Source organism: Macaca fascicularis, chromosome 13, assembly GCF_037993035.2.
Source record: "Macaca fascicularis isolate 582-1 chromosome 13, T2T-MFA8v1.1".
NCBI classification, from domain to species: domain Eukaryota; kingdom Metazoa; phylum Chordata; class Mammalia; order Primates; family Cercopithecidae; genus Macaca; species Macaca fascicularis.
The window spans coordinates 6809255-6863680 of NC_088387.1; the positions used below are offsets into that span (position 1 = coordinate 6809255).

The window sequence follows — 54426 nt, forward strand, 5'->3', positions numbered from 1 at the left end:
CTAATTTTATCTTTATTTCTCCACTTGTTGCAAAGCAGTTGTCCCAGGTGGGAGCCAAAATCATTATCTCATCACTAATCTTAGGAAAACGCAAAATGTTTCACTATTATGTGAAGTTACTTGTAGGTGTCTTATAGATGTTCTTTATCAGATTAAGAAAGGTCATTTCTACTCTCGGTTTTCTAATCGTTATTAATTCAAAAAGGGTGTTGAATTTTGTCAGATGCTTTTATTTGCATTTATTGAGATAACTACATATTTTTGTTTATTCTTTGGTGAATTATCTTGATTGGGTAAAAAGAATTAAAATCATTGTCTCATTAAACCTTTTGCCTGTCGGCTATGGGTTTTCCTTTTCCTTTTGTTTAATAACAGCTCTGCCACAAAGTAAAATTGTAGAAACACACATTCCCCTTTGGCCTCCCTCCTCGGATCCTCTGCTGTGAACGCCGGCCTGCAGGGTGCGTGCGAGCGGCCCGGGCGCGCCACCTTCCGGCCCTGCAGGTCACCCGGCTGCCGCCCTGATTTTCCCGGGACCCGCGCCGCGCGGCTGGGGAGGAAGAGCCAGACGTCTGGGGCCCACGCCGTCCGAGGGGAAAGGGCGAGGCGCTGGGTTTTCCAGCTGCGCCCTTTGGACCCCGCGATCCAGTAGCTCCGGTAACTCCACGCGGGGCGCCTGGGTGGAGGAGGCGGTCCTGGAGCATCGCTGCGAGGAGCACCCCGACAGGAGGGCCCCCAGACTGGGACCCCCAAGTCAGGGAGGACTCTACGCCCGGGAGCGCCCCAGACTGAGAGCGCCCCAGACCGCGACACGCCGGGACCCGGAGCTTTGCCCGACCGCGGGCATCGCCCACCTGCAGCCTCCACTGGCCGGGTTTAGCAACCAGGAGCTGCCAAACCCCTGACATTCTTCTTTCTGTTCCTACTTCTTTCCTTCTTCTTCTTTTTTGGTTTTTGTTTTTGTAACCCTCTCTGGGTGCCTTATCTTTTTAATCACACCTCTCTTTCACTTTCCACGGTAGTCAGGAGGCGGGGATCGCTGCTTCTCACCTACTTTCCGAACTTGGCCTCCGCAGTCACGACCTGGTGTGAAGGAGGAGCTGCCGCCCCCGCCCCAGCCTCAGGGACGCCCCTCTGAAGGTAAGGGTGGACCCTGTTGCCACCTACACCCCCTCCCCACTCCCCCAGGGGAAGGGAAGACCACCATCCGGGGAGGGATTCTCAAAACAAGGTCAATTAAGAGAGAGAGAGAGAGATTGTGTGTGTGTGAATATGTGTGAATAATTGATGAGACAGCATGCCGTCTTTCTCTGAAAGTACAGTTTTAGAAATTAAGACGTTCCCAATTGTTTTCTGGAGAGGTGAGAACAACTGAAATAAATGATAACAATAGTTGTCAATTTTTAAGTGCTTACCATGTGCCTGACACTGTAGAAAATTTTTAGATATCTTATTTTCACTTAATCCTCCTAAGGGCCACATGAAATAGGAACTATTATTATGCTTTTATTAATAAAAGGGAGGAGGAATTCCGTCATTTATCCAAGAGTACCCAGCTACTAAGTAGTAGATCCCAGACTCACACCTACTGCTTTTCTGATTCCAGAGGCTTTGTCTTTTTTCTGCCCAGCCCTGGGAAGTTAAAAAGCCCAGCAGGTTGCACTGCAGTAATCAGACAAATTAATGAGGTGTCAAGTGCAGCCAGATATAGAGATTCAAGATTATTGTGTTTATTTCACTGACTTCTCTTGCTTCATTCTCAAGACCCTTTGCAAGTACCGATTTTGTGTCATACACAGTGCTGCTATTGGGAGCACACCTCTCAACCTCAGGACCTTGGATGGGCTAGGAGGGGTAAATTTGGGGAATTGGGTTTGGGGACAGTGTGTTCCCTCTCCCTGCACAAATACACATCCAAAGGCTAAGAACTAAAGCTAAAGTCTAGGAATGTGGATTGAAAAGTCAGGGCCTATAATCCCAGCACTTTGGGAGGCTGAGGTGGGCGGATCATGAGGTCAGGAGATCGAGACCATCCTAGCTAACAAGGTGAAAGCCCATCTCTACTAAAAATACAGAAAATTAGCCAGGCATGGTGGCATGCATCTGTAATCCCAGCTACTCGGGAGGCTGAGGCAGGAGAATAGCTTGAACCTGGGAGGCAGAGGTTGCAGTGAGCAGAGATTGCGCCCCTGCACTCCAGCCTGGGCAACAGAGCGAGACCCTATCTCAAAAAAAAAAAAAAAAAAAAAAAGAAAAGAAAACGCAGGGTCTATGCCCTCATGGACCTCACCAGAGAGTGGGAGCTATTCCCCGAGTGATGGAGACACCTGCGGAATGATGGAGACGGGCTTGGACAAAGGCATGCACCATTTGGGGCTGTTGCAGTTGGAGAGCTTCCTTGAGAAGGCAAATATTGAGCCAAGTTGCAAGGACTCTAGGGACCTGGCAGCTGGGAGAAGTGGGGAGGGTAGCCCAGGTGGCACAGGCGTAGGCAGATTTGCCCACGATTTGCCGACACTAGGTTGGGGGAAGGATAAGGCTAACAACAGACACTTGTGTGACAAGGACTATGAGGTGGCATTGATTTTCTTGGCCTTACAGATGAGAAGCCAAATTCCACACAAATTCTTTTGTTTGTTAGAGTTTAAGCGTGTGTATGTTATGCCCCAAGGTCGTTTTCTCCTCTTTGCGTTTGGTTGTTTTATCATCTTGCAGGCTGAGTAAAACGACTATGCATGGAACACTGTAGAAGAAAAATTACATTTTTAGAAAACTGGTGTTAAGATTTTCATCCAGGCACTTTGTGTCAGGAGGTGCTCGATTGTATGTGTTGCTAATGAGTGATTTATATTACAGCATCTACATTGATTCATGTGTGTCCTTGTGAAAAGCTGTAATCTGAGGCTCACCAATTCACTTCCTCAAATCTCAGGTTCCTCATTAGAAAGAGTTTGAAGTGGCTCTTTCCCTGTGCATTATGTGTTTCTGTGAATTACATTTAGAGAAAGGTCAGTTTCTCAGGGTGGGGCCCATAAACAAGGGCAACTGGGCAGAGCCAGGGGTTCAGGTGACTGTTTGGACCCTCTGGAAGGGCTTTTTACTGTGCTGCCTTGGGAGACAGAGTGGTCAGCTTGGATCTGACCTTAAGCCTAGGTCACCCCATTTTTGGAAGGAAACTGTTTTTTTTCTTCGTTTAGAGAAAACTTCACGCCTTTGGGTGATTTAGGTAAGTTTGTGACGATTCGTTATGTGTGTGTACACACATGTACGTACATATGTACGTGTACAAATATTTAATATGTCTTAGACACATCAAATATATGCATTTAAGGTGTATTAAATTTACTTTCCTAAGAATACAAATAAATGCCCTAGGTCGGCAGCTCTCCACCTGACTGTACATTAGAGTCACCTGCGGAGTTCTGAGGAATCAGGATGCCCAGTCTGTCCTCCAGACCGCTGGGTGGAGCCCAGCCATCATGATTTTTTTCCAAACTTGAGTGAGAGCTGGTGGCCTAGACTTCACATTAGTTGCTAAAACATACTTTCCAAGATATCATGCTTTAAAAAGCATTTTAAAAGTAGATGATGCAGATGTGCCAGTGGATCAGATGATCACCTAGATTCAAAATTATATATAGTTTATGGATTTAAGTCATTCAATAATTCAGCAAATAACAAACAAGCAGACATAAAGTGAAAATACGACAGTGATAAGTGCTATGAATAGAAAAACGAAAGGTGGGAGGGTAGAGGCACATTGGTGTGTGTGAGCGTGTGTGTGTGTGTGTGTGCATGTGTGTGTTTGCACTTGGGCAAGCATGCTGTGTTAGACTTTCAGTAGAGTGCTCAGGGAGGACTTATACATGACAACGTAGTGTTGGCAAACCGTAGGGGAAATACGGAATTATTTAATTAACAGTAGAGAAGTAATTAGTAGCTATTTGAGGCAAGTAGGTTTAGTTACTCCCTATCTTCATGTCAAACAAGAAAGTTAATTGTTGGTGGATGAAAAAAGCTAAACATAAAAACAAAACAACACAATACCGAGTCATAAAAATGAAGACACTACATAAGCATCTATGTGACCCCTGACAGGAAAGGATATCCTACACTCAAAAGTAATGAAAACATCACAAAGCAAAAGAGTGATCGGTGTGACTACATCAATCTAAAATTTGTCATATATTAGCATAACAAAAGACAGAAAGTAAACAACAAGTTAGACAAACATCTGAGAACTGGACAAAAGACGTAAAGAGATGGTTCATAAACATGAAAATAAAATGGCTGATAATATGTGATTAATATTTGCCTCATTTATACCCAAAGAAATGCAAATTCAGAAAACAATGAGCTATCATTTTTCCATTTTGGCTGTCTAATTACATTTTAAAAGTAAAGCTGCTCAGTGCTCTCCTGGGTGTGGTCCATAGGTACTGTCTTGTGCTATTGAGTGAGAGAATATGAATTATTGCAACATTTCTGGAATGCAGTTTGGCAGCATGCATCTGTCAGGTTTAAATGTAGTCTTCAACTCAATCACTGTACTGCCATGGAGTAACATCTAGGAAATAACAAGAAATGTAGACAAATAATAATAACTAACATTTAAGTGGTATTACCATTCACCAGACACTTGGAATAGTAACTCATTTAACCTTCACATTAGCTCTGGGAGATGGTATGATTATCCCCTTCTATGGATAAGAAAATTGAGGCACAGAACAGGTAAGTCAGTTGCCCACAGTCGGTTAGCTGGTAGAGGGTAGAATGGAGATTCACATCTACCCAGGCTGGCACCTGAGCCCATGCTGCAAAAAAACTGAGCCGTCCTGCCTTACCCATGAAGATGGTCATGTGATTATCGCATAATACATCTGGTAAATGATAATATAGCCACATGAAGTAATATTAGGTAGCAGTTAGAATGGTTTTAACAAAGAGTTTTGTGACACAGGAAAAATGCTCATTATGTAATATTAAGTGGAAATGCAGGATATGCAATCATTTAAACATCTTTTTTTTTTTTTTTTTTTTTGAGACGGAGTCTCCCTCTGTCACCCAGGCTGGAGTGCAGTGGCACGATCTCGGCTCACTACAAGCTCCGCCTCCCAGGTTCACGCCATTCTCCTGCCTCAGCCTCCCGAGCAGCTGGGACTACAGGTGCTCACCAACACACCTGGCTAATTTTTTGTATTTTTAGTAGAGACGAGGTTTCACCATGTTAGCCAGGATGGTCTCGATCTCCTGGCCTCATGATCCTCCTGTCTTGGCCTCCCAAAGGGCTGGGATTACAGGCATGAGCCACCATGCCTGGCCAAACATCTTAATTATGTGACAACATTTATAAAAAGTACAGGAAAACATGCTAAAAATTATACTTGTTGAGATTATTTTCTTCTTTCAGTCTTCCTTTTGTAAATGTCCTACATTGAGTGTAAATTGCTTTAGAAATCAGAAAAACTTTTTAAAAAGAAAGAGACTTAAGAGTGATAGAAAAGCAAAAATATTGGTATTAAACATTACAATTAAAAAATCTTAAAATTCTTACATGTAAGACTTAATATTTATATTCTTCACCTATTTTATTAACACTTGCTAGAGTATCTGTTACATTTATCAGAATAGCTCTTTTTCTGGAAATGAATTCATTATTTAATATAACCTTAATCTCTTAAATTCACACATAAAGCTAAAGTACGTTAAAAATTTTACGTGCACACATCCAGATTTGCAGAATGCTGTGCAAATACCAACTAATTTTTGTATACTAAGATCTTAATATGTTTCATATTGAAACTCAGAGTTAACTTGTCAGTTTGCTGAATCATCTCCTAATAACTTTGTCTCTTGGTAGATATTGAATATTTTTTACAAAAGTGATGCTTTTTATAAGGTTATGTCAGCCTTAATCAGAGTAGTGACATAAAGGAAATAACATTTTTTATTCTTTCTAAGATGAAAGAATAGGCAGAGTTAATGACGAAATGTGTGTGGAGGTATCGGGGGAGGTTTCTAACCATAGAACTGGTCTAATTTGATTATGCATAGTTGGTACTTTCCATTCATACTTGTTTCTTTGGCCTTTACGTTATTGATTATTATCTCTTGGAAATTCCACCAAATATTTGGTGATTTTTCCATAAGGATGGATGTGAATGGTTTGGCAGCTTAGCCATTAAGCTTTATCTTGGATTCAGGCATTGACAACCCTATTTTTAGGATGGAGGATGAGTAGTTGTTGGTGAGAGGGGAATTATTCTGGGCTGAGAAGCTGCTACTAAGCCTTAGAAGGTTTAATCACTCAATAATTCCAGAGGCAGGCCTTCTTACCATTTCCATTTGGTAATGAGAAAACAGGCTCTAAGACTTGCTCAAGTTTTGCACAGCTTGTCAGTATTCAAACTGGGGTGGCAACCCAGGTTGGTGTGTTTCTGAAACCAGACTCTGCCATCAGCCTGTCCTTCCTGCACTCAGGATGGTAAACAAGGGACATGGTGTTATTTATGCAGTATTTAGACTCTGAATGGTCTCCACTGTGGGGGGATTCTTCCTCCACTGGGCACTTAAAGTTGTAATCAGAAGTGTGAATGCTAGGTTGTAGTAGGATCAAAGTTCAACGCAGATCTTAGTTCCACTGGGTCACAGTCAATGTAAAGGAGGGGTCTGGAGTTAGGAGACTGTCACTTCATCTCTCCATTTCCCTAAAGTAAACTCATATGGGCAGCCACAGACACACGCAAACACATACACACACCTATGCCTCAGTGACACGTGTTAGTGAGTGCTGGCCATGTGCTAGGCTTCGTGCTGGGTTTTAGTGATACAGTGAAGAGCAAAAGAGCAAAACAGACTTAGTGCCTAGAACTATGAAACCTACGTTCTGAAGGAGGAAGATGGATTTTTAAAAGTTCAACCCCTAAATGAAGATCTCATTACAATTCAGGAGCATTCTGATGTGAAAACACACACTGTCATGTGTGTCCGTGTGAAGAGACCACCAAACAGGCTTTGTGTGAGCAATAAAGCTTTTTAATCACCTGGGTGCAGGCGGGCTGAGTCCGAAAAGAGAGTCAACGAAGGGAGATAAGGGTGGGGCCGTTTTATAGGATTCGGGTAGATAAAGGAAAATTCCAGTCAAAGGGGGGTTGTTCTCTGGAGGGCAGGAGTGGGAGTCACAAGGTGCTCAGTGGGGGAGCTTTTTGAGCCAGGATGAGCCCGGAAAAGGACTTTCACAAAGTAATGTCATCACTTAAGGCAAGGACCGGCCATTTTCACTTCTTTTGTGGTGCAATGTCATCGGTTAGGCAGGGCAGGGCATTTTCACTTCTTTTGTGATTCTTCAGTTACTTCAGGCCATCTGGGCATATACCTGCAAGTCACACGGGATGCGATGGCTTGGCTTGGGCTCAGAGGCCTGACACACACACACTCTCTTACATGGGCAGAACTGTCATACATAGCTCAGCATGTCACAGATTGTTTATTCACAGAATGGTAATATTTGTAGCAGTACTATTGTTTTCAACTTTGACCTTGGAAGCAGGATTTAGTAGACCAGGCCTTTTTCCAGAAGCAAAACTTCATTGCCTTGAAATTTTATTATTATTATTTTCGAGATGGAGTCTTGCTCTGTCTCTCAGGTTGGAGTGCAGTGGTGCCATCTCGGCTCACTGCAAGCTCCGCCTCCCAGGTTCACGCCATTCTCCTGCCTCAGCCTCCTGAGTAGTTGAGACTACAGGCACCCGCCACCACGCCCGGCTAATTTTTTGTATTTTTCACTGGAGACAGGGTTTCACCATGTTAACCAGGATGGTCTCGATCTCCTGACCTCGTGATCCGCCTGCCTTAGCCTCCCAAAGTGCTGGGATTACAGGCGTGGGCCCCCATGCCTAGCCTAATTTTATTAATTTTATATGGCTGAAAGTTCTGAGAATTGGTTACTAGATTAAGGAATATAAAAATCTTCTAGGTTGGTTTTTAGAAAATCTGTGTGCCAGAAGATTTTTAAACCTTCATAAGATAGGTATGCTTTTGTTTGAAAGCTTTGACTGGATCTGTTTTATTCTGTTTTCCAGAGAAGCCGTTTGAAGCAGAATCCAAACCATGAATTGTAGAGAATTACCCCTGACTCTTTGGGTGCTTATATTTGTAAGCACTGCAGGTAAGTGATTATACATATTCACAAACGTATTTCATTAGTAATCGAGGAAGAATGTAAAAGTTTTTTTTTTATATGGTGGCTACTGAAGATGCTGAATTTATTCAGAAAAGAAAATATTCTGCAGTCTGAGTTTATGTAGTGAGAGCAGAGTGAACAACTTACATCTTGAAATAAATTACGTTTGTCTGAGGTGGAAATTTATTTCATGTTGTTTGAAACTGAGGAGGTGGCAGCCATCTTTATTATTGGGTTTTAGGAAGTTTGAAACACACTGTCTCCTTCGTGAGAGGGAGGCAAAGATTCATCTCATTATTTAGGTAATAATGAGAAAAGTAAATGACAAATACATTAGACAGGTTTCAAAAATTAGAGTGAGACGAAATATACAAAAAGAGACTGGCTAGACCAGGGAGCTCGAGTAGGCTTCATAGTAGATGTCAAATACCAATTTTAATTTATTAGCAGTGATTGCCTAGAGTTTTTTTTTTTTTTTTTAATTGAGAAGGGTTCTGAGACTCCAATTTATTAGCAGTGATTGCCTAGAGTTTTTTTGTTTTGTTTTGTTTTAATTGAGAAGGGTTCTGAGACTCAATCCATGATTGATTAGCAAGGCATTCCTTAGACTTTGGGGAAGAAAGTGGGAGCACAAATATTAATTTGCCTTGATCTATTACCTAGGAGAGGGAAACACATGGGCCCATATTCTCTGCTTTGATAATTTCTGCTGAAGAGAGAGCAGAATTAAGCTTTTGGTACTTTCAAATAACACAGGTCCAATCTCAGGGTATATTTACTTATGTGGATCCATTTATTATTGAGATCCCTGCAATACAACCCTACCCAGATGGTAAAAGAATGAGGTAGATCTTTGTGTTTTTTTTTTTTTTATGTAATGATGTGTCAGAAACAAGTCAGAGGAAAAACAAGGTGCAGGAAAATGTGTCATGAGGCCCATGTCCTGTGGACACACACTAATAGCCTTGCTCCTCATTATAACGAGAGCATGTTTCAGGCACAGAAATGGTCATGCAGCCAGTTGTGCAAAGTTGCCAAGCTCCCAGCTGCCTGCCCTGGAGAGCACTTCTCATGAATGTTTTACTCTAGGGAGACATGACAATGTTCTACATAGAGGATTCACTGAACCTAGTTGAGTTTAAGTGACAAAATCCTACAATTGTCCAAAACCAAGACAGTTTCAAACACAGACTTTATTCCAAATGGCATTGGTTGTTGGCCCTGCTGGGTTCTTATACTGTGTTTATGGAACAATAGGAGTGCCTGTTTTGGCACTTGGAACTCTACACACCTTGAACTCCACTTATTTATCCCATCAAGGACCATTTCCAACAAGTATTATGGTAATCAACAAAGCCTCTAATGGTAAACCATGATTAGATATCCAAAGCTTCTAGCTGCCTGAGGAGGGGGATGGTATGGACTTTCAACTGTCAACTTCCCACCTCTGGAGAGTGTGTAGTTCACATTAAGTTTCTTCAAATGATAATACTTCCAGAGAGCACATGTCCATCCAAACACAGTCATATGATGTGTTTATAGAAGCTTTTTAAGACAAGCGAAAACCTGGAAACCTGGAAATAACCCAATATCCAACAGACATTTGTTTAATAAACCAAATCCCCAACATGTATCCCTTTATAAAATGGATAAATTGCCAAATGGTAACACAATTAGGTACTATATTACAATGAGAAAAGAACACATCACTGTTATAGCATGAATGCATTTGTAACATAATCATGTCAAAATAACCCAGGCATAAAGGAGCACATATTGTATGGTCTATGCACTTTATTATATTAACTCTAAAACAGGAAAATAAATGAACTGTTAATGACTCACCAGGGTTTTGCATGTAAATTGAAGCTGACACCCATATGTACACATGTATCACACCTTCTATGTTGAAGTATTAGTATAAAATAGAGATTGTATTACAACCGGAAAACATGAAGTTGGGGCTCCTTAACTCTTGTGTTTTGAGGTAGATTTTACATCCATGTTTTCAAAGAATGTGTATTAGTCCATTCTCATGCTGCTGATAAAGGCATACCTGAGACTGGGTAATTTATAAAGGAAAGAGGTTTTATTGATTCACCGTTCTGTATGGCTGGGGAGGCCTCAGGAAACTTACAATCATAGTGGAAGGGAAAGAAAGCATGTCCTTCTTCACTTAGTGGCATCAAGGAGAAGGCTGAGCAAAAAGGGGAAAAGCCCCTTATAATAACATCAGATCTTATGAGAACTCACTCCCAGGAGAACAACATGAGGGTAATCACCCCCATGATTAAATTACCTTCCACCAGGTCCCTCCTATGACACATGGAGCTTATGGGAACTACAACTCAGGATGATCTGGATGGGAATACAGCCAAATCACATCATTCTACTCCTGGCCTCTCCCAAATCTTATGTCCTCACATTTCAAAACAAAATAATGCCCTTCCAGCAGTCCCCCAAAGTCTTCACTCATTCCAGCATTAACTCAAAAATCCAAGTCCAAAGTCTCATCTGAGTCAAGGCAAGTCCCTTCCTCCTATGAGTCAGTAAAATCAAGAGCAATTTAGTTGCTTCCTAGATACAATGGGAGTACAGGCATTGAGTAAATACACCCCTTCCAAATGGGAGAAATTGACTAAAACAAAGGGGCTACTAGCCCCATGCAAGTTCTAAATTTAATAGGGCAGTCATTAAATCTTAAAGTTCCAAAATAATCTCCTTCAACTCCATGTCTCACATCCAGGTCATTCTGCTGCAAGAGGTAGGATCCCATGGCTTTTGGCAGCTTTGCTCCTGTGTCTTTGCAGGGTACATCTCCCCTCCTGGCTTCTTTCATGGGCTGGTGTTGAGTTTCTGGGCTTTTTCAAGTGCATGGTGCAAGCTGTCAGTGAATCTATCATCCTGGGACCTGGAGGATGGTGGCCCTCTTCTCTTAACTCTACTAGCTGTAGAGCACCCCAATGGGGACTCTGTATGGGAGCCCCAACACCACATTTCCCTTCCACACTACCATGGCAAAGGTTCTCCATCAAGGTTCCACCCCTGCAGCAAACTTTTGCCTGGACATCCAGCGCTTCCATACGTCCTCTGATATCTAGGTGTAGGTTCTCAAACCTCAATTCTTGACTTTTGTGCACCTGCAGGCTCAACACCATGTGGAAGCTGCCAAGGTTTGGGGTTTGCATCCACTGGAGCCACAGCCTGACCTGGTATCTTGGCCTGTTTTAGCAATGGCTGGAAGGCTAGGATGCAGGGCACGAAGTACATAGTCTGCACACAGAAGAGGGCCCTGGGCCCATCCCAGGAAACCATTTTTTCCTATTAGGCCTCTGGGCCTGTGATGGGAGGGTCTGCCTTGAAGATCTCTGACATGCCCTAGAGGCATTTTCCCCATTGTCTTGGCAATTAACATTTGAGTCCTAACTTCTTATGCAAATTTCTGCAACCGGCTTTAATTGCTCCCCAGAACATGGGTTTTTCTCTCCTACTACATCCTCAGGCTGTGAATTTTCCAAACTCTTATGCTCTGTCACGTCGTGAATGCTATGCTCTTTAGAAATTTCTTCTCCCAGGTCATCATCTCTCAAGTTCAAGGTTCCACATATCTCCAGGACAAGGGCAAAATGCAACTAATCTCTTTGCTAAAACATAACAAGAGTCACCTTTGCTCCAGCTCCCAAAAAGTTCCTCATCTCCATCTGAGACCACCTCAGCCTGGATTTTATTGTCCATAACATTATCAACATTTTGGTCAAAGCCATTTAACAAGTCTCTAGGAAGTTCCAAACTTTTCCATATTTTCATCTTCTTCTGAACCCTTGAAACTGTTCCAACCTCTGTCTGTATGCAGTTCTAAAGTCACTTCCACATTTTGGGTATCTTTACAGCAGCACCCCACTCCTGGTACCAATTTACTGTATGAGTCCATTCTCACACTGCTAATAAAGGCATACCTGAGACCGGGTGATTTATAAAGGAGAGAGCTTTAATGGACTCAGTTTTGCAGGTCTGGGGAGGCCTCAGAAGACTTACAAAAGGGGGAAAAGCCCCTTGTAAAGCCATCAGATCTCATGAGAACTCCCTCACTATCATGAGCACGGCATGCAGGAGACTGCCCCCATGATTAAATTCAAGATGAGGTTTGGGTGGGGACACAGCCAAACCATATCAGAACACTTCTATCACATCACTTCCTCTTTATGTTGTAGTTAACAATTTTGAGTTAAAACCAGACTGCTGCTTTGAGAAACAAACCCTATAGTCAGGGCATATAGAGAGGGCATTCTGTCCATGTCCTAAAGGAAATGTTTCATTCAATTTAAATATTCTCATCCTCAAAATGTGGTAAAAGTGCATCCAAGAGTCACGGGAGGATAGATTATGAGAAAGACCGATTAATGCTGACCTTGAAGTACGAGAAGTGCAGAAAGAGGGAAAGGAACACCTATCCTGTGTAGATGAGGGTCAGATATATTTCCAAAGCCAGAGAATCTGGGTCAATTGAGAAGGAGGGAATGTGACAGATATGCAAATTTGGATTGATATTATATTAATGAATTCTTGATTATCCACATGGTGACCTACAGCAATAATAAATGTACACACACTGTAAGTTACATAGGCACATCTTTAACCATCTCCACACTTGCCAGGGAATGTTAGATAGGCAGGGTGAATGCACAGTGAGTGAGATTTCTGATGGTGCAGAGGAAGAACGCCAAGGTTGCTAAGTTTTTGTTTCTTTTCCACTGAGACTCCTCAGCTGGATATGTTTTGGGGTAGGTATGGCAGCACTGTGACTTCTGTGGCTTTCCTTTGAAGAAGTTGTAATGTGTAATATTTTCTTCTAAGAGATGACACAATTATCGGTCTTCTAGCTACGGTTGGCTAAGTTCTGATACCTTCCTGTTGGGGAGAAACTGTCAGAAGTTGTGTTTTCATCTATATTCTGAAAGTGCCTCATCCTTTCTAGTGTTGAAAAGATTGATGCAAAAATAAAGGAACCCACAGGAAAGTGACACTGAGATTTCTCAGGACTTTCTTACTAATCTTGCTTTTTCACCTAATGCATGAGAAGACAAAAAAGTTACCTTTGTCATTTTGGTTTTTGTTTTTATTTCTTTTACTTTACTAATCTTTTGAAGAATCTTGTACTTCACGTCCCCACATTACTGTGGTTGAAGGGGAACCTTTCTATCTGAAATATTGTTCGTGTTCACCTGCACATGAGATTGAAACAATCACCAAAAGCTGGTACAAAAGCAGTGGATCACAGGAACGTGTGGAGCTGAATCCAAGGAGTTCATCGAGAATTGCTTTGCATGGTTGTGTTTTGGAGTTTTGGCCAGTTGAGTTGAATGACACAGGATCTTACTCTTTCCAAATGGAGTGAGTAACCCTTTCTTTTTAAAATGTATTTTATAGCCCTCTTGTCCTTTGTTCAGCAACTCAAATATGCACTAATCTTAAAGGTCAGATAATCAGCACATCTTTTTCTTTTCTACTCTTCCTACAACATGAAATACGTTGTTCATTACAGAACAAAATACATTTATTTCTCTCTGCTTATTTTCTTAGTGACCTTAAAGAAAGGAGATTACCTTAATAGGGTTTCCTTTTAGGGGATTCTTACCAATGGTAAGTAATGATTGCATGAAAGTCAGTTTTAAAATTCAGCCGCTCCTGTTGTCTACATGCCCCCAATCAAATGAAATCAGCGGTTCGGACTTCACGATAATATTAATGTGTTGTGAAGGGGGCAGTGTCAGCTTCCTGGGTGGCATCCTTGGTGGGGAGCAGGGATGAGGTTGATGCAGACACACACTAGTCCAGTCTGCAGGGGCTCATGGGGAACCAAGTGGCAGTGCTAGTGGAGGATGTGTGTTTCTAGCAGCCAATTGCAACCCACAGCTGGGGGCAGTGAGAAAGGGCAACACAGAAGGGCTTTGCATTTTACTCATGCGGTGGCCCTAGATTGTGCCAGGATACTCATAATTATGTTGGATAACTTCCATTAAATGAGCATAGCCAACTGGAAGCATCACCCACACTTACTGAACATGTCTCTTTTTAGATGTACTTACTTACCTACCTACATGTGTAGGTATTTTTATAGAGACTTGAGACTGACCTGTAGGAAATAGCTCAGGGCCAGCTGAAGGTGATGGTGTGCAGATTTCATATGTAGCAGATTTCTTTTGGAGGCACTTCTAGAGTGAGTCCTGATCATTATCAACTGTGCTGTTGAGAGCAGAGTGAGCTATCACTGTGAAACTGTGGTAGTGCTCCTGTGGTTTTGCACCAAATTAGGTCACTTTTGTTTGTTTTTATACATAGGAACTCCCAGGCATCAGAAAAAAATTAAGTAACTCTTTTGATAAAAACCAATACATCTTTAGGTGACCTTTAAAGAGGGATAATTACAGAAATGGGTCACAACTGAGATTTTTCATAACAAGCTAAGGAAGAATGAATACTCACAAATGGGGTAAAGGAAACAGATGAACAAACACTGCCCCCCACAAACTTCTGACTCCTGATTGAATGAAGGCACGATTTAAAGGAATAAAGTATTCTGGACAGGGCTGAGAGAACATGTTGAGAGGAACAGCCAGGCATCCATGATCATCAGTTGGAGATAACAGAAGCAAATGGCATTGGCCATCTTTCTGATATGGGGAGTAGAGAATACAGCCTGGCTTAGGAAGCAACAATGGAAGCAAAAGATCAAGGCAGGACATCAGAGACGTGTGGAGAGCAGGGTAGCAGACAGGAGATGCTAAGAAAAAAGAAGTGTCCCAGAGTGGATATTGGAGACTGATCACTATGAGAGTAAAGTGATGAGGAGAGAAGCAGCTTTGACAATGGCCTTGAAAATAAATGGGATTCTACATGGAAGCAAGTTGTTTTAGACACCCAGGAGCATGAAAGATATAGAAATCTTCAAATATAGCATAATTAGTAAGCAGTATTTACTGCAGATTGTGTGTGTGTGCACACACATATGTGTTGTAACTTAGGTGTGTAAGCCTTTGTAGTTTGATGTGGGATCTATCAGTGAACAGACTTTACACCTGAAATTTTACCATTAGAACAGTAATTCTTTAGTTTTTAGGAGTCCATTGCTAATAATCAAATGCCACTGAGGACTGATCATTTAATCCTGCACTGAAAATCACTTTATCCCACCAAATTTTAAGAAAGAAATCAACTAAGAAGGAAGGGGATACAAAAGGGAGCGTTTTTCAGTGATAGAGATGAAGAAATGAAGGTAGAGAGAAATGTACACATGGAAATCTAATAAACCAATCCTAGACTGACAGACAGTGAGTTCAGCTTGGTGAGCAGCCTCAGAAGTGGGGACTGGTGCTTATCCCCTGGTGTGTGTGGACAAAAATGAGTGGTTTTCATAACCAGGATGGGCTGGGCCTGTAGCAGGAAAGTGTGGTCACAGCTTTGGGTCAGTGGGCCTCCGTGTTAACACCAGCCTTGGAGCTCCTGGATGGCAGGTGCAGTGTGTTGGTGATTGTGTTCGCAGCGCAGCGTCCTGCACATGGAGTGTCATCAGTCCTCTCACATTTGTTGAGTGTTAGGAATTGAGGATTACAGAGGTAGAGAACAATGTATTCTGAACAAATGGGGATATTCCTTTTAAGCAACAAGTCAGAGAGATCTAGAAATCTCTATCTCTCCAGTTCATTGAGGCCGAAGCTGGGGAGACGTTACAAAAACACACTTGAGAAAAGGTGCTGCCAATGGGATTCTGAATCCATTTCAAGGGCCAGGTAGCTCTATCATGTCCCATGGCCACAGACGCACTGCCTGTAACCATGACAACAGCCTACCACATTCTCTAGTCATGGCCAATCTTTTATAAATTCATGCCCAAAGTGAAGGGGCCAGATTCATTGGATTGTGAAAGCGTAGAATTGTGCAAAGCACTTCTGGCCTTTGGGGTCAAATAGATATGCATTTGCATCCTGGCCCCGTCTTGTAGCAAGTGTGTGACCTGAGTGAGTTGTTTAACCTGTCTGAGATTTAGCATTCTCATCTGAGCCTAAGGAAAACAGTCATTCTCCCTTGCACATACATAGTCTGATACCTGGAACTCAGTAAGTGCTAGTCTTTTCTTCCTTCTATCCTGTTGTAGACCTAAAGGGGAACTGGAAGAGCCTAAGGTGGGCACAAATGTGTCAGGCATAGAAGATAACTTAACAACACGTGTCTGCTGTATTTAGCAAATGAATCTATACATCACAGGTGCAGTGGAAGAAACATCAAATTTGAAACATTTTCTCTTTAAAAACTTCATTTAAAAAATACTGTATTTTTTTCCAATTCTAAATCACCAATTTTTTTTTTTTTTTTTTTGAGATGGAATTTCACTCTTGTTACTCCGGCTGGAGTGCAATGGCGTGATCTCCACTCACTGCAACCTCCACCTCCTGCCTCAGCCTCCCAAGTAGCTGGGATTACAGGCACCCGCCACCACACCCAGCTAATTTTTGTATTTTTAGTAGAGATGGGGTTGCACCACGTTGGCCAGGCTGGTCTCAAACTCCTGACTCAGGTGATCCACCTGCCTTGGCCTCCCAAAGTGCTGGGATTGCAGGTGTGAGCCACTGCACCTGGTCTAGTGATACTCCTGATCATTAATTTCTGATGAGGAGTAACAACTTCTATAAAATCTATTCATACTCACCTTTGGTCAGTAAGGCATTTAAAGAGCTAATTCAATTACACTGAGGGCAACAACTCCAGACTTTGCTTTATTCAACAGTAAGAGAATGGGATGGGAACAAATTGCCTTGAGAAACATAAAACCTAATGCATATACACACACATTTAGAAAACAACATCAGGAATTTATAGACCTTTTGAAACCAAAGCCACCCTCCCATCCTGGGCCAAGACTCTCTGAACTTATCCATCAGCGAAGATCACTGACGTTGTAAAGATCTGCTTTTCTGACATCCATAATATATTGTCTGCAGTAGGATATGTGCATGTGTGTGTGCATGTGTGTGTCTCTGTGTGTGTAGACTGCTCAGATTTTTATTTTTTACCCCCTGCTCCCATGACAGTTGATAAAGTTCTTGCTCCTCTGAATCAAGAGGAGGCAGAGCAGGATTTGCACATCAATGAATCAATCTCTTTAATAAAAATAAAGGAAAAATATCATAACATTGGTTACTAAAGGGAAGATGGGTGATATTTGCAAAGTTTCTGTAGCATTATAAAATACCTTTACACTTTTGTTCCATAGAAATTATACTCAGAAATGGAAATTAAATGTCATCAGAAGAAATAAACACAGATGTTTCACTGAAAGACAAGTAACTAGTAAAACTGTGGAAGTTAAAAAATTTTTGCAGATAACCTGTGAAAACAGTTACTATCAAACACTGGTCAACAGCACATCATTGTATAAGGTAATGCTTTTATGTTATTTTAACTTTAAGACTTAATGGAAAAGATAAAATTCCCAAAAGAGGGATTGAGGGCTACTATTTGGTCTCATAGCAAGCTGCCTGATCCCACATGACTCACTTGCCCTGTTTGAGCCGAGTATCCTCACTGGCTTGTTGTCAACAGCTGATACATAGTATTAAAATATGTTCCACAGTAGTTTACCTGGATTTGGTGTTCAATAAATGATCACAGCTGCCTCTCTCACACTCTTCCTTCATTTTCCTTCTCTTTCAATAAGTTAATTTTTAGGAATGCTAGTTCAAGGATTTCCCTTTTCTCCCGTCACATGTACTTAACGTGTAAAACTCAATTGTATATGTTTTTCTGAATACATTAGTTCATTTTATAATATTGAAAATGGTAATGCTTTGATAATATTTTAACTTTAAAACTGAAAAATGAAGAAAGCAAAAAGCACTCATAAATCCATCAATTAGAGACTTCGTGCCTTTTTTTTTTCTGTGAAGCATTTGCTTTTTAAAAGTGGTATATTTTATTTTATTGTGCTTTTTCCTCTAAGAATTATGTTGTGACTATCCCTTCACATCTTTAAATGATCTAAACATGGGCTTTCCATTTTTATGTGCCTGATTTCATCTAACTAATCCCATTGTTATTGGACATTTGTGAATTGCCTATTTTTCACTATTATTTAAAGGTTGAAATGAATACCACTTCCACAGATCCTTGGGTGTTTATATAATTTGTCCTTCAACCAAATCCCTAAATGTAGAATTACTGAATCAAAGGCTGTGAGCATGTTTATGTCTTTTTCTTCACACTATCAAACTCGTCTCCAGGGAGCTCTGCCAATTTTACCCCACACTTGAAAAAAGAATCCCAATTTTCTGTCACCTCCACAACACTGGGAAATAATGCTCCTAGAATGGTTCAAATTGGATGTGAATAATTTCTAAAACTCCTAGTGGTTTTTTCACTTTTCTTAGTAATAAATTAAACTTTTGTATCTATTTATTGCATCTTACTGCAATCAGGCAATTTTGTGGGTTGCCTGTTTATTTTCTCTGTCTTCTTCAGTTGGCATACCTTTTACTTGTTGAATTTTAAAAGCTCTTATACACCATGGAATACTATGCTGCCATAAAAAAGGATGAGTTCATGTCCTTTGTAGGGGCATGGATGAAGCAGGAAACCATAATTCTCAGAAAACTAACACAGGAATAGAAAACCAAACACTGCATGTTCTCACTCATAAGTGGGAGGTGAACATCACACACCAGGTCCTGTTGCGGGGTGGCAGGTAGGGGATGGATAGCATTAGGAGAAATACCTAAGGTAGATGACAGATTGATGGGTTCAGCAAACCACCATGGCACGTGTATACCTACGTAACAAACCTGCACATTCTGCACATGTAACCCAGAACTTAAAGTATAATTAAAAAAAAAAAAAAAAAAAAACTCTTTTAGACCACGCTATAGGAATTAAGTATACACATACATAGTGTGTGTGAGTATAGAGTATGTGTGTGCATAAAAAACATACACACTCCCATCCACACACACACACACAACACAAATTGTGTAGTTCAGGGGTCCCCAGTCCCCGGGCCACTCCCCGTCACTCACATTACCACCTCCTGTGAGATCAGCAGCAGCATTAGACTCTCACAGGAGCAAGAACCCTATTGTGAACTGTGCATGCGATGAATCTCGGTTGCCTGCTCCTTATGAGAATCTAATGCCTGATGATCTGTCACTATCTCCCATCACCCCCAGATAGGACCACCTAGTTGTAGGAAAACAAGCTCAGGGCTCCACTGATTCTACATTATGGTGAGTTGTATAATTATTTCATTATATATTACAGTGTAATAATAATAGAAATAAAGTGCACAATAAATATAATGCACTTGAATCATCCCCAAACGAACCATTCCCCACTCAACCCCTACCCACCGTGGTCCATGGAAAAATTGTCATTCATGAAATCAGTCTCTGTGTCAAAACGGTTGGGGACAGCTGATGCAGTTTATATGGAATAACAAATCTGAATAATGTGACTCTGTCATGGAAACTTTAAAGACCTATAAGAGAGAGTGGTCTGAACAGAACTTGGGAAAGCTAAAGCGAGTGATGATGACATCCTTGAAACTTTTGTTTGTGCCTTATGCTTGAACACTGTTTACTTGTGATTTCCAAAGACAGCTCTTATCTGAAATGTTTTCTAAACATTTGAGTCAGTCCTGAGTTGACTTCACTCTATTTCCCATCAATGTACAAATGTGTTACAGTACATGTAAAGTAGTGAGGCATGGTGTGCTGAGTTTTAAGATATTCTGACCGGGCGCGGTGGCTCACACCTGTAATCCTAGCACTTTGGGAGGCTGAGGCAGGCAGATCATGAGGTCAGGAGATCGAGACCATCCTGGCTAATATGGTGAAACCCTGTCTCTACTAAAAATAGAAAAAAATAGCCGGGCGTGGTGGTGGGTGCCTGTAGTCCCAGCTACTCAGGAGGCTGAGGAAGGAGAATCATTTTAACCCAGAAGGCAGAGGTTGCAGTGAACCGAGATCAAGCCACTGCACTCCAGCCTTGGGGACAGAGTGAGACTCCGTCTCAAAAAAAAAAAAAAAGAAATTCCAAAATGCAGATATTTAAATTAAGAGCATTGATGCACCAAGGATGTTTAGCTAAACAATTGACTGCAGGGCTAAGTATTCTAAGCTTGTTGACTGATCATGACTTCACCCAAGAGCAAGGAGTCTAAATCAGTAGACAATTGAGTAGACAATTTAGTAGACAATTGATTGGAAAGGAAAAATGAAGAGTCTCTGATCTTTTCTATAGCTTGAAAAAATTAGTTTGGCTTTATAAAATTTTGACTTATACATAAATAATTTACTGATGTGAGGTACACATGTGGGTGCTTCACGGGCACGTTCTGTGCAAAATGGGTCTAACCCCAGTGGCTGCCAGCTCTGAGGGAGAAGTCTGCGGGCAGTAGGTTCTTCTTGCTTGGTGTTTGCAGAAACAGTGTCCAATCATCAAGGATGGCCATTCAGCCCCCAGCCTTCCCATGTGGTCCCTGAATGGCTCTGGGACCTATCGCTAGGTGTCAGATGTGCTGGATTGAAGAAAGTGGCTTTATTACAGTTAGTATTAATTCCTGTGACATGTATGGAAATGTGTGTGTGAGAGAGAGATGTTTGAGTATACCTATGGATTTGAATATTGTTGATGCATTTCTAATCAGCTCGCTGGCTTCTGGTGGAGGGTGTCAAAGGTGTGGGTGGTCTGCTAGCTACTCAGTTCTCTGAGTAATTCTCCACCCACCCCACTACCCATCGCTGGGATGCATAGTCCAGAATACACAAAACTGGACTGAACATGTATGAAAGAGTTGTGACTCAAGCAAGGATTTGTGTTGTAGTGTTCTCTCTCTCTCTGTCTCTCTCTCCCTGTTTCTCTCTCTCTGCAGGTGTGTGAAAGAGAGATGAAAGAATATTGATGAAAGCAGCTACAGTGCTCATACTGCCCCATGCGCTGCTTCCCAGCATGTATTAATAATGATAATCATACCAATAGCAATGGGACTGCATTTAATTGTTTCAGTAAAAGCAGTACCAAGTCATTGGGACATGTATCCAGGAACTGCTACTTTCCATTCTGTTTTCCTTTTGCTCTAAAGTTATTTAACTAAAAAATTTGGATCATTGTAATTCAATTCGGTTTTTACTTAAAGTATTTTAACTTGCTTTCTTAAAAACAGAACTGTAAAAAGCTACTGGAGAACAATAAAAACCCAACGATAAAGAAGAATGCCGAGTTGGAAGACCAGGGGTATTACTCCTGCGTGCATTTCCTTCATCATAATGGAAAACTATTTAACATCACCAAAACCTTCAATATAACAATAGTGGAAGGTAAGGGAAATCTTAGAATTGGGAAGAAACAGATGTATTTTAGTAAAATGGAATTTTTCCATTCTTCAAAACTGTGTAGGAATTGAGAGTCCACGTAGTTGGGGTTGTGACCACACCACTAGTTCAAATATAAGGGTCAAAATCTTCCTTTTGATGCTCCTCTACTTGGCTAAATAAACCTTTCTTTTTGGCAGGAAATGAAAATCTATATGAATAAACCTCACATGAGTCAGCTGTCTCTTATATATGGAATTTGAGTAAATTGTGGAATCTTTTGTTGTTGAATTTACATTTTCACTCCACAAGTATTTATTGACGATATCTATACTCAATAAACTGTACTTAGCACAGGGAGGCTGGGAAGCAAGGAAATATGAGATGAAGTGAGCACTGTGCTATTCTCAAGGGATTTGATTATAATCAGGAGAAGTAATAACCTAATGCCACCGTATGAAACAGCATTATCTGTGAGGCTGCAAGAGTGCAGGGGGAAGTTGGAGGAAGGACAGATGCAGGAGGCTCCCTTTGACCTGCGTCTTGGAGGGGGAGCCTCATGAAGCAGTGACCTCTGGGGAAAGGGATCTTGACTGGGAAAGTTAAGGAACATTGATGTGTTGGTGGGAGGGGAGGGATGCTGGACCCAGGCTGTGTGTGATGGAAGAACAGTATCATGGGACATTAAAGGTATTTAATTAAACCTCACCCAGTGAAGATATCTGTCATAAGGCACAGCTGTTAATTGATCATCCAGTCCCTTCTTGGGAACTACCAAGGAAATGACCAAATCACACAGCAGTATAGTCCAGATTTTAATATCTGATTGTTGAAGTCTCTTTTTTCCATTGAGTCCAAATATCCCTTCTCGTAGCTTCCAACCACTGCTTTTGATTTGCCTTCAAGAATTTCACAGATTAAATCTGGCGCCTTCTTAAAATGACAGCTCCTTTCCTGATTTGAAGACAGGTGACTTATCCAGTCTAGACTTTTTTCCCCCCATCATCCTGAGAAACTGGAAACTGTAACACTTGTGTGGGTGGCTCAACAAAATCTGTGGGCTCACATTTGCTGCAGCCTTCGCTTTAGCAACGTCTTTCCTTTTCACTACAAGCATATAGCTATACACACCCATGTATTGCCACAGTAACAAATTACCCCAAGTTTAGGGTCTTCAGTAAAATCAAGATTTTGGCAGAATGAATCACTTTACTTCCAGAGGCTGTAGGGGAAAACGTGTTTCTTTTTCTTCTTCTTTTTTTTTTTTTTTTTTTGAGGCGGAGTCTAGCTCTGTCGCCCAGGCTGGAGTGCAGTGGTGCAATTTCTGCTCACTGCAAGCTCCGCCTCCTGGGTTCACGCCATTCTCCTGCCTCAGCCTCCTGAGTAGCTGGGACTACAGGCACCTGCCACCATGCCCAGCTAATTTTTGTGTTTTTTTAGTAGAGGCGAGGTTTCACCGTGTTAGCCAGGATGGTCTCAATCTCCTGACCTCATGATCTGCCTGCCTCAGCCTCCCAAAGTGCTGAGATTATAGGGGTGAGCCACCACGCCCAGCTGGAAAATGCATTTCTTTGCCTTTCCTTTCTCCAACTTCTAGAAGCCACCTGCATTTCTTGGCTTGTGCCACTTCATTTCAAAGCCAAACACATTCGCTTCCCTCACCCCATCTCCTTTTTGACTCTGACCTTTCTGTCTCCCTCTGACGAGGACCTTGAGACGACATTGTGCCCACCTAGATAATCCAGGGTGATCCCCCTATCTCAAGATCCTTAATTTAATCACATCTAGAGGTTCCTTTTGCCATGTAACATATCATATTCACAGGAACTCGGGAGTAGGATGTGGGAAACTTTGGGGTCTATTATTCTGCCTGCCACAGTCCAGAACCGGGGAAACCCATAACTGAATTTTTAAACTCAAAAACTTAAATTCTATGTATAATCATCTACCCTAAACTCTCCAAATTTTCTTTCCTGTATTTTTAATATCGTATAAATCTCTTTTCCTTTGATACTTTCAGAACCTGCACCCTCTCTCCCACCATCTTTGCTTTCCGCCCATCAGCAGCTCTTTCCTTCCTTCTTTGATGAAGCTGTAGGAATATCCATTATTAAAAGGGTACTTGCTATGGGCCAGGGATTGTGCCAAGTACTGGAGTTGAATCATGTCATATAATCCTCACAACAGCTCTGTGAGGCTGTGGCCTTGGGTGAGTTCATTTCTTAGTTCCTCTCTGCCTCAGACTCCTCACTGTGAAATGGGACAGTAATGGTTCATCCCTCATAGGGTTGGCTGAAGATGACTGAGTGAGTGTGTGTTCAGCTCTAGGATGGCTCCAGGGACAGCAAGAGTTCCGCTGTAATGACCATCTCCCATTGCTGGGTTCCCAAACCTCACCTGCAGCACAAGCTGTTCTTCTCCCATAATTGTCCATCTTATTTTCCTTGTCTTCTTGGAGAATGTCAACTGAGTCTCTCAGGACTCCACTCAAATGTCCCTCCTCCTCCATGCCACTATGGTCTCTTGTTTGCTTTTCTGATTGCTGTCAGAATTGTATTACATATGTGTCTCTGTCAATAGCTTGAAAAGTTTCTGGAAAGGTTTGCCCTGAGTTCTGTTCCTCATCTTTGCATCTTGAATACCTACGATTGACACTTGGCACATAAAGGTGCTCATTACATGCCTGTTGTGTGCATCATTGAGACGGCAACAACTCCTTTGATGCCACATGCAGCAAGAAGTCTAGACACTTCACCATCCTGGCTATTTTTATTTGGATTTGGCAAAGTTTGCCACGAGTCTACAGAAATTAGAGCTTGGAGTTGGAGAGGACAGCCAGGAGGTGTTCTGACCTGTGTTGAGGACGGGGGGGCTCTGAGCTCCCACCTTCTCCATGTTGTGTCTTTATTACAGTCCCCTTGCCTTCGCAGATGGAGACCTCTCAGCTGCTACGTAGTGACTGCCGTAGTGATGGAAAGGTGTGACACCTCTCCTCCCCATCTTAAGTCCCATGACAATGCTCCCATAACAAAAAACAGATTAACAAGGGGCAAGCAAAACAGATTTATTTAATCAAAGTTTTATGTGACATGGGAGTCTTCAGAAAGGAAGACCCCAGGACTGGGCGTGGTGGCTCACGCCTGTAATCCTAGAACTTTTGGAGGCTGAGGGGGGCGGATCACCTGAGGCCAGGAGTTCAAGACAGGCCTGGCCAACATGGCGAAACCCCATCTCTACTAAAAATACAAAAATTAGCTGGGTTTGGTGGCGGGCACCTGTAATCCCAGCTACTTGGGAGGCTGAGGCAGGGAGAATTGCTTGAACCTAGGAGGTGGAGGTTGCAGTGAGCCGACATTGTGCCAGATGCACTCCAGCCCGGGTGACAGAGCGAGACTCGGTTGCAAAAGAAAAAAAAAAAGGAAAGAAATGAATACCCCAAGACTCAGGAAAACCATTTTTTTCTTTTTAAATGCTTAGGTTCTAGAAACATGGACAGTCATGTAGAAATGTGATTGGACGAGAGGGTATGACCTAATGCTAATAGACTGCGTGGGGAAACTCGGCAAGACCTGTCCAGATTCTTCTTGACCTCTCTGTGGTATTTCTTTTTCCTGGGTAGAGAGCAGAGGGTCTTAATACTTACTGTCAGACCAAAGAAGGCCAAAGAATTTATAGCCAGCTCCTAGACAGAAAGGCAGGAGAAGGTTAGAGTCATGCTCCTAGGTTCTACGGCTTACTTTGGGGAAAAGGATTCTAGTTTTTATGATCTGCCTTTGGGAAGAGGGAGTCTGGTTTCTAGGACTCGCTTTGGGGAGAATGGGGGCATGAAGCAGGAGGGCAGGAGAAGGTCAGAGAGATCTTGGTTTTGAGGCTGCTTTGAGGTCTTCAAATGTCCTTTAGTTTAAAGTACTCAGCCTGCCAAAACGCCGTACTTTGGGCACTGTTTTTGGAGCCCAGGAGTACCACTGCCTTCAGCTCGTGCTTGTGAATCACAGCCACCTGAATTCCCACCGGGCATCTGCCACTTTCCTGGTCTCATGCGCTGGCTGATCAGGTGGTGTCTCCTCCTACTGCTGATGACCTCTATGCCATGTTGACTCTGATAGCCTCGTAGGTAGACTGGTCATGTCAAGGGCATGAACTACGATGTTGTTTCCTTCTGTGACCTACATGGGACTGCACCCTTCACTTTACACCAGTTGTGCAAACTCAGGGCTGATCTAGGTTTCCAGTGATATAATTTGAGTGTTAGTAGATAGCATCCTGTGCTAAAGATGTCCTTCACGCTGCCCCTTCTCAAGTCTCCCATGTAAGTTTCTGGGGGAAAAAATGGATCCAGAGAAAGGTAGTCAGTAGCAGTTTTCCCCCTCACACAGAAGTTGCCTCCTGCGGCCGGGCGCGGTGGCTCAAGCCTGTAATCCCAGCACTTTGGGAGGCCGAGACGGGCGGATCACGAGGTCAGGAGATCGAGACCATCCTGGCTGACACGGTGAAACCCCGTTTCTACTAAAAAAAAAAATACAAAAAACTAGCCGGGCGAGGTGGCGGCGCCTGTGGTCCCAGCTACTCGGGAGGCTGAGGCAGGAGAATGGCGAGAACCCGGGAGGCGGAGCTTGCAGTGAGCTGAGATCTGGCCACTGCACTCCAGCCTGGGCGGCAGAGCGAGACTCCGTCTCAAAAAAAAAAAAAAGAAGTTGCCTCCTGCCCCTTTGTCTTTGAATTCAAGCCCATGTTGCTTCTTATTGTCAGACCCGAGAGTTGGTTCTTTCCCTGGATACATCTCAGCTCCTCCTGCCTGTCTACCAGCATTCCAGGCTTGCCCAGAGACTCCGAATCCCAGGAGAACCCAGTCCTGACTCTCAACCCCGGGGTCCACTGTGCTGGTTTCATTCTCCTATTCTTGCTCACGTATCTGCCCACTGCATTCTCCACTGCTCACTCTGGCACTGCACTTTCTGAGAGGGCTCAGGGAGGTGTGGGAGCTGCAGGAGGGCTCCTGAGTCTCACTGTACCCCACTCAACCAGGCATTCTGCTTGCTGAGCACCTGCAAGTCCCAGAGGGATGTTCTGGACCTTGCTTGGGAATGCCCCAAAGCAGCGGGGCTACTAGCAGAGAACAGTCCTGGTCATGAGGAAGGTTACCAATGCGGATATCAGGGCTAACGATAACTTAACTATGCACCAGTTTAAATCTGTGACCACAGCTGCTCTTAGGATTTGCAGTTGCCAGCTGCCTTAGGCAAGAGCCTGCTGGGTGATGACTTACTTCCCAAGCATCACCAGATGGGGACTGAGGGAGCAGAATTTATGTGTGGTACTTCCAGTCAGGGTCAGAAGCCACTCAGGAGCAGAAGCAGACCTTGGCCTATAGGCGTGAACTTACCAGCAGGGCCAGGGCCCAGGTGAGGCTCCCAGGCACAATATTGAAGGGACACTGCTCTTAGCATCTTGCCAGGGAACGGTGGGCACCTAGAATGAGGAATTTGCTTTTCTCAACCTGTCTTGTCTCTGCACCCTGTAAATCCATCACTGGCCAGCTGAGGAAGACAGATGGAGGGAATCGAGACAGGGCAGAAAGGCTCTTCCCGGTGATATTGCATGGTCCAACTCTTGCATGTTTGATTGTCTGGGAGTCAGGCAGCAGTGGATGAGCATCTTCCTCTGCCTTTTAGTTAAAGTGAGCAGAAGCTGCAGATTTGAGTGAGAGAAAACCAGATGCAAGGTGCTTTCAACATCTCCGTCACCATGGAGTTGATGGAGAATGAAACAATAAACAATATGATCTGTGACCTTTAGTTAATGCAAATAGGAGTCAAGTGAATGTAAACCAGTAACTATTGGAACCTTTGTTACATGAAATGAGCATATTATCATAGATGCTTCTCTTAGAGAAGCTCAAGGCAACACTAATACATTTGTCTTTTCTTTTGTCACTTCTAGATCACAGTAATATAGTGCCAGTTCTTCTTGGACCAAAGCTTAACCATGTTGCAGTGGAATTAGGTATATTTCAATATATGTATATTCTGCATTTATAAGTAGGGGACATAATAGAGCCTTCCAAGGGTAAATACAATACATTATTGAATGACACCAGATACACATTTCATATTTGCTGACTAACATTACAAAACTAAAAAAAGGGTGCCATTTTTTGAATCTTGCCACTTTTAATCTGACACAGTGTCATTTCAACCTTTTGGAATTTGTAGTGACTTACTTAAGGCCCACAGTATGGTATATCTTGCTGAATGTTCCAAATGCATTTGAAACAAAGGTATATTCTATAGGTTTTGGTTTTACTATTCTTTAAGTGTCAATTTGGTTGAGTTCGTTAATGGTGCTGTTCAAAACATTTATATCCTTACTAGTCTTTTATCTGCTTGTTCTATGTGTTGCTGCAAGAGACGTGAATATCTCCAACTATTATGGTCAATATGTCTCTATCTCCTTTAGTTCTGTCAATTTTTGTTTTATATAGTTTGGAGCTATCTTATATGCATACACAGATTTATGCCTGTTGAATTAACACATTTACCATTATGAAATATCTCTCTTTATCTATCATAACACTTCCTCTCTCAATGTGTAGCTCTGCCATATGAAATAGTCACACAAGTTTTCTTTTGCTTGGAATTGGCATATTTGTCTTTTTTTTACATCCTTTTACTACTAACATTTTTTTTTTTTTTTGCTGTATACATAAGTGTCTCTCATAAACTGCACGTATTTGGATCTTTTTTGAAATCTGGTCAATATGGTGTTTAGTCCATTTGTATATTTAAAATTACTGTTACAGTTGGTATATCATATATGCATGATATAAAAATATTCAATTTATTCTTTTTAAAATAAATTACACTTTGTTGAAAATGACCACATTTCCATCTACTTGCTTATCTTTTCCTCTGTTTTCTTTCAAACAGTTATTTAGAGTTTTTATCTGCTAAATTCAGCATCGGTAGGTCTGCTTCTATTATCTGTCTTTTCTATTGATTATCGTGCACATTTTCTGTGTCTTTGTATGTCTCTTAACTTTTTATTGTTGTTGATCTTTGTGTATCAATTAAAGTGAACACAATTTGTGTAATTTTTTTCTTACAAGTAGGTAGCCTGAGAGATGAGTATCTCAGTTGACTCAGAATTGAGCTGGGGTAACTGAGATGTAGGTATGTTAGATCCTATCTGTCTTCATCTCTGATAGCTGGTTAGGGAGGGGGTGCTGCAGTCATGTGTTTGTTGCAGGCCTTTTCTCTAATGAGACTTGCTGTCCTGATTACCATGAGACTGCAAGTGATATCATGCAGCCTTTACATCCTCTTATGCTGTCCGAGCACTTAGCAGTAATTCTGCAAGCCTGTGCAGCTGCTGAGAGCTTCACTGGATTTTCTTGTCTCTATGAAACACTTTCTGTTTATTCCAAACCAAAGCAAAAAGGATCCTTCCTAAGTACACTTTTAGTTCAAAAATCTCTCTTTATTTTCTCTGCACTTTGATGTCTTTAATGTTTGCTTAATTTAATTTTTTGTGGTTTATCCATTTGGTTTATCTAGAAGTCTCAGTGAGAGTATCATCCTGATGCTACCTACTAAATTGTGTACTGAAAAGAAAGTACACTGATCACCCTAAGTTTTAATAGTTGATTAAAAAATAAATGTTTAAAAAGAAGCCAAATCATGTTTTGGTGATGACTTGTAATTGCTACCTATTTCTTCAGCTTTATATTTTTTAAATTTAAAACAAGGCATATTTATTCTGTTTCTGGGATGGAGCACCATGTTTTGCTTTAGGTTAACATACGTTCATTATATTGTTTTGAAACTTTTGAGAAACTGAGTTTCAAAAATCAGAACTTTAGTTGCCAACTTTTACCAGGAAAAGATGTAAGGCTCAACTGCTCTGCTTTGCTGAATGAAGAGGATGTAGTTTATTGGATGTTTGGGGAAGAAAATGGATCGGATCCTAATATACATGAAGAGAAAGAAATAAGAATTATGTATGTATGTATATATACCATATAACAATCATATATATTATATATAACTGTATATTAAAAACACTGGGTGGCTGATGTGTATTTTGGGCTAGTTTAAATTATAATTATAAATTATAAATTATAAATATAATTATAAAAATAATTATAATTATAATTATAATGGGCATATTTTATAATTATAATGGCCATACCCTAGGTGGATGGATTATGCAGAAATGTATTGCCAAGATCTAAGCTGGAAAACAAGGTCCATGAGAAGGACATTGAGGGTATTTAGCATTACCTTATAAAGCAGCACTTGGTTGGTCAGGATCTGATGCGGATGGGGATTTTACCTAGCTTCTTAGAAAAGGGCAGTTGCCTAGGCCAAGCTTTTTTTTATTTTGAAAAATATGTTAAGTTGTTTATTTTTCTAATGTGCCAAAAAGGTTCCAAATGGCATGCGTATTGATGCTTAAATAAGCCTATATTCTTCCATTAAGGAATGGTCAGACTTATAAAAAGAAAAAGACTGAACATATAGTCAGTTAAGCTTTTCTGAATGACTTTGAGTCATACTATAATTATTCACTATTACACTGATACACTACTCAGGGTCTAGTGAGTGCTGAGCCTGAGTTGTCTAGCACCTTAGCAGCACTTGTTGAGTTTTTTCTTCTGCTTTTTACGCATTTTTTTGGTATATTCTTTGTTACCATGTTGGCAGCTCTACATTCTTGCTGACACTTGTCTACAAGCTCTTTATACCATAAAGCCTGAATTCTTGCCCAGGAGCAGGCATGTGATTCATGCCCGCTACATGTTGAATTCAGTTGAACTTTGTGGATCTCCTGCCATCATATCTCATCCTCAGCCACTGACCTCCATTTGAGTTTTGTATTTCTCCCTTTGGATGCTCTCTTCCTAATTTTTAGAGGGATAGAAAACCACAATGAATTTCTTAGAAATGCAGCTTAAGCTACAAAAGCAGGGAGGTCTTCCTTTGTAGTTGGCTGCACACACCTTTGATGTCATCTGTTTTGTCCTCTCAGTGGCCTCCTGTGTTTTACTTCTGGATGTCATTGGTTTTAGATGGTTGTTATTTCTGGATGGGTGACTTAGGAACAGAATTACCTTCCAAAATGTACTTGAGGCAGTTGGAGGGTACAGTGGGGCTCTGTGTCTCAGGTCCTAGAGATACCTGTTGCTAGGAATGTGGGTACGTGGGGCCCATGTCTGGCTGTGTTGACTGGTGTGGCTATCACAGCCTGTCATTGGTGAGGGAAGTGGATGTCATGAGTGTTTACCTGGCATCGACCACAGGACAACTTGAATCCTTTAAGGAAGAGAAAGAGAGCGTGCTGCCAGTGGCTGTCTCAAGTCATTTTCTGACACTCATGGAACAGCTTAACTGGCACTTCTCATGTGCCTGGGGGTGCCTGAGAACAGTGTTATGTTTTTTAATGCTGAACAAATTAAATCAGTTTATTAGATTCCACGGACAAATGTAATACAAATCTGTATCTATGCTAAACAACTTACAGCCTTGTCATAATTAGTGGGAACCACTCTGTGCAAAGAACTCAAGTTGTTAGGAAGAGAGAAGCAGAGAAAAATAATTGAGAGACAGAATATTTTCTCATATTTTCAACTTAGCATCATGATCTTGCAGCCATTTAAACTCTAGGTAGTTGACAGCACCATTCCCAAATAGCCTTAGGAGGGCTGTTTCTGTCCATTCTGATGCCCCACAGAGGAGGGGAAGTTTACTGTAGTCCATGCTTTAAAAGTACTGACCAGAAAGGGAAGAAATAATGCAGGCAACATCACAGCTGCCTTCAAGCATTTTAAACACATACATTCTCCTCTTATGGGTAATGAACGAAGCCTACTGCTAAGCTATTTTCCCCTCTTACAGGACTTCAGAGGGCAAATGGCATGCTTCAAAAGTATTGAGAATTGAAAATATTGGTGAAAACAATCTAAACGTTTTATATAATTGCACTGTGGCCAGCACGGGAGGCACAGACACCAAAAGCTTCATCTTGGTGAGAAAAGGTGAGAAAGATTTCTTTTTGGAAGTTTTGAAACTTAGCCCACTGCTACTGAGAGACATCTGAAAGATGGCCACTTTCTCATTTTCCACACCAGAACCCGGCTCATGTCACAGGCATTCAGTGGCGGAGCTGGTGTTCAGCTGTGCCGGGCCCCTCTGTCTCATGGTGCCAAGCAGAGAATGAAAACAGAACTCTTTCACTTGCTCTCACAGTCATATTCCACCCCAGTGGAAATCGGGGGGCCTGAGGCTTGGAGATACAGATGCTGAGAGCGAGGCTCATGGGGAGGCCATCAGGACAAGCCCTGCACCCAGCATGCACCCAGAGCAGCCAGAGAGGAGTTTGCAGATCCGTGTGGGGTGAGGCCGGTGCATACTTGGTGTGACTGCTGCTCCAGCCTGCCTCAGTAGGGCACCAGGCTCAGGGGCCTTGTGTGTGCTCATTCATTCGTTGCCCCGTGGACTTGGCAAGCAGGCCATTGACAGCCCTGATCCGCCGGCTCTTAGAGTTATTCAGTGCTCACCTGATGGAGGGCCCCAGGGTCGCCATCCCTCTCCTCCACCAAAGTAGCACAGCCCAGGGCCTTCAGCCCAGTAGCTGCTCAGAAATGGCTGTGACTGAAGCCAGAAAGCTGTGATTTCCAGTTGTCACTACTCATTCACTGTTCATTCCCAGGCTCCACCATCAACTCCCTGGATATGTAGGGAAAGGTCAAGATCTGCAAGAGAGAGAGAAAGGGAGAGAGACAGAGACTAACACACCCAGAGACAGACAGAGAGAGGGAGAGACGGACACCAAGAGAAGAGAAAGAGAGATACATGAGATGGAGGGACAGAGACAGACAACTCTAGAGAGATGAAGACAGAAATAGAGAGAGAAAGAGAGACAGAGACTCAGAGAGACAGAGAAATGAGAGAGACAGGGAGAGACACAGAGACAGAGGAACAGAGAAAAGGGAGATAGAGAGGCAGAGACACGAAGGGATGCGAAGACAGAGAAATGAGAGCAAAACAGAAAGAGAGAGAGTAAGGGAGAGATACCCACAGACACACACAAACATGCAGAGAGAGCCACACACACAGACTGGGCCTTGGCTTTGTGAGAAACGGAAGGAGTGGGACAGGAAGAGCACAAAGGCCGGAAACCCCCTCCAGCTGGGCTATCCTGGTGCCCAGGGGCAGCTCCCCCAGCACACATGTTTTAGAGCTGCCTCTACCATGTGCACTCATAACAACAGCTCACATTCCATACATGTTAATTACATGACAGGATCTGGGTGAAGCTCCTCCCATGATCTCATCCAGTCTTAACGACAAGCTTTATAGAGGTGAAGAAACGTGCCCAGGGTCACACGGCAGGTGAAGGTATTGAAACTCAGACCTGATTAAATCTGAAATCTGTGTTCTTACCTTCTGTAGGGCTTGTCGCCTGTGGTTTTCCGCCCCTGTGTGATTGCCTGCGCTGTGGTCCACGCACTTGCGTGGGAGCGGGGCTCAAATCTTGTTTTTGTTGGACCGTTGCCTGGCCAGGCTTTCCTGAGGCCTGCTCACCACCAGTCGCCTCTCCCTTCTTAGAACAGGGCAGGACTGTCCTATCCCTGCCCTAGACGCTTCTGCCCAGCCAATTCTCCTGCTGCTGCTCTCACAAATGTAGGCTTAGGAAGTGGGGCTCACAACCCCCCATTATCCCAAGAGGAATTGTGTGCCAGTGTGTGCGTGTCTGTGAAAATGTGTGGAACTGTTATAACTATGCAGTTCTTTCAAAGGTACAGGAGCCCTAGATCATTCAGAGTTCACTATTAAGCAACATTAGCTGCTTACCTGAATCCTAAAGATAGTGGAAAGATACGGAAAGATAATTTCTAAAAATTGCATCAAGATGGCAAAAGTTTTAAGTCTGTTTATACTTGTTGACCTAGAGATGCCCCCACCATTACAATGTATTTTAAGAAAAGAATTAGAAATATGGATAAATGTATATGCATTTGTGTATATGTATATACATATATGCATGTATATATACACATACATGTAAATGTATATGCACACATGTACATGCATATACATTTATATAAATATACATGTATACATTTATATTCTACATACAAAATGTACTGCAACTTTATGTCTACTTACTAAAAATTGCAATCGATCTAAACATTAGGTTATTATGAATTATAATTTTAATGACCTACTGAAATGCTCATAATATAATATTTGGAAATAACGAGTGATTACCATATGATCTCAGTTAAGTAAAAACTTTAAGAGACAAAAAAGAAAACCCAGAAGGAAATATTCTACCATGTCAACACAGCCTTCACCACATTGTGGTTGGTTGTTAAAAATTACTTTCTTCTTTTATTCCTCTGTTATCTTAGATTGTCCATAATAAGCATAAACGGAATCAATCTAGAAAATATATTTTTTTCCAAATGGCACTTTTAGATAAAGAATTTGCTAAAATTCCAAGAGCTGTGTGCTGTATTAACTGCTTTGTGTGTAATATTTCATTTAATCTTCCCCAAAGGAGAAGCCTTGTAAGTGAAGAAGAAACTGTTAGATTCTCCTTTTTTCAGACTAAGGTACCAAGGTTTAGGGGCATTCTTGATTTTTCCTACAAAACAAAATAATTGATGGAGCCCGGCTTCTAACCCAGACAAATGTCAATCCAGCCCTCTCTCTCTTCTCTCAAAACTATGCACATCCACCCGCTTGCTAAGGTTTCTGTGAGTCCCTATGTACTTCAGCCTAGTATCTCTTCACCCCAGAAATCTGATTTCCACAGGTATGGATAGGATACATTACTGTGTAATGTTTTCACTTCAGGTCTCTACATATCCTTGTACACATTTTTATTCTTTAAAAATTTGAGTAGAAATATCACTACGCCAGACTAAAGGCAGGAATGTGGAGTCACTCAGTGAATGTGTCAGCACTTGGGTTGGTAACTACTGCATTAGTGTTAACAGTAAAAATGGACAAGCATGTGATGATGCACAACACTGGTAAGATTTTTTGATTATTTCCTTTTCCTTTTTCTCTTTCTTTTCTAGCAGACATGGCTGATATCCCAGGCCACGTCTTCACAAGAGGAATGATCATAGCTGTTTTGATCTTGGTGGCAGTAGTGTGCCTCGTGACTGTGTGCATCATTTATAGAGTCGACCTGGTTCTATTTTATAGACATTTAATGAGAAGAGATGAAACATTAACAGGTAACACATATAATGCTGGGGTTTCTTACCTTATGTCTTCATTAAGAAATCAAATAAATAGACGTTAATCTTCATCTTATTGTGATGATACTGTAGAATTAATCTGTGGGAGAGGTTTTCTATGGGAAATATTGTTCTGCCTGTACCATCCATTATGAATGTTGTTTGTGTCTTCTTTTCTTGTGCTTACTTATGTGTTGCCCAAAATTGTTCTGATTGTCTTGTGTATGTATGTCATAGCCTCCTAAATGCCCTGGGAGATGCTTGGGCCCAGGAACTGTATATCTGTGTGTCCTTGTGCATGCATCACCTAGGTATCTTTATAGTACATACACTCAATAAAGTTGCTTTAAGTTGGATCGAATTGTCCTATCGCTTATTATTTCAGCCTGGCAAAGGAGGCTTACATAATGGATGTGTAAGAACCCCGAGCTGGCCAGGTGCAGTGGCTTAAGCCTGTAATCCCAGCACTTTGAGAGGCCGAGGCGGGCTGATCACAAGGTCAGGAGATTGAGACCATCCTGGCTATCTCAGTGAAACCCCATCTCTACTAAAAATACAAAAACATTAGCCAGACGTGGTGGCAGGCACCTGTAGTCCCAGCTACTCGGGAGGCTGAGGCAGGAGAATGGTGTGAACCTGGGAGGTGGAGTTTGGAGTGAGCCAAGGTGGTGCCACTGCACTCCAGCGTGGTCGACAAAGCAAGACTCTGTCTCAAAAAAAATAAAAATAAAAATAAAAATAAAAATAAAAAGAACCCCAAGCTAGAAGCCAAATGACCTGGGTTCTGATCTCCTAGATCTGCCAGTTTTTATCTGAGACTATGTCGACCTGCTGGCTCCATCCCTCAGTTTCCTTATATGTAAAGGTGACTGGAAGTCCTCAAGTTTCCAGATAATTACTAATTTAAAGGAAGTCAGTAATTCATTGCACTTGATTTTGTTTTTGCGTATGCGTGTTTGCAGGAAAAAAACCTTCACACAGTTCAAAACCCAAAATGTCTATTAAATTATACTTCAGAAGCCCCCTTCCAGCCTAGTCCTGGATCTATGATTCCCAACCCTCATTGATGGCGCATCTGATCAAATATAAATATAGATTCTTATTACACTCCTCCTTTTAAAGAGAACAAATCTTGGCTTGATATGCACACCCTTTTCAACTTTGCTCTCTTATACATTAGACACACCTGCATGTTACTTTATACAGAAGTCCCTCATTTTTTAGGGCCTCACAGTATTTTATTTGTGTAGAGCTACAACTGTTTATTTAGTCTCCTTTTGATGGACATTTGGCTTGTTTCCAATCTTTTGTTATTACAAAAATGCTGCAATGGACAGCTTTATACATTAATCGTTTCATATGTATGCAGTATGTCTGAAAGAAAAATTTTCCAAAATAGTTTCTAGAATACAAGAAGGAGACACGGCCATTATTTTGCTAGATACTGTCAATTCACCCTCCCTACTGCCTTCAGAGGATGACAGCAACTTTTTTCCCATAACCTTACCCACAACCATTTGGAGTTGTGCCAATCTGATAGGTGAAAAGTTGTATCTAAGTGACATTTTAATTTGCATTTCCCTTACTATGCAAGAGTATCAGCAACTTTTCATTTGCATAAGGCTCAGTTGTATTTCCTTTTTCAACATACCCATTCATATCTTTTGATTATTGTTCCATGAGGTGATGGCTTTATTTTGCATATTTATTTCTAGGAGCTATTTATATTTTAGGGAGTTTAGCCTATTATCTATAATATGAAATGCAAGTATTTCCAGGCTGTAATTTGTCTTTTGACTTTGCTTATAGTGGTGTGCTATGTAAAAGACTTTTTGGAAAACATACTCAAATATATCTTTTATGCTTTCTGGATTTGGGGTCATAAGTAAAACAGCCTTCCTAACCTCAAGTTATACAGAAATTATATAGTTCCTCTGAGATTTTTATAGGTTTAGTTTTTACATTTAGAACTTTAAGTTGAACAATATAAAGTTAGCAAGGTTAGTGAATTTAGCTTTGAGCCTGCCTGTGCACGTATGATTTTGCTATGGGGAGAGATGGTGCCACAACAAATGGGGAAATCTGTATTTGATATTTTCTGAATGGTCTCTGTTTGCATACACCAGTGTTTGTCTTCAAATAGACATTGACTAGCTCCTCTCTTTCTGACTTTCTGGAGCTAAGATTTCTTTTCTTCTTCTCCAGTTGTGTTTGACATGATTTTCAGGTAATTTGTTTAATTCACACTTCTTAACTGTCAATATGGCAGTGCACAGAGACATTTAGAGACATGCTCTAAATAACTTCCATTAAATTATAGTCCACGAACAAATGCAGTCCATGAAAAAGACAGAAATGGAGATATAATTATGAAAATAAAAACTTTTTTCACAATTTAATACTGCTGCAATATCTAAGAAAGTGTTCAGTATTGGTTTGTGAAGGATTGGAAATGAAACTAATCAATCAACAACGACAAAAGAAGGCAAATTTAAATTAAAACATGGTCATTCACCAAGCATAGTTTGAGGAACATTTGTTTAACTTACTCCTTGAAGTCCCAAATATCCATTTGAATTATAATTTCCTTTATAATTTTCATTTATGTTTGAACATAGAGAATAAAAAAATTACCATTAGCTTTCAAATTCCTTTTTTTGTACACTTTACTTTGTCAATTCTCAAATCCACTAAACCTTTTACTACCTGGATTTAAAATAAATTTTAATAAAATTAGCAGATTTATATTAAAAGAATTGCTTAAAATAAGGAATTTGAAAGCAATTAACATTTGAAAAGCTAATTTTTCATAGGTAAGAGCAAAGCTATATTGCATATAATATAAACCCATATTTGATGAAATTGTCTTCCCAGTTTATTGCAATCCATTACATCATAAGAAAATTATGCCTTTTAAAAAAGTGTGCTCATTTAATTGTCTTACACATTGGTGTCTGTTTTGTCACTGACACGGTAACAATCCTAGTGGAAGCACTACCTCTTACTTAACTAGTAGGTAGTTATATTTGATAGCAGTTTAAGAAAAGTATGTGGGGGACCTACTTACTGATTAACAACTGGTTTTTATTTTTACCAACATTTCATACCTTTGATATTTATGTAAGCCTGAAATTTTTACCAACATTTTTCCTCTTTCAATGCATGCAACTCTGCAAAGCAATTGCTTTAAATGAACAATAGGTTCTAACCCAAACTGCTGAACAGAATGTTGTAGGTAGAACTGAAGAAGATTTGCCAGAAGCGGAAAGTGTTGATTGGTGACCATGAGTGCTATGGAGGATGTCAGGCTGGGCTGTTGAGCATAAATGATGGCACCATAAGAGACATAGATCTAGAATGGTTTTATCCTATTCGATTTTAATAAGGGATGCAATCATATGTAGCATTTAACTCAGTAGCAAATTCATTAATCCCAATAATATACCATGCATAAATCTTACCTGTCTGCCATCAAAACAATTGTCATGGGATAAAGGTAGACCATTCCCCCACTGTTTTCCTTTTTTCTCTACAGATCTCAATTAGAATCCATTGCATTTTTTAGGACCCGACTCAAAATTTCCTCCTTTCAGAAAGCATGTCCATCAGGATCACTCTTTATTCTCTGACCAGGTTATTTTGTCTGTGAGTTTTGTTAGTTTTTTGTTGTTGTTGTTGTTGTTGTTGTTGTTATGCTATTTTTCTTCTGCTAATCTGTTGTTTGTAACTTTTTCCAAGTTGTTGCATGCATCTGCTTTGCTTTTAAAATAGATTGGATGAAGCTAGAAGAGAGAGTGGTATCATGTTTTAATTACCCAGTTAGGAGCATGGTCTTTGTTATTTAGGAGACATTTCCTCCTGAATTTGTTCTGTTAGCCATCTGAGTACTACTCCATTGTCAGAAATTAAATAGGAGCAGATGTTATCATCAGTGAAAATCATCAATAGATCAGAAGTTTTCCTTTTGACATCTATATTCTATAATATTTAAAAATATAATAGCATGTTTTCCAATAGCATATTATTTCATTTTCCTCTATTGTTTTTCCCCACATTCTGGTGTAAACTGCTCTGCTTCTCTCTTCACCTTCTTGGGGGTCTCTTTGAGCGTAGAAATTGTGATGGTGGTAGAATTAAGTGATATGAGTAAACCAGGGTGAGATTTTTTTTCCACTCCTGGAATGAGGGCACCTTTGGACTATTGGCCTTCTAAGGAACTTAAAGACTTAAGTTCCTTTAACGCCCACATCTATGGCTCATATGTCTCTCTATTCTTCTATGGTGTTAAGCAGTGGGATCTTAAAGTAGATGCTTAAAAACACATTGGCTAATGGGTTTCTTGGTTAGCATGGGAGGTTTAAATATAAACAACTTTATATGTAATTTTTCTTTTTCAATGAATCTATACTAATTACTTATGACAGTCACTTAAATTTGTACTTAAACAACATTTTATTTACACATGAATTAAAAGAGTCAATCTTACCTCCTAGATGGAAAAACATATGATGCTTTTGTGTCTTACTTAAAAGAATGCCGACCTGAAAATGGAGAGGAGCACACCTTTGCTGTGGAGATTTTGCCCAGGGTGTTGGAGAAACATTTTGGGTATAAGTTATGCATATTTGAAAGGGATGTAGTGCCTGGAGGAGGTAAGACGGAATGCCAGACAGAAAAATATTCGAGATAGTTTCTTTTTTAAAAAGGATTGAGCTAGCTCCCAGATGGCTATCCCATTTCCTTAAAAACAAATGAATAAGGTCCTTTAAGCCAGAAATAACCAGGTGAGTCAACAATTGATAGTGAGAAAACAAACTACCGAGCTTCCAATAGTCTCTTCTCTTGGGTTGTGTTCTTTGTGCTTCATGGTTCTCTGAAACGTTGGGGAAAGGGAGAGGGCATTTCCTTTTCAGAACCGGGTCCAGAGCTGGCGTTATCATGAAGCATTTATTTAGAAATGACCCACGGTAAGACTGTACCACAGTAGCAGTTCCAAATTTCACATGTGATGTGTGGACTAGTTAATCCTCACTAGTAACTCTTACTAGAAATAAACACAGGTTAATTATTACTAGAAAATGCACGATTTTTATTGTGTTGATATTGGTGATGAAATTTAAGTAGAAAATGCAAAAACTGTAAAGGAAAAAAAAATAAAAGGAAAGCAGTGATTCCCATCAGATCATAGCTATGATATTCAATGTTTTCTTTATTAACATAGGAATACAAATAGCCATAGTGCATATATTGAAGCAAATTACGGTTAAATTTTTTTTTAAATGAGTAACATTTTTAGGTTGTCTCTGAAGTCTTCCAGAACAAACATTTAAAATCTGGTGTCAAATTATTCTGGATACTGATGCTTAAAAAACAACAAATGTTTTATTATTACCATCATTAATTTATTAATCTAATATTTATTGGATACTATTCCTGTGCCAAGTTCTGAACTGGACATCAAAGATGTAGCAGTGAGAAAGAAATAGTTACATTCCCCCCCCACCATATTCCAATTTATAAAGGAAAATATTGCCAACTTACACTACTGTTTAGTAATAAACAACTTGTCAAAAAAATATGCCAGATTATCAGATGCATACATTGTGGTATTTTTGGGTAACAGTTCTTTGCATCTAAGACGGCATATTGTTACTTAGAAAGCATTTATTCTGGGCCATGTATCTATTTTACTATATTTTTGTTATTTTCTAGAGGTCTTTTTTGAAAATAGGTTTATTCTTAATTCATAAATAAAAATAATGATCAAATATTCAGTTGTAATTAGGTTTGGTTAAACCTCTATTTGAGAACAGTGAGAGATCTAGAACAAGGGTTGACAATTTACCAGCCACAGGTTCCATCACACCTGCAACGCTTATTGAAACACAGCCACACACATTGGTTTGCCTGTTACCTGAGTCTGCATTTGAGTGACAACAGAATTGAGTAGTTGTGACAAAGACAGCATGATCTGCAAAGCCTAACGTGTTTACTACCTAGCCCTTTGCAGAAAAAGTTTGCCAACCCCTGGTCTAAAATAATGGATGGTTTTGTTTTGTTGTGCCTTTTTGTCTTTTAATCTTTAAATTCTGATTTTAGCATGCTCTTTTATGCTTGAGGAGAAGCAGGATAGTATAATAGGAAAATGTATTCCACTTGGGTTCAGATTCTGAGTCTGCCACTTATTAGCTATGTGACTCTGAGCAGGTTACTTAACCACTCTGTGCTCTGGCTTCCTTGTCCGTTAAATGGCGGTGATAACAATATCTTCTCTGTAGGCTATTATGATGATTACATTAGTTAATATACAAAAAAATCATTTAAAATAAGGTATGGTACAGAATAAGTGCTAAGTAGATATTCATTATTATTGTTACCTAGAGAGTTTTTAATAAGCATATAAAATTGAGAACAAATGGTTTGTCTTAAAGAAAAACTTATTAGTGAGGTTAGGAGTTCATATAAAATAGGACTGTGCAAAATGACTTTTATCTCATGTTTCCCCTTTCAGTTATCTTAAATTAATATGGGTTATCTTGCATTTTTCAGCTGTTGTTGATGAAATCCACTCACTGATAGAGAAAAGCCGAAGACTAATCATTGTCCTAAGTAAAAGTTATATGTCTAATGAGGTCAGGTATGAACTTGAAAGTGGACTTCATGAAGCATTGGTGGAAAGAAAAATTAAAATAATCTTAATTGAATTTACACCTGTTACTGACTTCACATTCTTGCCCCAATCACTAAAGCTTTTGAAATCTCACAGAGTTCTGAAATGGAAGGCCGATAAGTCTCTTTCTTATAACTCAAGGTTCTGGAAGAATCTTCTTTACTTAATGCCTGCAAAAACAGCCAAGCCAGGTAGAGACGAATCGGAAGTCTTGCCTGTTCTTTCAGAGTCTTAATCTTCAGAAACACTGAATGGCAAATAGAACTCAAGATACTCTGGGGACTGAGCGTATGAACCTGTTCATAACAAAGGCTGTGACTCAAAATATTTAACTCTGTAAAAATCCTGTTCACAATTTGAAGATGAACTAGTCATTAGGTTGGTGGGAATAAGACTAAAAGATTGCGCTGTGGGCTGTGGTCACGTGCTCTCAGAAGACCTGGAATTCAAAAGAAATGGAGTTCTTCTTTTTCTCCCTCTTTCATAACTGGATGCAGCTGCTCTTACTCAATCCCATATTCAGCAAGTGTGAAGCCGGGCGTGATGCAAAATAACCTGTGCCCTACAAAAAGGGCGCATCTTGAAGAGTTTTAATGCCAGTACTTAATTTGAATGAGGGGATGTTAAGTTCATGAAGAGGCATTTTCTAGGCACCAGTGGGTGAGGAGTAACTGAAATGCTGCTTTCACTCCCTAACATCATGGATCGGGTTGTGCATGGGATGTGGGAGGAGGGGCTGGCAGGGCTGCCTTCAGAGCCTGCAGGGCCTCAGCCTCAGGATGTATTTAATTTATCACGGCCACAGTTGCAGCCAACGGTTCTCGAAAGCTCATGTGGATCTATTTATGGGAACTTCTTAAAAGGACCCCAGAATAGATTTTTATCTTTCACAAGACACACAAATTCTAATTTAGTTAATTATCTGGGCCTTTCACTTTTGATGGTCTGAAACATTGGTTGATTTGTGTGTGTGTGTGTGTGGAAACAAGCCTTTATTAACCTTTATTTTGAAAAACATTTTAACTGGACATAGAATTTCAGGTTGGCACATATTTTTCATTCAGTACTTTAAAAATGTTCTTCCAATGTCTCCTGGCTTACATTGATTCTGACAAAGCATCTTTAATAATTCTTATCTTCATGGAATACTATGCAGCCATAAAAAGGATGAGTTTGTGTCCTTTGTAGGGACATGGATGCAGCTGGAAACCATCATTCTTAGCAAACTATCACAAGAACAGAAAACATTGGTTGATTTTGTGTGAATGTTTGTATCAAAATGTTTGCCAGGTTGCATTAGCCATTGAATAGCAAAAAAACTGATAGTTACTTGCTTGGTTTTTAAAAATTACATATGAAAAATGCCCTTAGCATGAAGGCAGCATGGTGTGGCAGTTAAGAGATGGGTTGTGCAGCCCATCCTGAGCTCCAGTTCTGAGTTTGCTACTTACTTCTGTGGCCTCTGGAACCTCATCCAACCTCTCAGTGCCTCAGTTTCCTCATCTGTGAAATTAGAATTTATAATAATTGTACCTACCTCCCGGGGGTAACTAAGTGAATAAATATAAGTAAAGAACTTGCAGTGGTTCCTGGCACAAACTCAGCACTCTCTCAGTGTTGCCATAACTATTTTTATTATCATTAGTAATGATTACTTAGATCAATTATTTAGCGGTGGACTAATGGAAGCTACAGAGCAGGGAAGGGAAGCAGACCTAGGGAGGAAGGCAGTTTTGATTTGAGGAGGTTTGCACACATAGAGAAGCATATTGGAGAAGCTTATCCAGAGCAAAATATCTCTCTCCATTGAACATCTGCCTCTTTTGATGTTGGAAGACGCATGTCTTACTCCCTAAACAGACCCCAGCACTGGGAGCCTTCTTGATGATCTCAAAAGTAATAGCTATTCAAGAAAATCACCAAGTCACTGAAACCGGGAGTTTGGAAGGCTGATGAGAACACATGGGAGCAACATGAATGTTCTACAAAACTTTAAAGCAGAGACTGTTTCAAACAGATGTAGCAGATACTACTGAAAACCAAAGGAGAGTGAGATTGTGTAAGAATGTGATTTCATGTTTGTAGTGCTTACAATTTTGTGCACCAACTGGATGGCTAGAAAGGGTAAAATAATTTAATTAATAGCTCATATTTTATGTGTGAAAACATATTAGTGAACATATATAATCAAAATAGATTTCATTGCTATTGCATAGTCTCTGATACATAGAATGATTTTGCTTTTCTCTTTTATTATACTCGCTTTGAAATACTTGAAATAGATTTTGTATTAAATGCATTTCAAGTTAAATGTGTTAAATGTATACATTAGATGTGTGCTTTAAAATGCATAAAATACGTTGAAATACATTAATGAACCATTAGTCTAATGCCTTTATTTTTGAAATGTCATGACGTCTTTTTCACTTACTTTAAGATTCCAATTCCTCGTTCTCAATGTGGACTCCTACCTGTTTAAATAGAATATGGGCCATTCAAAAGGTACTCGTGCACCTCTCTCTTTTTAAATGTCAAATTGCCTTGCACCTACATTCTTGTTTCACACCTTCCATCCGGGAGCGAAATAATTCCCTTCTGTTTCTCACAAGCCACTCAATACTAAACACAGCGTCTTCACATGTCAGATAATTAATGGGCATATTTTTAAATTCTTGTTTAAACATCCCCAACCAGGACCAACAAATAACTTTTCAGGAATAAAACAGCTTTCTTTTCCATGGTTCAGATGCCCTTAAACTGTGAAATCTATTTCAGAGAATCAGCACAACTACCTCTCTAGGGCATGTGAAGAAGCACCTCCTACATGTCTGTCATGTCCTAGAAGGATTTACTCATTAGAGCTGTATCCTCTCAAAGCAGAGAGAAGCCTTAGGCCCCACATATTCCAAACCCAGAAACTTGAGGCATGGTAACTCCAGGGACTTGGCCACAGTCGCACACGAGCGGCCTGACCAGGTTGGCACAGGACGGCGTACGGCCTCCTCTTGGAGATGAGCATCTTGGAGGCTGCAGGCACTTTTCTGGGGCCAAAAATTTAAACTAAGCGGGCCTAGGGCAGGGGCCTGCAGAGAAGAAGCAGGCTGCCTAGGACTGGCTCCGAGGAGGAAAAGAGAGTGAGAGGGATGTTCAGGATTCCTTATAAGCCATTAAAAAATAGGCATTCAAGTTCAGTGCAGAGTGAAAGAGTACACACGATGGAGGACATCCGCCCACTGCATCCTCTGCTGAGATACAGAGAGTTGGAACCCCTGGCATCTACTAGGAGCCCGGCCTGTGTTGAGGCAAATGACAGGCCAGTTGGGTTTGCTGGGGCTCTCAGCGAGGCGCAGAAAGGAGGCAGTTGTCCAAAGAGAGGACATTAGCAAAATCAGTTCCTCGAACCAAGGGGAATCATAGCTGGAAATGCTCAGAGGAATTAACCTGTCACCTTGGTCTGAAGTTCAGTTGTGAGGGAGAGGACCCAGGGTTAGCAGAAGCCATCTGTCTGAGCAGACGCTGCTCTGAGCAGTGCGACCTTAAGCAATACAATCTTCAAAGAGTGACCGAGCCACAGACCTAACAGGAAACTCATGGGCAGGCCTCAGGGCCTTCCAGCCCCACCTGCATGCCGTGCTGATAGTGATCACAGTCCAGGCTGGGAGCTTAAGACCAACACCTAGATTTCTGTGTGAGGCTTTTGAAAATTTTTATCTCCTTCTAGCATATAACTCGCGGGTGCACAGACACACCCGGAGAATGCCATACCTCATTTACATGATTGCTACAATTTGATGTGTGTGCTTGATCATTAATAGTGAACGTGTTAACTGACTTTCAAATAGTGGCTTGGGAGTCTTGGGGTTGTGACCCAGGGACCATCCTAGATGGTGGAATGGAAAATTGGGGAACATGGGAGCTGGGCTCCTGGATCTTCCCCTTCACCTCACTGCTCCCACACCCTCCACATACCACAACTAGAGCCACACTGCTTTTATCCATGTTGTATGTTGAGGCCTTACTTAACATTTAACTTAACAAAACAGAATACTTCTCAGGAGGTCATGGTTTAGATACAATGAATATAATTTTCTCTAGCCAGTTTAAACAGAAATCATTACAGAATTATTTAGAGAATTGAAGAAACGGACTCTAGGCTCCTCTTCGAGGGATGTCTTCCAAAGTCATACAAAAAACCTGGGCTGCCAAATAGAGCTGTTGATCTTGCCACAACCAGAAAGAAATCTGTGCAACCAGGAAGCTCTTGCTGCAGCTGCCGGCTCCAGAACCGGACAGGCTGAAGTCTAAGTTGACTAAAAGCTCTCTAATGTGGAATTGTTGGTTGAGAAGGCCAGTTGCTTCTGTGCACCTAACTGCAAACGCCAGGAGCAACAGCTTTGAGTAGTAGTCTTAGCAGGAGGTGAGGCTGGGCACTGCCGTTCAAACATCAGCAGAAATGGCACTGCGGGTTCCACCTTCTGATCCAAGCCTTTTGCTTTAGATATTCTCCAAGTGAACACTATTAAGATGAGAGATGAGACAATAGCAAAGCACAGAGGTCAGTAAGTCAGTGCCTTAGACTTAGAGTTTTCTCTAGAAGACCATTTGGCTGTGGTTACTTGCACATGGGCCTGAGTAGAAGCCATCTTGGTCATAGGGTGACCTTGGAAAGAAATAGACTAAGGCCACTTATACTGGGTTTTATACCACTTGCAACCAGACTTAATATAGACAAATATAAACTCCAAAACATGCCTTAGAAACAATGCCCTCTATAACGAAATTGACTTTAGAATAATTATCTCAAACAGCCTGTGAAAATGAATGAATGGACAAATGGCTCTTTAGAAATATGTGTAGCACAAGAATTAACTTTAAAACTTTCAAGATTCTGTTACTTTGTTTATTTCTATTCAATGATCATGTGCACTGTGTACAGAATGAAGTTAAAAGATGAATGAAGGTTTTACTAAGATATGACCCATAACTGGCACTTTTTAACAAATATACATGAAATTAAGCATTTATTTGAGGGCTGTCCTCTTGGAAGTAAGCATGTAAGTAGATCACACACTTTCTATAATGATATTTTTGAATCAAACCACTTTTAAAAATTCATCTTTAGAAACTCACAAACCAAGGTAGAAAATAGCCAATACCCTTACATTTTCATTCTTTAGTCATGTATTTTTGAAATTACCGAAGTCACTTGAGCTAAGCCTGATGAGTAATGGTGATAACCAAGTTGATTTTTTTAAAAATCAAAAGCAAAGTGTGATGTTAAAGTTGCATTTGTTTTCTGCAGTGAGTTGCAAACCAGTTACTGACTTTTCAAGTTGTTTCTCTTGATTTTCAGTGTTATCATATTATTACACTCAAATTGTGAAACTTAGAAAAAGTATGGCCAAGAGAGAATTCAAGCTTATATTAAGTAAAGAGGCAAAAAGAGAGCACTTGGCTGCTTTAACGTTACATTTTAAAATGTTTATTATGAAACATTTGAAACATACGAAGTAGAAGGAAATATGCAACAAATATTCATATATCTACAATCCACACTCAAAGACTGTTAACATTTTCCCATATTTAATTTATCCCTATCTTTTTTTCATACTGGATGTTTTTGTTATAGGTTTCTTGCATCGTGATTACATTACTCTTGAATACTTGTGCGTGCATCTCCAGTAAATAGATGCTTATCTTCAAAATCACAATTGCCAACATTTAACAAAATTAACAATCATTTTCTAACACTAAAATTGTCTGTCTTTGGCCATCTTCAAGTTGATTCCTAAGTTCTTTTGACTCTACTGTAGTATGATCATTTCCTAATTTTGTTGTTGTGATTTTCTGATATGGAATGGTGTTCCACACTTGTTCTGTTCTTAGTCCCAGACAAAGCCATTTCTCTAAGGAGCCATGGTTCCTTTCAGTGAGAAATTGTTTTTAGAGACCACAATTTGGGTCTAACAGTTGCACACTCTTAACTCAATGTTTCTAGGCTTTCTAAGTAGATATAACAAGGAAATACATATACATCCATTAAATGAATTCTAAGTTAATACTGAAAAGTCCAATTTAAATTTAGGACCACAGGTTTTACTTAGCCTCATCAATTTTACATTGGAAACACTGCTATGCAGAAAATTCCAATTCCCAATGGCATCAATATAATTGTTAATTTGCTTTATCCCACAGTGTACATACATCCAATATGCATATATTTCAAAGAATTATTATACCAACACATCCATTAATATTTTGTTTCTAAAAACAGCTGAAAACATTTTTGTACCATTTTATCCCTTGAGAATATTTCACTATAATAATGAGTCATCATTGTATTCTAAAGTTATTTGAAATTATTCCTCTTATTGTGTTTTTGTTAGTTAAACATATTTATTTGTTTTGTTTTGATTTTTAGTAATTGATTTTCAAAATTTTGTTTTATAATAGGGCGAAAATGTTTTTCAAAATGGTATTGGTTTATCCTTCTACATTTTTATATAAGTAAATATTCATGTATTTTTTTCTTGTCACCTCTCACAGATAAATGGCAGATATTATATACAATGTCTCCCCTTGATTTTGCCACTTGATAATATATTCTACAGATCACTCTATAGTTGTACATGGAACTATTTCTGAGAGATACTTTTTTATACAGATACATGGTATACCATTGTGTGGCTGTACCATGCTTTATTCAACCAGTCCCAAATATTTCCAGTCTTCTGCTCTTACAATTTATGTTACAAAGAAGTCTTATGCATGCATATTTCGTGCTTTTTCCCTAGAATATTTTTGGGATATTAGACATAGGATTGCTGGGTCAAAGGGTAATACATATGTACTTTTGCTCCATATTGCCCAATTCATCTTTTAGGGGTTGTAACATTTTGTATTCTTACCATCAATGTCTAGGAGTGCTTGTCCCTTAGCTTTGGCCCATTTCTCTATAGAGATTTTGATCTCTTTCATTGCCATTGTGGGAAGGTTTTTACATGTTAGACATATTAAGACTTTATGATGTAAATTGCAATTGTTTTCCAGTTTTTTTTTTTTTTTTTTTTTTTTTTGCTTTCGGTATTTATTCATTCCCAGATTTTAAAAGAATTAATCCATTCTTTCAATACTGATATGGACTCAGTTTTCACTTTAAATCTTCAATCCATTTGGAATTTATTATGGTGTTTAGTCTGAGAAATTGATCCATTGCATTGTTTTCATATGTCTGTGTACTTATCACAACATCACCTCTTAAAATGGTCATTTTTTTATCCACTAATGTAAGATACCCATTTAATGTCTATTCAATTTCCATATCCTATTAGACCTAGTTCTGGACCATCTATTCCGTTCCATTGGTCAATGTGTTTTAAATTGACACATAATAATTGTACATATTTATGGGGTACACTGTGATATTTTGATACATGTATACATTATTAAAACTGAAATCAGGGTATTTAGCATATCCATCACGTCATACATTTATCATGTCTTTGTGATCAGGACATTTAAAACCCTCTGTTCTAGCTATTTTAAAATATATAATACCATCATATTAACCATAGTCATCCTACGTGCAATGGAACCCCAAAATTTACCCCTCCTAACTGTACTTGTGTATCTATTAACCAATTTCTCCCTATCCCTCTGCTTCCCAGTCTGTGGTAACCACTATCCTAACTCTCTACTTCTATGTGATCAACTTCTTTAGATTCCATGTATGACTGAGATAATGTGGTATTCATCTTTCTGTGCCTGGCTTATTTCACTTAACATAATGTCCTCCAGGTTTATACATGTGGCAAATGACAGGATTTCTTTTTGTTAATTGGATAAATAATATTTTATTGTGTATACATACTTCGTTTTCTTTATGCATTCATTCACTGATAGACACTTAGATTGATTCCATATCTTGGCCATTGCAAATACTGTTGCAATAAACATGAGAGTGCAGATATCTGTTTAACACACTGATTTCATTTCACTGGGGGGATATATACTCAGCAGTGGGATTGCTGAATTATACGGTAGTTCTATTTTTCAATTATTTGAGGAATCTCAATACTGCTTTCCATAATGGTGTACTAATTTACATTCCTACCAATAGTAAATAAGAGTTTCCCTTTCTCCACTTTTGTACCAGCATTTATTTTTTTATCTCTTTGATAATTGCCATTTTAATTGAGGTGAGTTTATATCTCTTTGTAGTTTTGACCTACATTTTCCTAATAATTAGTGATATTGAACATTTTTTTTAATATACCTGTTGGCCATTTGTATATCTTCTTTTGAGACATAGCTATTCAGATATTTTCTCCACTTTACCAGTATTAATTCTAATCCATGAACATCGAACACCTTTCCAATATTTTTAGTGGTCTTCAATTTTTTAAATCAATGTTTTATAGTTTTAAGTGTGGAGATTTTTCACCTGCTTGGCTAAATTATTGCTAAGAATTTTATTTCTTTTGTAGCTGTTGTAAATGGGATTGTTTTCTTGATTCCTTTATCAGACAGTTTGCTATTTGGGTATAAAAATGTTACTGATTTTTGTATGTTGATTTCATGTCCTGCAACTCTACTGAATTTATTAGTTCTCACCATGTTTTAGTGGATTCTTTGGGGTTTTCTATACACATTATCATGCAGTCTATAAACAGGGATAATTTCATTTCTTCCTTTCGAGTTTTGATGCCTTTTACTTATTTCTCTTGCTTGTTTACACTGGCTAGGACTTCCAGTACTATATTGCATAGAAGTGGTGAAAGTGGTCATCCTTATCTTGTTCCAGATCTTAGAGGAAAAGTTTTTAATTTTTTCCCATCTAGTATGATATTAGTTGTGGGTTTTTATATATGGTTTTTATTGCATTGATGTGGATTTTATATATGGCTTTTATTGCATTGACATACCTACACCTTTTGTTCCCAATTTGTTGAGAGCTTTACTATGAAGGAATGTTAAATTTTGTCAGATGCTTTTTCAGCATCTATTGGAATGATCATACAGTTTCTGTCCTTCATTCTGTCAGTGTGATACATCATGTTTATTGATTTGCATATGTTGAAACATCCTCACATTCCTGGATTAAATCCCACTTGATGATGGTGAAAAATCTTTTTAATGTGCCATTGAACTCAGATTGCTAGTATTTTGTTGAGGATTTTTGCATTTATTATATCAGGAATATTGGCTGTAGTTTTCCTTTTTCATTGTGTCCTTGTCTGATTTTGGTATAAAGGTAATGCTTGCCTTGTAGAATGAGTTTGAATGTATTCCCTTCTCTTCAATTTTTAAAGAACAGTTTTAGTGGAATTGGTGTTAGTTATTCTTTAAATGTTTCATAGAATTCAGTAATGAAGCTATCAGTTCCTGGGCTTCTCTTTGATGGAAGACTTTTTACTGATTTAATATTATTATTTGTTACTGATCTCTTCAGGTTTTCTGTTTCTTCATGGTAGGTTATATGTGTCCAGAAATGTGTCCATTTTTTCTAGTTTATCCAATTTGTTGGCGTATAATTGTTCACAATAGCCTTTTAGGATCCTTTATATTTCTGTGGTATCGGTTGTGGCATTTCCTTTTTTATCTCTGATTTTATTTATTCTAGTTTTCTCTACTTTTTTTCTTAGTCTGACTAAATAGATGTAACAGACATTTCCAGAACATTCCACTCAACAGCTGCAGAATGTAGATTCTTCTCAACTGCACATGGGACATTCTCTAGGATAGATCATACAGTAAGTCACAAAACAAGTCTTACAAAATTTAAGAAAATTAAAATCATTTCAAATATATTTTCTGAGTACAATGGTATAAAACTAGAAATCAATATAAGAGAATTTTCAAAAACTTTACAAACACATGGAAACTAAACAACATGTTTAGTGTTTTTTTTAAAAAAAAAATAAATGAATGTTTATTTTTGTTCAAATTTTCTGCAACTTTGGAGGTGATCATATAGTTTTTTTCCATAGAGAATGTTAATGTTTTCATAATATCAAACCAACTTTGCAGTTCTGGGATAAACACCACTTCATACTAATGAATTTTAAAAATGTATTTTGTGTGATAGTATTTTATTTAGGACTTTGTGTATATGCTTCTAAGCAAGATTGGTCTGCAGTTGTGTGTATGTGTGCATTATTAAATATTAGTAGACAGTTAAAATCCTTACATATTTAAGAAAATTCTTTACTATGAAAGGCCAAGATTAACAAATAACAAAACGGAACTTGGAGGAAATGGAGATAAGCCAAAGGAAAACCATATTTAAAGAACAAACTTTAACATTTTCAGAGAGACAAGAAAATATATTACTTCAGAGCATAATAAAAATAACTTGGAAATTAAAAATGAATTAACTGAAATGGAAAAGACAATATCAGGGTTGGAAAATGATGAAGTGTTACCCAGAATGTAAAACAAGGAGCTAAATAAATAAAAATAGAAAAAAAATAGAAGAATTTGCAAATTAGTCTAAATTAAAGTAATAGAATATCTATAAAATGACAATAAACAGAGACTCTTTAAAATGAGAATAAAAAACAAAAATAATATTTTTGGAAATAAGAAAGTATCTGAAAATAGAATGATATGAAGTTCCAGATTGAAAGGGCCCACCAATTAATTACTCAGCAAAATGGAGACAGAAATGCCTTAACATTTGGGAGACAATGGCATTATCTCCTAAATTTCTCTACTGAGTCAAACAATTATTCAACTATGAGGATAAAATAGATATTTTCAGACATGTAAGGCCTCAAGATATTTCCTGCCATGTCACTTTGTCTGAGATCTCCTGGAAGAAGTGGTCCTCCATAAAGAGAACATATAGTACTTTGTGCTTTAGAGAAACAGAATCCAGCTAAGGAAAATGGTGGAAGGCATCTCCAGATCTCCAGACTGATGATAAATGGAAATCCAATGCTGGAAATTGTGCATTTGCCATATTTAAGCAGAAGAGCAAGTTCCAGGTAGATGGTCTTTAGGAAGGAGATTTCCTAATATGTTGAATGCATTGAAAATGCATTAATGTGAGAATGCATTAATTGTCACATAAATGAGAATTTAAAAACATATTAATGAACGACATAAAGAAATTTAACTAAATGAATACAAATAATTGTTTTTTGTACTATTCACGGACTGATAATGAATAACAACAGAATTTAATTTGGAAAATGCAAGCGTGAAGGGGATCATTGAAAATTTGTTAGGATCGATGTAAGGTTCTTTTGTGACGAAATGAATGTTGGAATTTGAGTATTTTGGAAAGTAAGTTGGATGATAGGAGGTAATTGCCAAGGGAGTAGGATGCTTTCAATTGGGAATATGGAGGCATAGCAATTATTAGCAATGACAAGTCTAGGTTATGATTACAGGAATAAATAGTGACGTAAGGATGGAATACAAGAGCTTTGGAGGAGAGGAAGTCAAAGAACTGAGAGAAGGGACGTTAAACGGATCATCTATGTCAATACTAATACCAAGAATCAAAACAGGAAGAGTTCTGGCAAGAGTAAGAGTTAACCCAGAACTAAACTCTTCAGGGAATAAAGCAGAGTGACCCAGGGCTTTGTGGATGACTGCAGCAAGGAGGGATACTGGGAAGGATAGCCCGAGGACATGATATTTGAAGCTGGGGGTTCTTAGGGAGGAGGGCGGTGCAATGGTTAGAAACCAATGGTACCTGGAGTCGGGGAGGGAAAACAACCACCATGTAAGTGAGCTGTTAGAGAAACTATGTCCCAAGGGGAGAGTTGAGCAGCAGGCGGTGGGGACAGAGGATTGAAAGTCTAGGGAAAAGTACGAAAATATTAGAGCTCATCACCTTCACCATCTATACCTAAGGTTTAAAAAAAAAATAATGAAAATTCAGTGAATTCTCTCGAGAAGCCATCCTTCAGTCCTCAGGTTGGCTAAGAGCTCCTGTCCTGTGGTCTGCTGTGCATATCTTTGTCTAGCATTACCATATAAGAAGTGACCTTTAGAGGTTCTGCTCCCTCAACTCATCTTTTTTTTTTTAATTTTTGAAACAGAGTCTTGCTCTGTCACCCAGGCTAGAGTGCAGTGGCACAATCTTTAGAGGTTCTGCTCCCTCAACTCAACTGTTAAGCCTTGAAGGGTTAACATAATGCAGTTCTGGGATAAACACTACTTCTATCTTTGGTAGAAATGGCAAGCTGGAGAGAGAAAAATTATGTTTCCAAGGAAGATTGTAGCATACGTGTTATTAGATTGCAACCCTGACCATTAATTGTTTTTGAGTTTTTATTATTTTCCTAAAATTTGAATTGAATCCCCAGTGAAATAGTTTTCACCACGTATCTCTCATATCTTTATTTCTTCCAAGAAAAACAAAAGCATACAGCTTCAAAAACTAGAGATAATTCAACAAGCAATGGAAGTTATACAAATCAGTGACTTGACTGGGATCTATCTAGGAATGAGCCTTCCTTGGGAAGCCAAGGGATGAAGGATGCCTATTATTCTAACCTAAGCAGAGTTTGATCAACAATGCTTCCATGGGAAGATTTTTGATCAAAGAGGGGAGAAAAGAGAGAAGAAAAATAGCTCAGAGTAGTGTGAGCTCTCTGAGGCATGCAAACTTTATTAGGCTCAGAGAGATATGAGTATGTGACTTCAGCCATGCTCCCCACCTCCCACCCCCAACTGCACTCATGCCTAGGGCAATTGTTTAAAGTCATTTTGTTTCTGACTAGCTACCTCACTCATTATCTTCAGGTTCTCGAACATTATGAGACAGATACCATGGATAGCCAATCAATAGCTTATGTTATTTTAATGTAATTCTTGCTAAACAACTTAGAAACTGCCTCCTATTTTCTTTTAAAAATCTACATACAACTGCTGCTAATCAGAGTATATATTCAGAACAACTTGAATCTATGGTCCCACAATGTGATCCTCAAACGCTGCCCAAATAAAGTAT

General features: G+C 39.7%; 1 protein-coding gene across 8 annotated transcripts; it reads left to right on the forward strand.

The window, feature by feature from the left end:
* The first annotated feature begins 523 nt into the window (after positions 1-523).
* Positions 524-43837, forward strand: IL18R1 (interleukin 18 receptor 1). 8 transcript variants are annotated; one of them, XM_074010866.1, is made up of 12 exons: positions 524-657; positions 1023-1140; positions 8082-8167; positions 13330-13573; positions 17451-17616; positions 21390-21543; positions 27478-27540; positions 29413-29533; positions 31431-31570; positions 34628-34786; positions 39283-39441; positions 41339-43837. In XM_074010866.1, exons 3-12 carry the CDS (start codon positions 8110-8112, stop codon positions 41692-41694), a joined length of 1620 nt encoding a protein of 539 aa, XP_073866967.1. In that variant the 5' UTR covers positions 524-657; positions 1023-1140; positions 8082-8109; the 3' UTR covers positions 41695-43837. The 8 variants fall into 8 exon arrangements, 6 of the variants coding, with proteins under 6 accessions (XP_073866967.1, XP_005575221.3, XP_065382762.1 ...); XM_005575164.5 differs by having other exon boundaries at positions 34625-34786; positions 41339-42415; XR_012421732.1 differs by having other exon boundaries at positions 524-1140; positions 29413-29537; positions 41339-41482.
* The last annotated feature ends 10589 nt before the right edge of the window (positions 43838-54426 follow it).

Coding starts and splice junctions, on each gene's coding strand:
- IL18R1 (XM_065526690.2), top strand. CDS start 8,110: ATGAATTGTAGAGAATTACCCCTGACTCTTTGGGTGCTTATATTTGTA. Junction 13,574..17,450: donor TCTTACTCTTTCCAAATGGA/GTGAGTAACCCT, acceptor TTTGTTCCATAG/AAATTATACTCAGAAATGGA. Junction 27,541..29,412: donor CCATGTTGCAGTGGAATTAG/GTATATTTCAAT, acceptor AACTTTTACCAG/GAAAAGATGTAAGGCTCAAC.